The 70,666-nt window shown below is 53.0% G+C and overlaps 5 non-coding genes across 5 annotated transcripts; 1 reads left to right on the forward strand and 4 right to left on the reverse strand.

The window, feature by feature from the left end:
• Positions 1-34,121: 34,121 nt before the first annotated feature.
• Positions 34,122-34,203, reverse strand: TRNAS-GCU. Its single transcript has one exon. It is a non-coding gene; the product is annotated as a tRNA-Ser (tRNA).
• A 4,166-nt stretch (positions 34,204-38,369) lies between these two features.
• On the forward strand, positions 38,370-38,451 carry TRNAS-UGA. Its single transcript has one exon. It is a non-coding gene; the product is annotated as a tRNA-Ser (tRNA).
• An 11,604-nt stretch (positions 38,452-50,055) lies between these two features.
• TRNAR-UCG lies at positions 50,056-50,128 on the reverse strand. Its single transcript has one exon. It is a non-coding gene; the product is annotated as a tRNA-Arg (tRNA).
• Positions 50,129-57,071: 6,943 nt separating this feature from the next.
• TRNAI-AAU lies at positions 57,072-57,145 on the reverse strand. Its single transcript has one exon. It is a non-coding gene; the product is annotated as a tRNA-Ile (tRNA).
• Positions 57,146-69,898: 12,753 nt separating this feature from the next.
• On the reverse strand, positions 69,899-69,970 carry TRNAE-UUC. The gene has a single exon. It is a non-coding gene; the product is annotated as a tRNA-Glu (tRNA).
• Positions 69,971-70,666: the final 696 nt, after the last annotated feature.

The raw sequence follows: 70,666 nt of genomic DNA on the forward strand, positions 1-70,666 counted from the left end.
AACAGACAAACACAGGGGTCTCTGAGGTTTCCCTGGCCCCTCGCCCCTCTCCTGCCTGGCTGATGTCAGCATCTCTCTGTGAGGTCACCACCTCCCCACCACCTTTCACCAATAGTCTGAGGTCCTGCAAAAAGTCTTTGTGATGTCACTGCCACACCCCTCCCTTGCTGTGCTAATGTCCTGCCCCTGCCCAGGCACTTTGGAGGTTTGAGCTACTCCCTGTGGATCACCCCATTCAAGGAGCGTTCGTTCTAGGCAGCAAGCCGACTAGACAGTAAAACATCAGATGCTGCTCCCAATACTGCACTCAGTTTTTCAGAAATTAGTCGACTTTATGGCCAGAGACCATTAGAGCATCTAATCTGACCCCCTGTATATCACAGGCCTCCTATATGACACAATAGCTACTTTTGGAGCAAACACATTCCAGAAAGGCATCTAGTCTCCATTAAATGACATCAGGAGATGGCAAATCCATCACTTTCCTTGGTAGCTTGTTCCTGTGGTGAATCATCTTCGCTTTTGAATATTTGTGCCTTAGTTGTAATATGAATTTGTCTCTTTTCACCATCCAGCCATTGGGGCTTGTTATACCTTTCTCTGCTTTAATACCCAATCTTTTCTCTCCATTAAGGCCCTTCAACACTTCAATGAAGTCACCTTTCAATCTTATTTTGATAAGCTAAACAGGTTGAGCTCTTTCAATAGCTCACTAGAAGGCATTTTTCTCCAGCCCTCATAACATTTGGTGGCTCTTTGCTGACCCAGCTCCAATTTCACAACATCTTTTTCAAATAAGGACACCAAAACTGGAGGCAGTATTCCAGCATCAGTCTCACTGATGCCATGTCACCTCCTGTGATGTTATTGACATAAGCTGTAACTGTATAGATCACCGTTGGGACCACTGTTCTATATTTGCAGCCAATATTATAGAAAGGTTGTCGTGTAAGGGGTCTATGGAGAAGTTCTGATTGGCTGATTATAATTATGCTATCGCTAGATGTGTATCATTCTTGTAGTTGACGTTATGAATATTGGCTCTGTGCTGTCCGTATTTCAAACTTGTGCTCTGCTTCCAGGGAACACCCCAGCCAGACAAGTTGGTGTCAGTTCTGCCTAACCTGCTTGATGGCCCATTAAGGACCATCAGCTTTACAATCGACCCATTGAGAGACGGCAGATATCCCTTGTCACTCAGCAAGGTATGCAGGGACCTGCCTATGCACAGAACTCTAAGGTTTTTCTATGACACATGCTGGATAGACTGTCCTTGGGACAAAGAAAGCAAAGACCACATGGCAAGAGACTATAAAAGGCTGATGCCTCATCTCCATCTTGTCTTCAATCCTGCTTCATACCCCTGGAGGGACTTTGCTACAAACTGAAGCTCTGTACAAAGGACTGAATGGCCTAGCCCAGCTGTGGATGGACTCCAGAAACTTGAATTGAACCTGCAGTTTATTCCATCACTGCTACAAGCCTGAATCAAGAACTTTGCCACTACTGAATGTGAATGGTTAAAATCCATGTGCATTTTATATAACAACCTCGTCTATGGATTGTGCCAGCTCTTTTCCAGATCCAAAGTCCAGAGTATGGTCAAGGGACCAGAGGCCTAGCAAATAGTGATCAGCTAAGAGAAAGCTGGGTAAACAGAAAGCCTTGCTTGCTAAGATAGGCCTGGTCAGAAAATTGCCAGGTGTTGGAGCTAAGAACTAAATAATTGTGTCTTATTCAGAGTTGCAGATTGAACAAAGAATCCCTGTTCCTATTATGTTAGTCTCTTCTGTAGGGAGATGTTCTTCCCACTGATCCAGCCTTAAGTTTAGGAAAAGTTGGCATGTTAGTATAAGATATGGCATCCTTCCACCTCCCTTCCAAGGGACCAATGCCTGCCTTATGACACACAGAAAACAATCTTTATTGCCATATACTTTCACTGTTTCTTTGCTTTAACCCCTAGGAATGTACCTGTTGGACAATCAAAGGAGTTGCTCCATTCCTATGAACCCCAAATCTGTGGAGGTTTGAGCTACTTCCTGTGGATCACCCCACTCAAGGAACATTCGTTCTAGGAAGGAAGCTGGACAGACCAGAAAACATCAGACGCTGCTCCCTATGCTACACTCAGTTATTCAGAAATTAGTCGACTTTATGGCCACAAAAGACCATTAGAGCATCTAATCTGACCCCCTACATAGCACAGGTCTCCTGTATGACACAATAGCTGTGAGGAAGGGGGGGTGGAGGAGGTGAGCGGGTGGGCAGTGGCTGGGGGACAGATGAGCTGGCGGCTGGCCCCAGCTTACCTCCGCTCCGCCTCCCCCCTGAATGCCCCGTCCCACTTTCCCCCCTCCCCCCTGCTTCCCGCAAATCAGCTGTTCGCGCAGGAAGCCTTGGCGGGAAGAGAAGCGGTTTGGCGGCTTCATGCTCAGGTCCAGCAAGGTGGAGACAGAGACAAGGTGAGCTGGGGCAGGCGGGCCACCCGCACCGCAGCAGGTAACCCGGGGGGCGCACAGGGGAACCGCTCCCCACACCAGCTCACCCACCTCCCCTCTGCCTCCCTGGGCCTGAGCCACCATTTGCTTCTCAGCCCTCCCAGGCTTCCCACACGAACAATCAGGGGCAGGGGTTCCAGGGGCAGTCAGGGGATAGGGAGAAGGGGTGGTTGGATGGGGCAAGGGTCCCAGGGGGGCCATCAGGAATGAGAGGAGGGGTTGGATGGGGTGACGGGGGGCAGTCAGGGGACAGGGAAGGGTGGATGGGGTAGGGGTCCTGGGGGGGGTGTCAAGGAACGTGGAGGGTTGGATGGGGCAGAAGTCCCGGGGGGCGGGGGTGGGCCATGACCCCGGTGTGGGGTGAGGAGGGAACCGGTTATTAAGATTTTGGCAGCTCATCACTGCCCGGGGGGGGCGGGGAGGCTGAGGAGGAGAGCGGAAGGGCAGTGGCAGGGGGTGAATATGCGAGCCGGGGATGGGGGAGCTGAGGTGAGTGGGGGAGCAGGTGAGCCGGGGGAGTGGGGGTCTGAGGAGGTGAGCAGGAGGGCATTGGTGGGGGGTCAGGTGAGCTGGCGGTGGGGGAGGAGAGCTGAGGCGGTGGGCGGGCAGGCAGGTGAGCCGTGGGGGGCTGAGGAGGCGAGCAGGCAGGCAGTGGGGGGGGGTCAGGTGAGCTGCGGGGGGTGGGGGGCTGAGGCGGCGGGCGGGCAGGCAGGTGAGCTGTGGGGGGCTGAGGAGGCGAGCAGGAAGGCAGTGGGGGGGGTGAGCTGGCGGCAGTGGAGGGGGGCTGAGGAGGTGAGCGGGGGGTGGGGGGGCTGAGAAGGCGAGTGGTGAGTCAGTGGCTGACCTTCTACACCTTCCTCAGTCCCACCTCATTCATTCAACAGGGCAACTGATTACAACGTGGGGGGAAGATCTTATTCTACTTCTAGCAAAAGGACATTTTTCTTTTACCTTAATTACACTACCTTAGGGGCCTGCTATAACATATTACCAAGGTGCAATACCACTGTTTTGGCAGGGCAGTGCTGGGGAAGGAGGGTTTGTTTCCATGGGGCGGGCGGTGCTGGGGGGGGTTGTTTTGGGAGGGCTGCGTGGCATCTGGGGGGTATTTCAGCGGCATGGGGGGGGTTAGTGGGACCGGGGGGATTTCAACCCTCAGCTGTTTTCTTTGGAGCAATATTGCCCTCGCCGCTTTATGAGTTGTGCAGGCCTGGACTAAACCAGAGACTCTGGACTCAGCATTCAAGTATCCTGCAATCTGAACTTCGAATCTGATACATTCCCTCATTGGCTACCATCGTTTGCCCAGCACGGAAGTGCTTCTTGTCCAACAAGACAGCCAGATTGGGGCCCATAGGCATGGAATGACTCTGAAGGAATCAGCTGTTTCTGTGCTTCATGAAACTTTGGATCCAAATGGTAAAAGACAGTTGTGCCCAATTTAATCATGGCGTCCTTTAGGAGTGTGTCTAATGTCACTTAACTAGGGAGCAGGGTTCTAAAAATAGTTTACCTAGGCCACAGGTCACCATAGCTTCCATCTCCGGGGTGAAAATCAACCACCACTACCTGCAATTTCTACCTGAGTGCTTGTCAAATCTTTGACCTTACTTGGAGTAATTTTACACGTCTCTGGTGTAGAATTCTTCACCAACCACACAACAGATCAGTAGCGATAGTGAGGCACAACTCCCCCAAATATGCCCTTTCATTTCTTTAATCTGGTGGCACAGATTTAAATTAGGGACTAAATTCAGGTGCGGTTTAGAATCCCTGTAAAACACCAAATGTCAGGTATCTATGGAAAATAGGTCTCTTTCTGCAGCTATGTCACATTCAACACAGATTTCATTTTCTACATATTTGCAGCATCTCCCAGGGGTGAGCTGAACAGAAACATCACTTCCATTTTCCCATCTCTACCTAGATAGGAATTGCATTTCCCAAATAATAGGCAACACGCACCTGATTAGGAAGGAGATCTCTTCAGGAGCAACCTCCTGCAGGGCCTGGCCACAACTGCTTTGGAAGCCCAATGCAGGGGTATCGTGCTTAGTTAAAAGTCATTTACTAGGGAATCCTCTTCCCAGACCGCTAGAAAAAATACTGACCTAACGAATTGAACAACAGAGGGATTGGGATGGTGATGGGGAATAACGGAATCCCTCTGACTTACCCTATCTTCTTCTGTTGTGACAGAGGGTGAAATGACATTTTCCCCTATCCCTGCCCTGTTGCTGCTCTTCGTTATAGTTCAATATATTTTAAGTGAGGAAAATGGTAGGAAAAATATCTGCTCCCCAGCACAACCTGAAGCAACATCAGAGCAACTGGGAATGAAACAATTTGTTTCCAAAGGGGGAACTCGATGACTAACAATTGCTGTGAAATGGGGGAATAGTATAACTGTGATGCTCAGGGTTTGTTTAGACTAGGAAAAGTGATGGAGTTTAGGTCAGGTCCAGGGGAAAGCTAATGCCAACCACTGCCCCTGGGCTGCATCTGCTCTACAACTATAACTGTCTTTTTACACCTAGATCACTAACTTGAGCAGCCAACGCCATGTGCAGCCCTAGTGGATGGAAGGCCCAGGTAGCTTTTGCCTCAGTGTAGCTTGTTGGGAATCAACCCTCTCTCCCCCACCTGGAGCTGATGAACATTCCTGGCTGGAGGGGGACACGCTCCTGCGAGTCAAAAGGAAAGGAGTTGATAGAAAAGATCACAGGACTGACCCCAAAGAAGGGTGAGCTGCAAAAGGCAGAAGCAGTTAACTCATCTGGGGGAGCTGAGAGACCACGGTGAAGATGGTGCAAAGATCACTATACTGGAATTAGCAAATGTGATTTTTTTAAAAACAAATCTTTGGCCAGCCCTAATCAAGGCATTTCTTACAGTTCTCTCCCATTTGGATTTTCTGATATCTAATAGGGAATGACCTCTGATTGAAGCTTTTCCCAAATGCAGAGCATGTGTAGGGTCTCTATTCACTGTGGATTCTGCCATGTCTGACAAGGTCTGAGCACTCAAAAGAAGGTTTTCCCGCACTCAGAGCATGTGTAGGGCGTCTCTCCTGTGTGGATTCTCTGATGTCTGCTCAGGCTTGAGCCCCGACTGAAGTGTTTCCCGCACTCAGAGCACGTGTAGGGCGTCTCACCTGTGTGGATTCTACAATGTGTGATAAGCTGTGAGTGCCAATTAAAGCTTTTTCCACACTCAGAGCACGTGCAGGGCGTCTCTCCTGTGTGGATTATCTGATGTGCGATAAGGTGTGAGCTCCGACTGAAGCTTTTCCCACACTCAGAGCACATGTAGGGTCTCTCTCCTGTGTGGATTCCCTGATGTGTGAAAAGGTCTGAACACCCATTGAAGCTTTTCCCACACTCATGGCATGTGTAGCGTGTCTCTTCCAAGTTGACTCTCGCATGTAATAAGGTCTGAGAGCCTACTTAAGTTTTCCTCTGGCCTCTGCTGAGTCTCACAGGCTTTTGCTTTTTCTGGCAGTGCACAACTCCCGGAAACATTTCCTTTGGGTCTTCCTGATAACGTCCCATGTGGTTCTACTTGCTCAGCATCTTCCTGCTGGGGATTCTCCTCCTCGTTCTCACTCACTATCCCAACACCTGATGGGAGACAGAGAGAATCCAGACATAGGTCATTCCCTGTGCCTGAGAAAAAGGAAATGTCAGAGACAGGAATGGAATAAGGCAGAGCCTAGTAGTCTGGCATTAAATGACCAAACTTTTCTGTCTGACCCTTCCCAGTCAGTGAAACCTGCAGTGAAAAACTTTCCCTTGACTTTACTGAATTTGGATTTCCTGTCTTGTTGAATGGGTCCCTGGGAGCTGTCAGGCAAATCTCCATGGAAAAGGGGAGAAGATGTGAGCTTTGTTGGTTGGGAGATTTGACTGTGTTTTGTCTCCTTGTGAGATGGGCAAATTGGAGGAGCTCTTGCAGCATTTCTGATGATTGAGTTAAAAACTGCTACCACCTTTTGTTTTCAAAATAGCTCAGCCCTCAGTGTGTTCAGCCTTTCTGAAAACCTGGCCAACATTTTTGTTGCCCAAATGGCAGCTGAGTTCTTCTGAAAATCTGGCTCTAGGGGTGAGTGTGAGACCTTCTGAAAACTCTGGCCTCTGTGTCTGGAAGCTCTAAGAACCTTCAGAACTTTTATCTTGTGTGAGAGCCTGATGAGAAAACCTTCCTTCTGTAGAACTCAGCAGAGATTTTCTCACTGACTTACAATCACAATGTTTTATCTTGATCTCAGGTTTAGATACCAACAAAATGCATTTATTGTATTTTTACCTGCAATGTGAAACAAACATCCCTAGTTGGGCAGAGGGATAGAAGTAGGTCTGCCACTAAATCACATTTCCTTTCATCAGTAGCTACCTGAGCAAGGTAGTAACCAGTGGGCAACAGGTGAAAGGCCCATTGTCCATGCTTAGAACACTTCAGCAGCTAGACCTCAGGAATGGAAGAGGCTAATGATCAGTTTCTCCAGGATAGTTACTTCCAAAGAGTGGGATGAAAGTTTTTGGCTGAATATTTTATTTGCTGAAATATTTTGGTTAGACCAAAATGATTTTTTGGTTTTGTTTCAGCAAGAAAATTGGAAAAAAAATATTCATCTTGAGTCAACCTGAATGTCTATTATTGTAATTATAATGTTGGTTAGGCTAGCTAGCAAGGGGAAAAAAATAACTTGTACCTCTCTTTGTGTAAAAGGGCATGCAGCCTGGACTTCCAGGTGCACACGGGAAACATGCCCACATTCTGTTACTAGTCAGTGGGAAGCTTTGATTTTTATATGGTCTCCAAAGCCCTTCCCGACATCATGTAGAAGATGGGGGAACCAGGAAAAACAATGGATTTGTTTAAATTGGAAGTGAAAAATAATTGAAGGTTTTCTGACGTGAAGTCATTTCCCTGACTAGGAACTGAATCCAGGCTATGGCAGTGAAAGTGCCAAATCCAAACCACTAGACTGCCAGGGAGGTGATGATGTTGCTTTTCTTCTCACTTATGCTACACTTCATTAGGCTACTTTCTGTCCAATTTCTGAAGCAGCTCCATTGTCCACTCCCTGAGGGGCTAAGAGCAGACAGTGCAAGAACCCCTGTACTCAGGGTCACAACCCTGAGCCCAACCCAAGCCACTGAAACAAACTGAAATGATGCTTCAGCTTCCTCCAGCAGGATCACAGAGCAATACAAAGAAAACCCATGAGGAACAATCCTCCTCTGCTTTCATTTACCCCATCGCAACCCTCTCAGCAGCCGACTCTTGCAGGAAGGACTGAGCTGATAGGAGCTCTGGCATAGAGACCAAGGGAGGGGTGTTGCTCCCTCTCGCTGTGAGCTGATCACAGTCTGACTCCGTGTAACGGGGCTCTGAGCTTTGCCATCTTGTGAGTTCTGAGTGCTGAGCCCCCCGGACCCTTCTGCTGGGAGCATGGGGATTGCACAACAGCTGCAAGCCCTTTTCCCGTCTCCTTGTCCTCCTCGGCTTCCCCAGACCTTCCCCACAAATGGTTCTATCAGGCGCTGGAGGGATCTAAGGACCTGCAGGTTTCCCTCACCCATCTCCTAAAGCAAACAGTGATTCCCTTCTCTGACACTCCTGGGCCTGGGCTTCTTTTGAGTTTTTCCCCAGGGGGCCTGATTCCCTGTGAAAATGTGTGTGTGGCATGCTGGGAACCAGCTTGTCTGCCCCCTCTCTGGGAGCGGAGAAGCTTTTTCAGACTCTCCCCCACTAGATGAGTCCAACAGCACCTCCCCCTGGTAGGAGAATCCTAAATTCCACCCTCCCCGCTGGTTACTCTGACCAGCTGATGGCAACAGCATGTTAAATCAACCCCAGCTCTCTGGGCTAGAAAGCAGCATCTAACCAGCCTTGTAGCAGCTCTGGTTTGCTCACTAGAGACATAACGAACCAGGAAAGAAGGCAAATGTCAGACAGGGAACCTCAGCTCACAAATAAACACCCTCAGGGCTCCTTCTACATGGAGACTGGGCGACTGAAGAGACTCAAACCTGGCTGGCTCAGTTGGTAGCACATAACACTTTAAATCCCTTGGTCGTGCATTAAAGCCCCACATTGGGTGGTAGTGACAACCACTCTTCTGCTTATATTCACAGCCCAAAATGAAATAAACTCTCTGTCCTCTCTACCATCTTAGGCAGGTCATGTGTCTTCCTCCCTGTAAGCGTCAGTAAAACATGAAGAGAGAACAAACTGATGTTTGCATCCTGTGTTGAGACAGGTTTTTCTCCTCTTCCATTCTACCCCAGGCAACAGAGGGGGGATAATAACCATTTAATGGATAATTCCAGAGAGAAAAGTTTGGTCATTATAAATAGGATGATCCATTGAATCATATAGAAAGGTGAGGCAGGGAGGGATCCCGAGAGTCAGGACCAAGTATCCCTAGGCCATCCCTGACAGGTGTTTGTATAACCCCTTCTTAAAATCCTCCAATGACAGAGATTCTGAACATTTCCATTGAGGCCTCTGCCATGCAATCAACAACGCTTGGCTCATGGTTAAAGGCCAGGCTGTGATTCAGAAATTTTGGATTCAGTTCCCAGTTTGGTCCCATTATTTTCTGTGCAAACATGGACAAATTACAGCACATCTTCGGGCCTCAGTTTTCCTATCTGTAAAATGGGAACCGCCCTCCAACACTTTTGTCTATTTCACCTGTGAGCTGTTGGCAGCAAGGACTCTCTCTCACTCTGAGTTGTATAACACCTGGCAGAATCAGGGCCCCCACTCTCGGTCAGGGTCTCTGCAGTGCTTGGCACAACTAGGGCACCCACTCTTGGATGGGGTATCTGCAGTGCCCAACACAATGAGGCCCCAATCTAGGAGCCTAATGAGGACACAAAAATCTCCCCTTTCATTTGTTTATTTTAAAAAGTCCATTTTTAGCCTTCAAGTTCAGCCAGAAAACATGGCCCAAGAATCTCAGAAAAACCAAGAAAGTAATAACATTACCCCCAAAGGGAGCATTTTTAAACATCTCATGATTTTTAAGCTGCCCTCTGGATTTTTGAGTCCAGACTCCTAGTTACTGTTCTCAATCTAACTTTGGCTGAACTCTGGAACTGTAACCAGTGACACTGAACTAGTAAGTGGAGTTGTACAAACAATTTTCCTTGGGCTGTTGGTCATCATAGCTTCCTTTACTGGGGTGGAAACCAAGAACTGAGTGTGTGCTCTTTCCACTCCAGTTCTTTCTGAATCCTTGGCCTTGGTTAGGGTAAATTTACACTTCTCTGAAGTAGAATCCTTTACAAAACCACTCCAAATCTCAACAGTGTTAGTAAGCACTGGCTTCCTGAAACATGCTCAGCTTTTCTTTAATTTGGTGGCACAGTTCCAGGCAACGGACTGGATACAGGGCTGGATCATAATCTTTGTTTGTTATCAGAGCTGGAGATTCTATTCAAAAATAGCTATTTTTCTGCAGCTATTAGATTTCCATCACTGATTTTATACACATTTTCAACACCTACAAAGGATAAATTCAACAAAAAGCCCTCGTCTATTTCCTCAACATCTGCATCAAGAAGGGCAGCATTCCCTGTAACAGAGGATTAGCTAGGAGAGATCTTTTGTTGGGCCTGGGGTACATATCATTTGGAAACCAAATACATGGGCATTTTGCCTAGTTCAAAATCACCTAATGTGGAGTTCCCCAGATCATCTGAGACAATATTGACTTCAACAACTGAACTACAATGTGATCATATGAACTTCCTTCAGTTAGTTGGGGTTCTGCTGTTGGTAACCATTTCTGAGTGGAGAATCACTGCTGTGACCTTGTTAGCATGTCCAGTAAATTGGACAGTTCTCTCCTGTTGACAGAACTGCACTTGAATTGTCTCCCTGTCATCATGGAGGGATGGGGGAAAAGCAAAGCTGAAATCACAAATGAGGACTTTAGAAAATGGTCATTTGTCTTAAATTCTCCAATAAATCTGAGCTACATCCTATCAAACTGAACTAATATCCAACTGGGTGACCAAACAGCCTTCAGGAAAGATAGAAACCCACACCACAGAGAGATAGAATACATGACAGTGGAAGTGTGAAGTGAAATTCCAGAGCAGGTTACATCTGATTATTCAGAATCAGGACAAGAGATCCTCCCATCAGATTCTCCTCTGATCCATTCAAACCTGCTTCACTCAGCACTGTCTCAATAGTCAGTTATGTTATTTACAACATGTTTAATATCCCAGCATCCCCATAATGGGGGACAAAACAGATACCTTGTAAGAAGTGGCTTTACCAATAGATGGAACCTGGGATTTAAACTCCCAATGATCACACTGTGTTTGGGATCCATTTGAATTCCCCTTCCAGGTCTTTGACACTTACATCTGCACTCATAGCAACTCTGATATAGGATTAAAGTCAAACCATCGTCTCCAAGCACAGACAACGGAGAATGCTTCATCACATGACACTTTGAGAAGTGGATGGATAGAATGTGAAGGTAACCTCTGCCTGGCTCAGACAAAAGGTAACAGTTCTGCAGCGATGGGGAAGGAGGGAATCTCTGAGTCGCCCCGTATCCTTCCGGTGTCACAGAGGCTGAAATGACACTTTTTTTCCTGCCCCTGCTCCTCTTCATTTAGATATAATTTGAAAAGTTCCCAATAGATCTGCTCTTCAGCACAATCCAGAGCAACGTGAGAACAACGGGCAATGACACAATCTGAATCATTGGTGACTCTAACAATAACTTTGCAATAGGAGGAATGGTATAAATGTGATGCTCCCTTGTTTCTTATGGGAAGGGCTCACTCAAATTACTCATGAGACAATGGAGTTGATAGAAAGGACAAACTGGTCTACCTCAAAACAGGGCAAACTGTAAAAAGGCAAAAATGGGCCACTCATCTGGTCAAACTGAGAGATAATGGTGCTGCAAACAGTTCAAACAGCTTCAAAAGTTACTGTGTGGGAATCAGGAAAATTATTAAAGAAAAAGAAAGTATTGATAGCCCTAGAGGTTCTTATAGTGTGGATCTCCTTGGCAGCTTCTCTGATGGCTAACATGAGTTGAGAGCCAAGAGACGGTTTTCCCGCACTCACTGCATTGATAGGGCCTCTCCCCTGTGTGGAGTCTCCGATGCCTAATAAGGTGTGAGCTGCGATTGAAGCTTTTCCCACACTCACTGCATTCAAAGGGCCTCTCCCCTGTGTGGATTCTCTGATGTTTAGTAAGGACTGAGCTGCTAGTGACGCTTTTCCCACACTCACTGCATTCATAGGGCCTCTCCCCTGTGTGGATTCTCTGATGTTTAGTAAGGACTGAGCTGCTAGTGACGCTTTTCCCACACTCACTGCATTCATAGGGCCTCTCCCCTGTGTGGATTCTCTGATGTTCAGAAAGGGATGAGCTCTTAGTGAAGCATTTCCCACACTCACGGCATTCAAAGGGCCTTTCTCCTGTGTGGATTCTTTGATGCTTTATAAGGACTGAGAAGTCACATAAATTCTTCCCACCTTCAGTGCATGTATTTTTTCTCTTTCCCATGAGGATTTCCTGCTGTGTTGTGGTTTCCTTGAGGTCCGTCTGAGTTCCCCGACAGGAAATACATTTACCCACTTTCTCCCCTGGATGGTTTCCCTGCTCTCTTTCTGGTCTGTGCTGAATCTCACTGGAGTTTCCCGGCTCATGATTCCAGGACACATTCCTTTTCGATCTCTGCGATAATTCTCTGTGTTTATCCACTTGCTCAACATTTCCCTGCTGAGAATTCTGCTCATCTTTCTCACGTACCATTGCATCACCTGCTGTGATAGAGACAGAAACCTCAGACAGGGATGGAAAGGTGAAGGCCAAACCAAAACAAGTGCTGGAGAGAGGTCAAATAAAAATCAGGAACTGAACTCCCCCAAACTCTTCCCCCAAATGTAGTGGTGGGATTTTATGTTTGTATTTTATATAATTTGGAATGAAGGATAAAGAATAATTATGTAGCATGTGTTAAGTGTATTGGTGTATGATCTGAGCACATCCTGCCAGCCACCTTTTTGAATAACAGAAAGGAATGGCCTAATGGGCCAATGGGTAGAGATACATCAGCCAGAATCTGTGTCTGGACTGATTTCAAGGCAGTAACAGACCTTTGAGGGTCACCAATTTGTTGCAGGTTTAGCATTTTAAAATAAGCAAAAGAATGCCATGATTGTTTTCTTTTGCGTTGCGATTTGATGTTCCTGTTCAAAATGTTCAGTGTAAATTAATTCTGGTTTGTGTGTGAATAAGGAATGTACATGTTAAGAGGTAAGTGCGAAGGTCATCACTGAACCAGATGTACGAGGGAGGAACTGAAGAAAGACACAAGGGCGCCAGGAGGCTGCAACACGCCCCTATTGAAATGTCAGAGGAGGGCAGACTGATGATTCTAAAGATGAGACAGGCAGGGCCACCCAGAGGATTCAGGGGGCCTGGGGCAAAGCAATTTTGGGGGCCCCTTCCATAAAAAAATTGCAATACTATACAACGCTATATTCTCGTTGGGGCCCCTACGGGGGGCAAATTGCCCCACTTGCTCCCCCCCATGGGCGGCCCAGGGAAAAATGAACTTTCCGCATCTCGGCACAAACCCAGTTTTGAGAAAACTTCTTTACAAGGTATCACTGGTTCTCAGCATCAGCTAGTGCTAAAAGGCACTAAAGCTCATTAAAAGGGTTGGACAAATATTTTCCATCAAAACTTTTTCTGGATCGAAAACTAGGGGTTTTTAAAAAGCAGAAAAAAATCATGGACAATGTCTGCTTTCCTTCAAAATTTGTTGTGGTTTTTTTAATTGAAAAGCTGAAATTAGTCTGCCAAAACCTGAACATGGTTTGGGGGTTCAGAAGTGTGTGGCCAAATATTTGCTGCTTGCTGTGTTTGATTGCTGAAAGAAACAATAAAAAAATTCTGCTTAAAAAAAATCCAAAACTTTTGAACCACCTCAGCTTGCGACCAAAATGCCTGAGCCCATCCAGTCAGAGATTTTTCCAGGTTTCTGATACTCTGCTGGCTTCCTTGACTAATATCTGTCTGCATAACTTTGGGTTCATTTACCTTAGAACATAAGAACAGCCAGACTGGGTCAAACCAAAGGTCCATCCAGCCCAGTATCCTGTCTACCGACAATGGCCAATGCCAAGTGCCCCAGAGGGAGTGAACCTAACAGGTAATGATCAAGTGATCTCTCTCCTGCCATCCATCTCCACCCTCTGACAAACAGAGGCTAGGGACACCATTCCTTACCCATCCTGGCTAATAGTCATTAATGGACTTAACCTCCATGCATTTATCTGTTTCCTAGAGACTGGCTCCATGGGGTCCCTCACAAACTGGAGACGGTTACTGTGGGTTTGTCTTTAGTATAGACTATGTACATACTCCACAAACTGAGCATGTGAGCTTGTCCAGAATCTGGGATGAGCCTATGTTGTGAAAACTGAAATGCTCAAAATAGCACATGCATGTGAATGGACACAGGGTGCTCAAATGAAATTAGCCCAGAGCTTCTCAAACTGGGGGTCAGGACCCCTCAGGGGGGTCAGGAGATTATTACTGGGGGTTGTGAGCTGTCAGCCTCCATCTCAAACCCCGCTTTGCCTCCAGCATTTATAATAGTGTTAAATATATAAAAACGTGTTTTTAATTTATAAGGGGGGGGCGCACTCAGAGGTTTGCTATGTGAAAGGGGTCACCAGTAAAAAAGTTTGAGAACCACTGAATTAACCCCTCTGGAGCCTCGGGGAATGCGGAGGGAGGGGTCTCCCTTGGTAGGGTCGGGAAGGAGGTAGGTGGTGTAGGATATTGCTCTTCTCATGTGATCCCTCCCCCAGTGGCTAATTTTAAATGAAGCTCCCCTCCCCTGACATGAATCTCCCTATGGCACTGAAATGAAATACAGACTATAATTTGGCATTTGAGAAGTGAAGGGGATGGGAGCCCTAATGGAAAAGCTCACAGCTTGGCTCTTCTGCAAGCCTCAGACTGCTGAATGAGCTTTAGGGTAGGGAAGGCTGTGCCTCCCAGACAGCCTGGCCCTGCCCCCTATCCGACCCCCACCCACTTCCTGCCCCCCTGACTGCCTGCCCCCTCAGAATCCCCGACCCATCCAGCCTAGTAAAAGGCCATGTGAACCGCCATGGAGTGCTCTCAGCCTGCGAGTCGCTACGGGGACCTCTTCCACCAGGGCTCCTGCTGAGAGAAGCCTCACCAGAAAGCGAGTATATCAGGAAAGGAAAGTACTAGCTCAGCCTGCAATGGTGCTAGGAACCCCCCATCTAGCTAGCAACATCCTGCTCACCACCCCGGGACCCCACCCCTGCTCCCTGTCCCCTGCCTGCCCCGACCCCTAGCCACCCCCCCGCTGGGTCCTGACAGACCCCGGCACGCCCACGACCCAACCCCCCCGTTCCCTGTCCGCCCCCCCCAACCTGTTCCCCCTCCCTGTCCCCTGCCTGCCCCGACCCGTGTCCACCCCCCCGCTGGGTCATGACAGACCCCAGCACGCCCATGACCCAACCCCGCCCCATTCCCTGTCCGCCCCCCCCAAAGTCTTCCCCCTCCCTGTCCCCTGCCTGCCCCGACCCCTAGCCACCCCCCCGCTGGGTCCTGACAGACCCCGGCACACCCACAACCCAACCCCCCCCGGTCCCTGTCCGTCCCCGCCCACCTCTTCCCCCTCCCTGTCCCTTGCCTGCCCTGACCCCTGTCCACCCCCCCGCTGGGTCCTGACAGACCCCGGCACGCCCACGACCCAACCCCCCCCCGTTCCCTGTCCGCCCCCACAACCTCTTCCCCCTCCCTGTCCCCTGCCTGCCCCGACCCCTAGCCATTCCCCCGCTGGGTCCTGACAGACCCCGGCACGCCCACGATCCAACCCCCCCCCCGTTCCCTGTCCGCCCCCACAACCTCTTCCCCCTCCCTGTCCCCTGCCTGCCCTGACCCCTATCCACCCCCCCCCGCTGGGTCCTGACAGACCCCGGCACGCCCACGATCCAACCCCCCCGTTCCCTGTCCGCCCCCCCCCCTCTTCCCCCTCCCTGTCCCCTGCCTGCCCCGACCCCTGTCCCCCCCCCGCTGGGTCCTGACAGACCCCGGCACGCCCACGATCCAACCCCCCCGTTCCCTGTCCGCCCCCCCCACCTCTTCCCCCTCCCTGTCCCCTGCCTGCCCCGACCCCTAGCCATCCCCCCGCTGGGTCCTGACAGACCCCGGCACACCCACGATCCAAGCCCCCCCCGTTCCCTGTCCGCCCCCCCCCAACCTCTTCCGCCTCCCTGTCCCCTGCCTGCCCCGACCCCTGTCCACCCCCCTGCTGGGTCCTGACAGACCCCGGCACGCCCACGATCCAACCCCCCCCGTTCCCTGTCCGTCCCCCCACCTCTTCCCCCTCCCTGTCCCCTGCCTGCCCCGACCCCTATCCACCCCCCGCTGGGTCCTGACAGACCCCGGCACGCCCACGATCCAACCCCCCCCCCGTTCCCTGTCCGCCCCCCCACAACCTCTTCCCCCTCCCTGTCCCCTGCCTGCCCTGACCCCTTGCCACCCCCCCGCTGGGTCCTGACAGACCCCGGCACGCCCACGACCCAACCCCCCCTGTTCCCTGTCCGCCCCCCCAACCTCTTCCCCCTCCCTGTCCCCTGCCTGCCCCGACCCCTGTCCACCCCCCCGCTGGGTCCTGACAGACCCCGGCACACCGACGATCCAACCCCCCCCCCGCCCGTTCCCTGTCCGCCCCCCCAACCTCTTCCCCCTCCCTGTCCCCTCCCTGCCCCGACCCCTAGCCACCCCCCCGCTGGGTCCTGACAGACCCCGGCACACCCACAACCCAACCCCCCCCGGTCCCTGTCCGTCCCCGCCCACCTCTTCCCCCTCCCTGTCCCTTGCCTGCCCCAACCCCTGTCCACCCCCCCGCTGGGTCCTGACAGACCCCGGCACGCCCACGATCCAAGCCCCCCCCGTTCCCTATCCGCCCCCCCACAACCTCTTCCCCCTCCCTGTCCCCTGCCTGCCCCGACCCCTATCCACCCCCCCCGCTGGGTCTTGACAGACCCCGGCACACCCACGATCCAACCCCCCCGTTCCCTGTCCGCCCCCCCCAACCTCTTCCCCCTCCCTGTCCCCTGCCTGCCCCGACCCCTGTCCACCCCCCGCTGGGTCCTGACAGACCCCGGCACGCCCACGACCCAACCCCCCCCGTTCCCTGTCCGCCCCCACAACCTCTTCCCCCTCCCTGTCCCCTGCCTGCCCTGACCCCTATCCACCCCCCCGCTGGGTCCTGACAGACCCCGGTGTACCATCAGAAACATGAACCGATCCCGATTTGCTACTTTGGCTGCACTGAGCATGCGCAGCCGAACTGAGCATGCCCAGTAACCTCCGCTGTCGCCACTGCCCTCTCTCTGCCCTCACTTCTACTCACGATTTGCTGCCTGCTCTTTGGGGGCGTTTAAAATGCTCAAGGGGGCAAATCGCAGCGGGGGGGCTGGCAGGGTCTGAGCGGGGGACACAAATTTACTGGCCGGGGGGGTCAAGCTGCTGTAGGCAGCGGGAGGAGAGAGGCTGAAGGGGAAAAATCGGGGGTGGGGGGTGGGAGCCGCGGTTAAGCCCAGGGGGGGAGACGCTGCCAGACCCTGTGCAGGGACAAAACCCCCGTTTAGGGAGGGGGTGGGGGGGAACAGTGGCCCCTCGGGATGAGCCCCCTGCTGGGCTCGCAGATCTGGGGGTGTCGGGGCTGGGGGGGGGCCACAGGCTGTTTTCAGTTGTGCCCCGTGTCAGCCCTGGAGCAGGGGGCGGGTTCCTGGGGCTGGGGCTTAAAGGCACAGGCAGCCCGATTCCTACACTGTCAAAGCGTAGACAGCGCGGCTCCTCTCTATCTTATATAAGTGCTGCGGGGCTGTTACTGCTCCAGCCAGGAGACTGAATGTGGGGAAATATTGTACAGACGCCCCCTCCCTCCCTCCCTCCCTCCCTCAAACTCTGCCTCTCACATTTTGACTATGTAAAAGTCTCTTCTATCATTTTCTATGTCTATATGAAATCCCTGCAGCTCCTTTCTCTTATACAACGTGCTGATTTGGTAACTCCCTCCCAGAGCCCACATGTCTGTACCCCCTCCTGCACCCCAATCCCCTGCCCCAGGTCAGAGCCTGCACCCGTCACTCAAACTCCCCATAGCCTGCAACCCTCCTGCACCCCCAACTCCATCCCAGAGCCTGCACCCCAAACAGGGCTGGATTAACCTGTTGTGGGCCCGGTGCTAAACATATTTGTGGGTCCCCATGGGGGAAATGGGGACATGAGGCATGGGGGCAGAGTCCTCAGAGCAAGGGGCTGACTTGGGGCAATGGGATATGAGTCATGGTACGGCAGGGACAGCCCCACTCCACCCAGCCCAGTACAAGGGCACTGTTTACAAACCAGGAGCTGCCAGACCCATGCTGTCCAGCCCAGCCCTGCACTGCCATTGTGCTTCTTCCCCTTGGGTGTGGGCCCATGCTGCACCATGCTACCCCCTGCTCAGCACCCCTCTGGCTCCCTACGCGCAGTGCCACACCACCCAGAGACCCCCACAAACCCCCTGCTCAGCACCCCTCCGACTCCCTATGCCCAGTGCCACACCACCCAGAGACCCCCACAAATCCCCTGCCCTGAACCCCTCTGACTCCCTTCACCCAGTGCTGCACCATCTAGAGACCCCCACAAACCCCCCTGCCCAGTGCACTCCCAGATCACTCCCCCACCCACTCAGAACCCCCCCACAGATCCTCTCACTGACCAGTGCCCCCCAGCTGAAGACCCCCCACAGCCCTCCCACAACTGCACAGTGCCCCACACCTTCCCACCCAGAGCCCCCCTACAGATCCCCTCACTGTCCAGTGCCCCCCACCACCACAACTGCAGTGACCCGCACAGACCCCCCACACTTCCCAGCACCCACACACACACAGATCTCCCCCACTGACAGGCCCCCAACACATAGATCTCCCCCCCCCAGTGCCCAGCACCTACCCAGACCCCCTAGAGACCTACTCTCCCAAACCCTAGCCCCCAGCCACAGTAGCCGGCCCTGATGGGAGGTGACTGTGGCTGTGAGACTGAGATGGCAGCGCAGCCAGAACTGGTCCTGGGGCAGGAGAACTCTGGCCTCTTGGGAGTGGTGGAAGCAGCCAGGCTGGAGCAGGAGCAGAGCCTACCCGGGGCAGGCTCTCTCAGGACCCAGCTGAGCCTCCCCCCTCCCCAACTGTTCCCTGTTAGTGGCTGAGACTGGCCCAGCCTCTGCACCAGTCCCAGGTGGCTCTTCCCCCAGGGAGGCAGGTGGGACCCCACAGGTCCCAGGCAGTGGAGACAGCTCATAGCTGGAGCAGTGCTGGGTAGCGGGGCAGATCCCTGAGACGTGACTCCCGCGATCCTACCCAGCCCACCCACATCCATTGGCCCCGTGGCCAGCAGCCTTGCAGAGCACACACCTCTCTCTCTCTCCCTGCTTTCCTATCACCAGTTATGTTACTACAGGAATGAAATTGAGACATCCCATAAAACAGCTAGTTCCACATTGTTCTTCAAACCTCAGATCATTGAAATGTAGCTTTGCATTTGAGATACTATATGACTGTAGTACATTTTGCACCGCCTGCATCTACACTGACATCAGGAGAGGAGAAGAGGACAAGACTGTCCCTAGCATATATGATTTTAAAGAAAAGAGAGACACACACACACACTATCAATACAACAAGAAGGGAGAACAGTAGCTGGTGCCAAGAGAGAAGATGCAATGAAACCCTTCTGTACCCACAACTGATGTCTGAAAAGCATCAGTCACTCTGCAGATCAAAGAAAGAAAGAGCAGCCAGTTTCAGACAGATAGGATCCTTATGACCTATATAGGAGAAGTGTACTTCCCTATAGCAGTTTCCCACCATAATAAATAAATCCATAAGAAAATTAACCAAAAATTAAGATTAGGAGTCTGATTGAAATTATGTACATTTTCAGCATTAGTTTAGTATGAAAATATTGCAGCTACTTTTCTTTTACTCCTGTCTTCATAAAAAGCAACAGAGTTATAACATATAATTACAAAGACTAAAGTGCATGCTTTACTATAATTAGGACCAGACAATCCAAGATGAAAACTACACCGTGGCAGAGTCCTACAACCAGGTCTTTGAGGCCAATCCCTTTATCAATACAATCCTCAACCAAAATATGAGGAAGGAGACGAGTCACCCTCAAACTTTTGACAATAGCTCAAGGTCAGACACCCAGAAGACCAGCGCCATTCGTATTCTGGTTTTGGATAAAATACTTGATCTTGCCTACATCATAGAAACCTTCCTCTCTCCAAGTCTATACCCCACTACACCCTTTAGCGATAAAGTAACCATTAAAGAAGTTCTGAATCAGTCGTCTTTCTTCCCAATTTAGGTTTAACAATAAAGCTGCAACCTAAGTAGCTATGGGAGATGACAGTGCAACTACTAGGTATTGGTGGGGGAAAAGTGTGCTACTAATGTCCTGGATATACTGGCAGGGCCGGCTTTAGGCTAATTCAACTAATTCCCCTGAATCGGGCCCTGTCCCTAAGAGGGTCCCGTGCCCAAGCCCTGGTTCGGTGTATTGGCAAGAGTCAGTGCACTGTACCGGGGTGGCCCGGCTTCTCCAGGGGACAATTTAAAGGGCCTGGGTGCCCTTTAAATTGCCACCACTGCCACACTGCTGGAGCCATGGGGTAGAGCTGTTGGGATCTGTGGGCTACTTAAAAAGTCCATCGCCCCCGTTGCTTCTATTGCCCTAGCCCTTTAAATAGCCACTGGAGCCCCGCCGCTCCCCCAGGGCTCCGGCAGCTGTGTACATGGCCAGGGCTGTGGAAGCAGGGGAGCCCCAGGTGGCTGCTGTTACTCTGGTGTGGGAGGGAGGAGGAGGAGGGAGCACTTACCATACCGGGTGGTCTGTACCCCCTGTACCTGCACCCCCTGCCCTGTCTCCAGCCAACCCCTGCTGCACCCCCCCTGCCTGAAGCCAGCCATTCCTGCACTCCTCTGTCTTCAGCACTGCCAATCTATGCCACACTGCCAATCTATGCCACACCCCCCTATGGCCCTGCTTGAAGCCAGCCAGCCCACCCCACCCCACCCCACACACCCCTGTCTCCAGCCATTGCTGCACCCCTTGCCCTGCCTGCAGCCAGCCCCATGTCCACTGGTGCCCTGCAATTCCCTGGGCAGTAACCCTGCATACCTGCTTCAATGATGGGAGAAGAGAGCAGCTGGTACCCACACACATGTGCACACCCTAGGGTGACCAGACAGCAAGTGTGAAAAATCAGGATGGGGTGGAGGTTAATAGGATCCTATATAAGAAAAAGACCCCAAGATTGGGATTGTCTCTATAAAATCGGGACATCTGGTCACCCTAGCACACTCCCAGGGAGTGGCGGGGACCAGGGGCGGCTCTATACCCCAGCGCGCCAAGCAGGCACGTGGGGCGGCCCTTTCCCGGGGGGGCGGCATTTGGCTCCGGTGGACCTGCCGCAGGCATGCCTGCGGCAGGTCCACCGGAGCCCGGGACGAGCGGACCTGCCGCAGTCATGCCTGCGGCAGGTCCGCTCGTCCCGGGCTCCGGTGGACCTGCTGCAGGCAGGCCTGCGGGAGCTCAACCGGAGCCGCGGGAAGAGGGGACCCGCCGCGGGACCGGGGAAGGGCGGCGCAGTGCACCGCGCTGCTTGGGGCAGCCTGATTTCTAGAGCCACCCCTGGTGGGGACCCACACATGTGAAGCGGAGTTCATTTCTAGTTCAGGCCCATCTTTTTAAAAAAGAACTGTAGGTAGTGTTAACATACAGCCATGGGCGCCGACTTATATGGGCTCCTGGGGCTTTAGCCCCAGGAATATTTACAGTCAGGGGCTCTGCTCCACCAATAGTTGGAGCTAGGTTTCGCCCCTTTTAAATCCCAGCCGCAGCCGGGAGTCAGAGGGCTCTGGGCTGCCTGCAAGAGCGGGGAGCCCAGAGCCTTTTAAATCCCAGCCGCGGCTGGGAATCAGAGTGCTCTGCGCTGCCCGCAGCCGCGGGGAGCCCAAGGCCCTTTAAATCCCAGGCGTGGCCGGGAGTCAGAGGGCTCTGGGCTGCCTGCAGCCGCGGGGAGCCCAGAGCCCTTTAAATCCCAGCCGCGGCCGGGAGTCAGGGGGCTCTGGGCTGCCTGCAAGTGCGGGGAGCCCAGAGCCTTTTAAATCCCAGCCGCGGCCGGGAATCAGAGGGCTCTGGGCTGCCTGCAAAAGCGGGGAGCCCAGAGCCTTTTAAATCCCAGCCGCAGCCGGGAATCAGAGGGCTCCGGGCTGCCTGCAACCGCGGGGAGCCCAGAGCCCTTTAAATCTCAGCCGCGGCTGGGAATCAGAGGGCTCTGGGCTGCCCGCAGGGGCAGAGAGCCCAGAGCCCTTTGAATCCCAGCCGAGGCGGCTGGGATTTAAAGGGCTCAGGGCTCCCCGCGGCTGCCAGCAGCTCAGAGCCCTTTGAATCCCAGCCCCTGGCCGCCTATTGCCCCCTCCCCAGACCCCTGCCCCAACTGCCCCCCAGGACCCCCACCCCCTATCTAAGCACCACTGGTCCTTGTCCGCCGATTACCCACTCCCGAGACAACTGCCCCTAACTGCCCCTTGGGACCCCAGCCCCTATCTAAGCCTCCCTTCTCCTTGTCCCCAACTGCCCCGCTCCTGAGACCCCACCCAACTTCCCCCCAGGACCCCACCCCCTACTTGTCCCCTGATAAACCCCCTGGACTCCCATGCCTATCCAATTGCTGCCTGTCCCCTGACTGCCCCTCCGAACCTCTGCCCCATCCAACCCCCCCGCTCCTTGTCCCTAGATTGACCCCTGGAACCCCCTACCCCTTCTCCAACCTTGTAATCTTGTGGCACTGACGCGTTTTATATCGGCTTACAGGGCGGGAGCGGGGGGGGGGCACCACCATTTTGGGCCCCACCAAAAATTATACAAACCTGCCGCCTATGCATACAGCCATATTTTCCTGGACATGTCAGACTTTTTGGTTTTTAAATTCCTGTTCGGGAGGAATTTTTAAATCTGGAAATATAGTAACCCTATTGGTACCAGAAATACATATTCTGGCACATCCCTTAAATCAGAACTTTTCATAGGGAACCGGTTGCTAAGAAAGGAAAGGCTTTTTTTCCCCACCTTTTTTTCCTTTTTTTTAAAGTCATCCCTGCTGGGGCCCCGCCGAAAATGTTTGAATTGGGTGGGCCCCAAACTTCCTAAAGCCAGCCCTAACTAGTCTGTTCAGTGTTATAGCTTTTAATATGCTACTGCAAATACTGTAATAGAGCATTAATGTCCCAATGTACTGTAGCTTGTTTTAACTTACCGTAATACTAGAAGTGATGCATGTGAACATTGCTGTAACGAGGGCAAGGCGAGTGAGGCATTTGCCTCGGGCATGGAAAGTGAGGGGCTCAGAAAGTCTCTCCTTCAGCGGCAATTCGGCAGCAAGTTCTTCCCTCTGAGAGGGACTGTGGTACTAGTTGCCAAAGTGCCGCTGTTCGTCTTCAATGGAGAGGGGCAGCGCATAGGGCTCTTTTGCAGAAATTCGTTGGTGGATCCTTCCCTCTAATAGGGAAGAGCCGGACATGCTGCCTCTGTTCCTTGCCTTATGTGCCAAAAATCCCTACTGACGGCTCTGCATGTGAAGCTCTCTTAAAAGCTGACACTACAGTAGTGATATTCCCTAGCCAGCATGCATAGGGCTGGGTGTGGGGAAGGGGAGTGAATTTAGGTATAAGTAACATCTCTCACACCAAACAGGAACTTTTACAAAGTTCATTATTATGCCTTGTCTTACAAACACCAAAAACTATTATTACATATGCAGAAAGGTCAATAATCACCTCCTCCCCATATATACAGAGTTGTGCTTCTGCATATAGTATCTATGTCAGATTAATATTGAGTTACCAGCTGTTCAGGAATCAGTAAAGAGTCAGCTGCCAAGCCACATGTTGATTCCTATTGCAAACTGTATGGGTGACCCTTGAGGCATTCTGAAGCAAGAGATTACTGTAAAACTGTAAATAAGACGCAGAAAGAATAAAATTTTCCTAGGTTTTGTTTGTCAGATTTATTGTATTATGTATAGTAGGTGTTTAATATAAAAACCAGGTAGTATGGTTTACAATGTTTTAACAAGAGATTATTCTATTACCATTATCCAGTCAACTTGCACACTATTTTGAATTAGTGATAATTCACAGAGAGAGAAAGAAGAAAGCTGAATTTAGATAATTATTAACCAGATTCCTGGTTATTCACCAGCCACTTTGCTTCAGTCCATGGCATAAAGCATCATAAACCCAGGACAGTATTGACAAGATAATATTCACCTCGAATTTGCATCTGCTACACTCCCTGCCCCCGCCTCATTCCCAGTCACAATATTCAGGATATAGCCTAGTGAGAAAGTGGCCTGGCTGAAGCACGTAGCTGGCAACTGAAAACTAGTACTGAGTACAATAGCCCTGAGAACATTGCTTAATTCTGAGCACTGTGTCTGCAGTGAGATGCAGGGTGGCCCTGGTGCCACGGCACCATTGTAAAGTCAATACTGACTCTAATCCCATAGGCGGCAGGTTTGTATAATTTTTGGTGGTGCCCAAAATAGTGGTCCATCCCCCCGCTCTCGCCCTTTAAGCCGATATAAAATTAAGCTACAACGCATCAGAACCACAAGATTACAAGGGTCATTTAAAAGTGGAAAGTGAGACGCAGCACTTGCCTGCTTCAATATACGGTATTAAATTTTGTTACACCTGTTGTGCCAAATTGGGAATGTTCTTAATGTTTTCTCTGAATACTGTGTGGATGCCTCAGTTTCCCCTGCAAGGTGCCAACTGAAGGTGTTGGGGACAAAGAGATCAGGTGGCCTCCTTGTCCAGAAGAGATACAAAGGCTAGAGGAGGGAGTGTCAGTTTGGAGCTGGCTGGGGAAATGGGGATAGGCCCAGAACTTGGGTCTAGGCTCCCCACCCTCCAAGATGGACCTGACTGAGGGGTCACTTTCTGTACCTACAAGCTCTGTTTAATCTGTGTTCCTGTTGTCTAACAAACCTTCTATTTTACCGGCTGGCTGAGAGTCACGTCTGACTGCAGAGTTGGGGTGCAGGGACCTCTGGTTGCCCCACGACCTGCCTGGGCAGACTCGCTGCAGAAAGTGCACGGTGTGGAAAGGGCTGAATGCTCCGAGGTCAGACCCAGGAAGGTGTAAGCTTCTTGCCCTGCAGACAGTACGCTCAGAGAGAGGAGGCTCCCCCAGAGTCCTGACTGGCTTTGTATGGAGTAGTTCCAAAGCATCCCAGCATGCCCTTCCACCCCATGCGCTTCCCGGAAGTCCGCACAGGCACTGACACTCCCTCCTCTGGCCTCTCTCTCTTTTCCAGGCATTAGGAGGCCACCTGATCTCTTTGTTCTCCAACACCTTCAATTGGCAGCTTGCAGGAGAGTGGCCCAGGCCATCAGGTGCCCGGAGACAGGGTTTCGGCCATTCTCTGTGCAGACAGCATCACACTGGCCCTCTAGGGCTCTACAACAATCACACCCCCTTATCCCACCATCTAGATCCTTGAGAAATGCATAGGGGAAACTGAGGCACCCACACAGTATTCAGAGAAAACATTAAGAACATTCCCACTTTGTAACACCTGTATACAACTAGTTATATACTTTAAAGGGGTGTAAAATAATCAAGTATTGTGCTAAACACAAAGATACTCCAAACTGACCACCACATTTAAGTTGCACATTTTTCCCCTCAGGTGAGGGCTCTGGGGTGGGGCTGGGGATGAGGGGTTCACAGTGCAGGAGGGTGCTCAGGGTTGGGGTGCTGGGGGTGCAGGCTCTGGGGTGGGGCAGGGCTGGGGATAAGTAACTTGGGATGCAGACAGGCTGCCCCAGGGCTAGGACCAGAGAGGACTCCCCCCCACCCCATTATCAGCAGCAGCAAGCTCCAGGGGAGGGATCCCTCCTCTCCCCCCGCAGCACACTCACTCTGCAACACAGTCACTGCACATGCTCCTAGGGACTCTCTCAGGTCCAGAAAGCCCACTCGCCTCCCCTGTGGTGGGTATCGGGTGGCACAGAGTCCCTGGGCGATGCTCTGGAACTGCTCCCAACCAAGCCAGTCAGGACTTTGGAGAGCCTCCTCTCCCTTGGAGAAGATTTTTCAGGGCAAGAAGCTCACACATCTTCATCTCCTGGGTCTCTCCTTAGTGCATTCAGCATCCTCTGCCCCTCCATGTGCTTCCCACAGCGATCCCACCCCAGCGGGGTCCAGGGGAAGCCACAGGGTCCTGCCCCCCCACTTCGCAGTCAGACGTGACTCTCAGCCAGCTGGTAACACAGAGGTTTATTAGATGACAGGAACAGGGTGTAAAACAGAGCTCGTAGGTACAGAGAACAAGACCCCACAGCCGGGTCCATTCTGGAAGCAGTGAGCCAGACCCCCATCTGCACTTCCCTCCTCATCCCCAGCCAGCTCCAGACTCCCAAACCCCCTCCAGCCCCTCCTCTCTGCTCAGTTCTTTTCCTGGGCCAGGAGGTCACCTGACCTCTTTGTCTCCAACACCTTCAGCTGGCACCTTTGCAGAGGAGGGCCCAGGCCATCAGTTGCTAGGAGACAGAGTGCCAGGCATTTAGGTGCACTGGCCCTTTGCTCTGTAGCAATCACATACCCTGATCCACCACCTAGATACTTTAGAACTGCATAGGAGACACTGAGGCACAAACAGAGTATTCAGAGAAAACATTAAGAACATTCCCAGCTCGTCACACCGGGGTGGGGGGCTGAACATAAGAACATAAGAAAGGCCGTACCGGGTCAGACCAAAGGTCCATCTAGCCCAGTATCTGTCTACCGACAGTGGCCAATGGCAGGTGCCCCTGAGGGAGTGAACCTAACAGGCAATGATCAAGTGATCTCTCTCCTGCCATCCATCTCCATCCTCTGACGAACAGAGGCTAGGGACACCATTCTTACCCATCCTGGCTAATAGCCATTTATGGACTTAGCCACCATGAATTTATCCAGTCCCCTTTTAAACATTGTTATAGTCCTAGCCTTCACAACCTCCTCAGGTAAGGAGTTCCACAAGCTGACTGTGCGCTGCGTGAAGAAGAACTTCCTTTTATTTGTTTTAAACCTGCTGCCTATTAATTTCATTTGGTGACCCCTAGTTCTTGTATTATGGGAATAAGTAAATAACTTTTCCTTATCCACTTTCTCAACATCACTCATGATTTTATATACCTCTATCATGTCCCCCCTTAGTCTTCTCTTTTCCAAACTGAAGAGTCCTAGCCTCTTTAATCTTTCCTCATATGGGACCCTCTCTAAACCCCTAATCATTTTAGTTGCTCTTTTCTGAACCTTTTCTAGTGCTGCCATCATGTGTGGCCTCCCCACCCCTGCTATTCCCCCTGCGTGCTCTGTACCCACAAACCTTACCTCCCCTTTTCACGTATTCACACACAAATGAGTGAAAGTGCGCACCTCACTCATCCAATAGGTCAATTTGGCTCATTAGCCAGGAGGAAGCAAATCGTGAGCGTTTTCGACCACAAACCCCATCCCTCCAGATTTGCAACCATCCCTGGACCAGTGACAGGTGCATAGGGAGCCAAGTCAATGGAAATAATCACGGAGGAAGCCAGTGGAAAAAATGAATGGGGCCACTCTGGTTATTACCTTGGGGTCAGGCGAGTGCTCTGTAGCCACAAACCTTACCTCCCTGTTCACGTATTCACACACAAAAAAGTGGAAGAGCGCACCTCAAGCATCCAATAGATCAGGGTTCGGCAACCTTTCAGAAGAGCTGTGCCGAGTCTTCATTTAGTCTCTCTGATTCAAGGTTTCGCATGCCAGTAATACATTTTAATATTTTTAGAAGGTCTCTTTTTATGGCTATAATATATAACTAAACTATTGTTGTATATAAAGTATATAAGTTTTTTAACATGCTTAAAATGCTTCATTTAAAATAAAATTAAAATGCAGAAACCCCCAGAACCCCGCAATAGGTCAATTTGGCACATTAGCCAGGAGGAAGCAGAATGTGAGTGTTTTTGACCACAAACTCTGTCCCTCCTGATTCGCAACCCCATGGATCAGGCGGCAGCAAGTCCTGAGCAGGAACCCAGATGGTTACGTTGTGCGGCAGAAACTGCAACTAGTAGCAAAACGGGAGGGTTTCGAAATGTGATGGTACACCGGCAGCTCCGGCCCCAGAGAGGCAGCAGCACACGCAGATTCCCCCTGTCCCGTCACCCCAGCTCAGTAGAAATCGGGTACCCGGGTCGGGGGGAGGGGGACACCCCGCCACCAATCAGCACCTCCCCCTGCAGAGCAGTCAGGAGGATGCTCCCAGTCGGGGGTGGATGGGGGCGACTCCGGGGGTGAACGGGGGGTGGGGGGCCAGGAACAGCAGCAGCTGCACACGTGGAGCAGGGCGGAGGAGGGGCCCCTCTGCTCCGGAGCAGTCACCTGGCTCTGACGGCTGGTCGTCCAACTGCCCCCTGCAGCTCGGCTCTCTCCCACTCCCCCACGCTGCTGCTTATCTGCTCCCTGTGCCGCTTTCATCAGCCCGGCGAGCCTCTCGGCAGCAGGTCAGGCGGGAATCCAAACCCTGCACCCGGCACCCCCTTGGGTGGGGCACCCGTACGGCCCCCCCTAAAGGCCGGTCCTGGGTGGGGAGCAGAAATGATCCCCTCCACTGCCCTCTATGGGGATGAGTTTGGGGGAATTCAGTCCCCGATTTTTATTTTCTGTGTCCTCAGCACTTACTTGGGTTTGTTCTCTGCCTTTCCATCCCCAATTCTGAGATTTCTCCTCCCTTCTAGCAGGTGATGGGGTGGTGAGGGAGAGCGAGGAGCAGAATCCTCACCAGGAAGATGCTGAGCTCGCCGAAGCGCATGGGGAATTACTGCGAAGAGCCAAAGGGAGCGTGTCCCGCCCCCGTGAGCAGGGAAAAGCTGGTGAAAGTTACCCCAGACCAGAGAAAGAGCAGGGAAACCACTCAGAGGAGAGAGTGGGTGAACTCATTAATTGTCAGGGAACTCACAGGGACCTCACGGAAACTACGTCCCAGGAGAAAATCCTCAGGGAAAAGAGAGAGACGACATGCAGTGAGTGTGGAAAAAACTTCCATTACCGCTCAGCCCTTATTCGACATGAGATAATCCACACTGGAGAGCGACCCTACAAATGCTGCAAGTGCGGGATAAGCTTCACTCAGAGATCAGCCCTTATCTCTCATCAGACAATGCACACGGGAGAGCGACCCTACGAATGTTGTGAGTGTGGGAAAAGCTTCTCTCAGAGCTCAAACCTTACTGTCCATCAGCGGATCCACACAGGAGAGAGACCCTATGAATGCAGTGAGTGCGGGAAACGTTTCACTCACCTCTCCTCCCTTATCTCTCACCAGAGAGTCCACACGGGAGAGAGGCCCTATGAATGCAGTGAGTGCGGGAAAAGCTTCTTTCGGAACTCAACCCTTATTACACAGTACAGAATCCACACAGGGCAGAGACCCTATGAATGCTGCGAGTGTGGGAAAAGCTTCACTCATAGCTCAGGCCTTTCTAAACATCAGAGAATCCGTAAAGGAGATAAACTTCATAAAAACCTTCTCTAGAGCTGTCAGAAGATTTTTTTTCTTTAATTCTTTTGACAGTTTCCAGATAGTGACTATTAAGGTATTTGCATCTTTTGCCCATTGTGGTCCCTCAGCTCCCACACATGAGTTGCCCAGTTTTGAAGCTCGCCCATCTTTGGGGTGGATCCTGTGATCCTTTCTATCAGCTCCATTGTCCTGCGAGTCATGGGAGCGGGTGTCCATTCTACCAGGAATGTCCGTCACCTCAGGTGAGGGAGATAGGGGGTGTCTTCAACCAGTTACATTGAGATAAAATCTACCTGGGCCTCATCACTGTGGTTGCCATGGAGTTAGCTAGCTTGAGTTCACTTTTCTGATAACTATTCTTGCACTAAAGACATGGGCCATGGAAAGCAGGTGGAGTTATCTTGCACATTTCCTCCTGATCTGACCTAACCACCGTCACATTTCCTTGTCTAAACAAACCCGAGATTCACATTTGTACTCTTCCTCCCAGTGCAAAGTTATTGTTCGAGTTGCCACATTCCTCTTTGAGGACAGATTTTCTCATTCCCAGTTGTTGTCACATTACCCTGGATTGTGCAGAACAGCAGTTATTTTGACTTTTTTTCTCATTTAAAATATATTTAAATATGATGAAGAGCTGGAGCAGTGTCAGGGAAATGTGTCATTTTAGGCTCTGTGACACTGGGAGGAGATGGAGAAGGATGGAATCTCTGAGTCACCCCATCACCCCAGAACTGCTACCTTGTGCCTGAGCCATGCAGAGTTCACCCCTTCATATTCCTTCACTTCCCAACGTGTCCGGTGAGGTCATGTTCTTGGCTCTCACTTGGGAATGGTGCTTGTACGTCTTTGATCCTAAATCCGTCAGTCTGGCAGGAGGTGAAAATGTCACAGACTTGGAAGGGGATTTCAAATGGATCCCAACCACTGTTCAAATCCCTTTTTCCCTCTATTGGCAAAGCCACTTCTGGGAAGGTCGGCTGTTTTTTCCACCCGTTATGAAGGTGCTAAAACTTCTGTAAAAAACACTAATGAGACAGCGCTGGGTGAAGCAGGTTTCAGTGGATCATTGGAGAATTTCTCATCCTGATTCTGAAACATCAGATGTAACCTAGTCTGGAATTTCACTTTAAATTAAAATGAAAGTGTCTTCTACCTCTCTGTGATATGGGTTTTCTATCTTTCATGAAGGGTCCTTGGTCATATAACTGCATGTTAGTGTTGTTTGACAGATTGTAGGTCAGATTTATTGGGAAATTTCAGACAAATGACCATCATTCTTTACTTTAGGTTTGTTTTTCCCCTATCCCTGGATGGTGACATGGAGAAAATTCAAATGCAGTTCAGTCAACAGGAGAGAATACTCCAAGCTGCTGGACATATTATCAGAGAAAGAGTCGTGTATTTAAATCTCCACTCTGAAAAGGTGAACAGCAGCAGACCCCAAACCATGTAACCGATGGAAGTAAGTGCACATGGTCACAGGGTGGTTCAGTTGTTTAAGTCAATATTGTCTCAGATGATCCAGGGATAGAATTCCACAGTAAGTGACTTGGAACTAGGCAAAATGCCCAGGTATTTGGTTCCCAAGGTATTTGTGACCCAGTCCCTACAGGAGGTTACTCCTGAAGAGATCTCCTAGCTAATCCCAACATTTGGGAAATGCTGTCTGTGATGAGGTGCATCAACCTTGAACTGGCACTGCTAGGGTTAACTGCGCCATGTGGGCTGAAGAGGCCACGCCCCCTCACCCTCTCTGGGCATGCGCCAACTGGAGACGGAGTATAAAAGGGAGCAGCTCAGCTCAGCCTGGGCGGACTGAGGAGGAGAACAAACCTATGTTGTGGGCTCCTGCCAGGAAGCTGCTGGACCCCCAGGCTGCACCATCCAGCCACGCTGAGGCCCCTGCAGACACCCAGTTGACCGCCAAGGATGCGACGCTGGATGCCGGGACATTACCGACTCCGGACGTAAGGGGGGGAAGTGACTCAGGGAACAGGACTGTTGCAGTGAGAGATCAACCCTGGACACAGGAGTATTGGTTCCTCAAGGCCCTGGGTCAGGACCTGGTGGAGTAGGGTGAACCATTTGCTGTTGAGAGCCCAGACCTGTCCCTGTCCCAGAGGGAGGGGGTTATCTGTGACAGACTGGAACACTGACCTATCAGCTTTTAACTTCCAAACTTTCAGTAACTCTATTATCAGTGCCTGTGAGCGTAATTTAAACCATACTGGCCTGAACTGGACCAAAGGTCCATCTAGCTCTCTGTTTTGTCCTCTGACAGTAGCCAATACCAGGTGCTCCAAGAGGTACTCAACAAGGCACCACTGGGAGTTGAATCCAGGATCTCCTGTTTAAAAGCAGGTGCTTTAGCCAGCTAAGCCATAGTGCCTGCCTGTGGCTAAAATACAGTGTCTGCCCACACATGACTCCCTGCCATCCCCACCGGGACCTGACAAGCTTTCCATGTGTTTGGATTCTGCAAAGCAGAGAAGCAGGTGAGGTTTTCCTTGCAAACTGTGTCTCTGTGTGTGAATCTTTGGTCAGGTCTGCACTACAAAGTTATTTCAGCATCATTATATTGCTCAGTTGTGTGAAAAACACACAACGCTCCCTCAGTCGGCACTCTTCTTCTCTGTCCCAACCCACAGCCCCTCCTATTCCCAGTGCCCCTCAATCCCAACCTCGACGAGAGGCCTAGAGCTTTTTGCAGCAAACTTAAAGTGACAAATTGTCAGTGTAAATGCTGCTGTTCATTATATCACCATAAGTGGCCGCCTCCAGTATCCTACAATGCCTGCGGTGAACTTGCCTGCCCTGCATTCCTGCTGCAGAGGCTGGGCCCCTCCCCTTTCATAGCTCCAGAAAGTTCTGACAGCTGAGCCGCTATCTACACCGGGATTAGGTTGATATAACTGCATTGCTTGGGGGGGAGGGGTTACATTTTTTACACCTCTAAGTAATGTAGTTACACCGACCTAATTTTGTAGCGTAGACCTGTGCAAATAATTGCTCACACACCTTGGGAGTAAACCATCACCTGCTCCTCTGCTTTACAGAATCCAAACATGAGCAAAGCTTGTCAGGGCCCAGTGGGGATTGGCAGAGAGTCAGGTGTGGGCAGCACGATGCTTCAAGTAACAGCAGGTACCATGGCTTATCTGATTAAACCCCCTGTTTTGTAAACAGGAGATCCTGGGTTCAACTCCCACTGGTACCTTCGGGAGTGGCTTTTGGGGCACCTGGTATTGGCTACTGTCAGAAGACAAGATTCAGAGCTAGATGGACCTTTGCTCTAGCCCAGTGTGGCTTTTCTTATGGTTTGAATTACATTCACAGGCACTGACAATAGAGTTACTGAAAGTTTGGGTGTTAAGAGCTGATAGGTCAGTGGTCCAGTCCCCTAAATACGGTTTCACCATTTCCACTCGCTAAACTCCCTCCCACCCTTCTGGGCTCCTGGAGCAGGGGACTGATCCTGAGCCCAGACACGGACACTACATCTTTACTCCAGACCAAGCCACGTGATCCTGATTAATCCGACACAGGCCAGCCGAGAGTGTTTCATTGCACTGGAGATGTAGCCTAATGTTACGTCTACACTGTGATTAACACACCCAGGGCACCTGTCCCAAAGCCCGGGTCAGCTGACTCAGGGTTATGGAGCTGGGGCTGCAAGACTATAAAATTACAGTGCAGACAAATGGGCTTGAGCCCAACCTCTGAGGCCCCATGAGGGGCGAGGGTTTCTGAACCCAGGCTTCAGTGTGAACACAAATATCTGCACCACAGTTTTTAGCCCCTCAGCTTTACGTCCAGGAGCCCAAGTCAGATGACCCAGGCCAGCCCTGCTGCCATCTTTATCCCAGGAGAGATGGACTCTAAGAGTACGTCTCCACTGCAATGTAAGCCCAGGTGTGGCACGCTGTGCTCAAAGCAGCACCTGGAAGCCCCATATTCACCACTCTCATATAATGATGCCATGGTTTGTACAAAGTCTGCCTGGTGAAGTATCATTTCAAAAGTCTTGATCTGTTGAACATTAATATCGTGTTGGCTTGTGTGTGCTCGCATTGGTTGGGAAGTTATGAAGTTTTGCTCTGTGTGCGTTACTGATATATGTTATGAGGTTGGGAAATGCCCCCCACCAGCCTTTCAGGTGCGACAAGGGAGGCGCCAGACTCGCTGCTGGCCCATTGAAGGGATCCACACTCCAAAGGACTATCCCAGGAACCGTGTACAATGCAGGCTTCTCCGAGATAGCACAGAGACAATGGACACTGCTTGACTCACATCATAGCAAAGGAGCTTCCTAGCAAGTTGGAAGAAACTATGAAAGAGAGGAAGAGACATCATGACTTGGCCTCTCTCCCCCACAACTCAGCAGCTGGAAACACACCTGGAGAACAAGGACTGAACTGAACTGATTCAGAAATCAGAAGAGAATAATAACAATAATACTTGCAAACCAAAGTCCCCAAACAGACTAGTATTGGTTTTTCAGCAGAAAATTTCCAGTTTGGGGAATTTTGTTTTCTCAGTCAGACCTTGCCAAGGGAAGCAGGGAGAAAATGTTTGAGTTGCCTCCTTCAGAACAGCTTGGCCTAGACACTAGCTCTGGTTCACTGCTCTGGCCTTGCTCTGGTTGAGGGTATTTTAATAATTTGGGCAGGTCCCAGGGTGTTTGGGGGAGATGATGAGGATGTTCCCTTTTGAGATAAAAACTAAGAAATACAGCACTAGAGAATTTTTTTTAAAGAAATCTGGGATTTAGACATTTTATTTTAAGCAAGGGAGTTTGGGTTTCTGTTTGCAAGAAGGAACATTGTTTGATCTGTCATTGTACCAAAGGGGGACATGGTTGTCTACAAAGGAGGGGATGATGACTAAACGCATCCGATGAGGATGGGATTCAAACCCATGCGTGCAGAGCACAATGGATTAGCAGTCCATCACCTTAACCACTCGGCCACCTCATCTGAGCTGTCAAGCAAAAGACAGGAATAGAAATCTAAGGCCAGCAGAGCTAGGGACAATAAGGAGTTTTTAAATACTAAGCAGAAGCAGAGGCTGAATGAGCTCCCCCCTCACACCTAGTGAGGAGCTGGGGGAAAGACTTCAGGAACAGACCGTGTATGCACAGACACACCTACTCTGCCTAGGTATGCAGCATGATGGGGCCACTTTCCCAAAATGACCAGTTTTTTTGGTGTTGGGTTACAAATCACTTTAGGATTGAGTGGAATGAAATGTTATTATCCTTCCTGCATGAGTGAGGGGCAGCAGAACATACCTAGTTGGTCCTGATGGAGGGGTAGGTGGGTGAGGAATAGCTTTTATTGGACTTTGTAGAAGTGATTGAGAACATCACCCTAAACCAGTGGTCCCCAAACATTTCACACTGTGCCCTCTTAGCCATGGCTGTGGCCCCGCGGAAGCCGCAGTCAAGAACCGAGGCTGGGAGTGGGGCCGTTGCTTGCTGGGGAGAGGGGTGCAGACGGGTTAGGGAGTTGAGGCCGAGCAGGGAGTCAGACCCCCAGGCTGAGGGTGGGGTTGGGGAAGAGCTGGGACAGAGTGGAGCTGAGTGCTGCTCCCTCCATGGGGGCTGGCTCGGACCCTGAGGTGCCCCCATGAATGTTCCTCTGTGTCCCCCTAGGAGTCATGCCCCACATTTTGGGGACCACTGAACCCTACTCGCTAATCAGGGACTAGTGATGCCAAAGCCCAGGGAAAGGGAGAACAAGTGCGGGGGCTCCAGCACTGGAACCATGTGAATGGGCTGCCTGAGAGGGGCAATGGCTGGTGGCCCAGGGAGTTAAGGGCAAAGGGGGCACAGGAGGGGGCAGGAGTTAGGGGTGAAGGAGGTGCAAGGGCTGTGAGTGCAGGAGCTAGCGGTAAAGGGGGAGTGGGGATCGTCCAGGGGCAATGGGGAAGTGCCAAAGTACAAGCTTTGCCCAGGGCACCATTTCCCCTAATGCTGGTCTGAGCAAACAACTGGAAATGACCCTTCTGTGAGACCAGAACCATCGTGTAGAAAAGCCCCTTTGTTAAGTGGTGGTGGCTGAGGGCTTAGGGAGATGGGTTAGAAAACAACAGGCGTCTTTCTGTGGAGATTTGATTCTTGCCTGCTAGGCAAGGCTGGTGTGTGGTGTCTCCATGGCTGCACTTTCAGTGTCTGATCTGCCACAGGGAGCCAAGTCTAGACATATTCAGAGGCTCTATGCCAGGGTTTCGCAAACTTCCTTTCACTGCAACCCCTTTCTGCCAAAAAAAACCCACCTTACTACATGGCCCTGGAAAGAGGGCCCAAGCCCCTCCACACTGAGCAGAGGCAGGGGAGACAAAGCCTGAGCCCTGCCCCAGTTAGGGGAGGGCAAAACCAGAGCTTGAGGGATTCAGCCCTGGGTAGTGGGGCTCAGACATTTGGCTTCAGCCCCGGGCACCTACAAGTCTAATGCCAGCCCTGGCGACCCCATTAAAACAGGGTCACGACCCACTCTAGGGTCCTGACTCACAGTTTGAGAACCACTGCTCTATGCTGAGGGGAGAGAGTTTTCCTGTGGGTGCAGTTAATCCACTTCTCAAGAGGTGGCAGCTATGTCAGTGGGAAAAGCTATATCGGTGCGTGCGCAAGCTGTGGTGTTTGCCACATTTAAGAAGTTTAATCAAACCCCATTTTTAAAACAACCCGTGGTCTGGGAATGGCAAAGGACCTCGATGAATCAGGGTTTGTCCTTCAAAGTCCTGGACATCACGATTCCATACGCCTGTTGTCATGGGGGTCTAGCTCAGTGGTAGAGTGCTTAACTGCAGTTCAAACCCCATTGTTCTCTTATAACCTTCTTCCTTTTGTTAAAAAAAAAAAGGAAAACATTTTCATTTCCATTCTCCATTATGTTCAGGAGCTCCTCTGTACGGGAGTGCTTGATATGAATGTAAACACTCAACATTTTGCTGTCCAAATGCATTAAAAACCTAGCAAAGCTGTCCATCAGCTGAAATCAGTTCCAATCCTCTAAGTGTCTAGTTTATGTTTTCATCAATTAAACAAAGGTATCATACGAATGTACATTTACAGATCCCTCTTCTCCAGGAGCTGTGCTGTGCAGAAGAACAAAGAACCACATCCAGTTGAAGTTCAGGAGTATGATGATAAATATTCTGAAGGCTGGAAAAAATGCCTTCTAGTGAGCTATTGAACAACCTTAGCTTATCAAAAGAAGATTGAGAGGTGACTTCATTGAAGTGTTGAAGGGCCTTAATGGAGAGAAAAGGTTGTGTATTAAAGGGCTCTTTAATCTAGCAGCGAAAGGCATAAGAAGACCCAGTGGCTGGAAGGTGAAAAGAGACAAATTCATATTACAAATAAGACACAAATATTCAACAGCGAAGATGATTCACCACAGGAACAAGCTACCAAGGAAAGTGGTGGATTCGCCATGTCCTGATGTCATTCAGTGAAGATTAGATGCCTTTCTGGAATGTGTTTGCCCCAAAAGTAGCTCTTGTGTCATACAGGAGGCCTGTGATATGCAGGGGGTCAGATTAGATGCTCTAATGGTCTCTTCTGGCCATAAAGTCGACTAATTTCTGAAAAACTGAGTGTAGCATTGGGAGCAGCGTCTGATGTTCTCCTGTCTAGCCGGCTTGCTTCCTAGAACGAACGCTCCTTGAGTGGGGTGATCCACAGGGAGCAGCTCAAACCTCCAAAGTGCCTGGGCAGGGGCAGGACATTAGCACAGCAAGGGAGGTGTGTGGCAGTGACATCACAAAGGCTTTTTGCAGGACCTCAGACTATTGGTCAAAGATGGTGGGGAGGTGGTGACCTCACAGAGAGATGCTGACATCAGCCAGGCAGGACAGGCGTGAGGGGCCAGGGAAACCTCAGAGACCCCTGTGGCTTTGCTTCAGCAAGTCTCCTTCTCCAGGTCTCTCTTTGAGGACTGAGAGAGTATTCGGGTTCACGTACGTGAGCACCAGGAGGAACCTCTTTTGAGTTTTCTCCTCCCGTTTTAGTGATTTTACTAGAAAACAGCCGTCCCTGTTTAGAAGGTAAGAGCCTCCTTGAGATTTGAAACCTGTTCAGTCTGATCCATCTGGTGACAGTTGAATTCTAGGCATGGAAAACACGAACTTAAGGAGGCAGAATTTTATTCCGCACCTGGGATTTTGTCCCTTAAAATCACTGGGGTCATTAGGGTTTGTCCTTTTTGTTTCGCCTTTTCCTCCATCCATCCCATCCTCCTTTCTCTTTGTCTCTTGCTTCTTTTGTCCTTTCACTTGTTCCCCTCCCAACACCAGGAGTGGTGTGTGTGTATGTGTGTGTCTGTATGTGTGTGTTGCGGGGGAGTGCTCGGCAGCTCCCACTGTGGAAGGTCCACCCAAAAATGTGGGGCTGAAATAGTGCTCGGGCAGTGATCCCCACCGGTGACCTGGGCCACCCTTTAGCCCAGGTGAGAACCCTCAGCCTCCCGTCCTGTCTCTACCCTGATTGGCTGAGCAGGGGGTTATTGACAGGGAGGAGATTCAGGTCCTTGTTGTTCTCTTTTAAGACCAAGGAAATAAGTCAGAACCTGTTATATGTTGACAAATTTTGCTGCATTAATTGTCCCTGAGCAGTTCATGATTCTCTCTAACGTTGCAGTTCTCCCCAAATACTTGCTGAATAATTACTGTGCACTGTTTTTGGTCTGGAGCTCATCTGAGAGCACTTTATTCAGGTCATTTAGTGTTTGAAATTCACGATCTGATGGTTAGTATGAAAATCAGGGCTCTTGGGTCCTATTCCCAACTCTGCCACTGACTGGCTGTGTGACCTAAGACAAATCAATTCTCCTTTCTCAGCCTTGGCTTCTCCCTCTTTCAAGTAGGGATAATAATGATCCGCTCCTACCTAGCTCAAGGTGGGTGGAGGATGGGGATCCATTGGAGAGTGTCACTAGGAGTATCAGAGGGGTAGCTGTGTTAGTCTGGATCTGTAAAAGCAGCAAAGACTCCTGTGGCACCTGGCTAAGCAAACAGAACAAACCCCCTGTGCTTTGGGAGCCAGGTTTGCGGTGGGAATTCTGTAGTTCAGATGACTTCACGCCTGGGCATTGGGATTATTTACCAGTTTCTCTGGCATTGGGGCAGTTTTGTGCTCACAGCTGTGATGGCCAAGTGGTTAAGGTGTTGGTCTTGAAATCCAATAGGGTTCCCCTGCGCAGGTTCAAATCCTGCTCACAGCGAGGCCTGTGTTTTAGCCAGTCTCTCACCCAGGCAACACCTCTGTACAGCTCCCTGAGACACTCTCAATTCTCTCTCCACCCCAAGTAAATCCTGTTCTGCTCCTTTCATCGAGATCCCTGGGACACCCCCTCACACTGTGTCCCTGAGGGGTCAGGCAAACTCTCAGCACCTGAAGCCTCTGCCACTCACCTGGTGCCCCATAGATCAGCCATAGCCCTGGTTCTGCTCCTCTCTCTAGAGTGCGAAAGGAGCCGAGTCAGCGACTCCATGGGAGCTACGGGGCTGCAGAACCAACAGAAAAAAATGGTGCTCAGCGCCCACTGGCAGCCAGCTCCCCCCTGCCCCACTACAGGCCTTGCTGACAAGCTCCTCCTCTTCCCCTTCAGCACCTCCCACTTGCCAGTGACCAGCTGTTCAGTGGGGTGCAGGTAGGGAGCCAACAGCCACTTCTTACTCCCCACAGCTAAGGGCGCCGGGTTCCTCCGGTGGGGGTGTGGAGCAGCCGTTCGTTTTCCTGTTCGCACTCGTCTGCGGTGTGAAAATCGGGGAGGGGAGGCAGAAGCCCCACTTCCCTCCCGAAATGACACCCAGTGGGGGAAGCCAGGACAACAGGGTGGGGCGGCAGGTGGTGGCCAGACTCTCACCGCCAGGGTCTAGTCTAGCTCAGGGTCCAGCTAAACTTCCTCCCCGCGCCACTGGCCCCCAGTCCCCTTCCGCCACCAGGTCAACCCGGGCACTAGGGCAGGAACGGGGTGAGGCAGCAAGTCAAGCTGAGCAAGGCAGGGAAAAGTGAGTCTTGTCTTCATGGGCCGCTCCCAATGACGTCCTTTTTGTGTGCAACGGCTGCAAAAACCTCCTGGACAGAGAAGCAAGAGGCCAAAATACTAGCACACAACTGCCAAAGTAGCTCAGTTGGGAGAGTGTTAGACTGAAAATCTAAAGGTTCCTGGTTCAATCCCAGTCTTTAGCAGGCCCTTTTATTCCCTCTTTGTACAGTGGTGGCTTTCCCTCTGGGAGCGCAGGGGTGCCTGCACCCAAGGTGAGTTCTTGGGCTCTGCAATAGGGGAAAAAAAGAACTGTGGGCTTCTGCCCCTAGTTGGCTGGCCTGACCCTTAACAATGAGGGATGGGAGCTGTCTCTCCTACGTGAGTTATTGGTGGACCCAATTTGGCAGGAAGAGAGTGAGGCAGGGTGGCCCTCAGGAATGGTGCCAGAGGAGGTGCTGGGCAGTGACAGGCAGGAAAAGGGGATGAAAACTCCTCTGTGCAGCTGAGGGAGGGCAGTACCAGGGAAGGGGCATGTGGGAAGGTGGAAGGGATTTGGGGGCCCAGGAGGAGATGCTTCATGTTCATTGGCTAGGAGCACCTGGGCTTGGCCATGGTGGGTGTTCAGGAAATGCACATTAACAACTCTAGGGTAGCTTGATAGGCAGAGAGTGATTGGTGGAAGGGCCCATCTCTCTGGTCCTCCAGGCAAGTGAAGAACGAGGGGGTTGGAGTCTTGTTCTTCACATTTTGCGGTGCAAGTACAGAAGGGGCTGGAGCTCCCACCAGGGAGGGCATTACTGGTGGGCTTTGTGCTCTGCAGCACTGGTTATGGCTATATTAGTGTGTATGGTCCCCAGTTAAGGTGTAAAAGGAAAGGTCTATGAAGGAACTGGCTCCCTTCCTCTAGACCGCACGGTTTTTGGTGTCGGGTGGGTGGTGGTGGGGGGGGAGATTTCAATTGTCGCACTGGCCTGAGGACTGCTGGTCCTGTTTTCCCAACCGTCAGAGGAAACTCTTCTATGATGAGCACTACCTGGCACAGGTCTGTAGCGAGGTCGGCTTAGAGAACGTGTTTCTCCACAGTGGACCCAGTGGAGGGCGGGCGGTAGCCTCCTATTCCTCTGACCCAAGCTCACACCAGCTGCAGAGGGGATACACCTTTCTGTGAGGAAAGGCCAGGAGTCGCACTGACCGGATTTACATGAAGGAGAGCACGTCGACAGCCCAGTGCAGGGTGGTGCCAATGGACTGTTCGGATCACGCAGCTCTCACCGTGTGCTCAATGTGGGCAATTCCCTGACCCAGGGCAGAGGATATTGGAAGCTGAACATCCAGAGCTTGCAAGATAAAAGAGCAGGGGGGCGAGGCCTGGCGGTGTTGGCAGAACGGGAAAGCATCAGAGGGTCCTATGGCAACCAGGGGGATTGGTGGGAGTCAGTCAGGGAGGAGTTGGCGGCTTTGTTCCGGCAGTCGGGCAAACACCACAACATTAAAGAAACCAACAGTGCCAACTCCTGCAGCGTCGCCTGTGGGATTTCCACAAGACCATCCAGGCAGGGGAGCCAGTCAGCGTGTGACTGTACGACCGGATCAAGCGACAGCTGCCCGAGTTCCAGGCGAGCAGGAGCACCAAGTGAAGGGAGGAGCAGCCTCCCCTGACATTTTTGCAGCCTGCAGGGAATGGAGACAAAGCAGGGGGATGTGGGGACTCAGGGCAGGACCCGCGGATCTGGTAGAGCAGGACCACAGTCGCTGGAGGAGGAGAGAGAGTCCTGCGAGAGGAAGCCACTGGTGGGAAGCAATAAGTGCAGAGGGCAAACAAGCCAAGAGTCACAGGGGTCTATAAAATGAAACAGCAGCAGGTCCCATGGTGTAATGGGCCCCACTCAGGACTTTGAATCCTGGAATCTGAGTTCAAATCTCAGTGGGACCTCGTGGCGATACGTTGCTTTGCTACAAAGCCCTGGAGCTCAATGTGTTTGGCTACCTTCTCTCAGGGTCAACTAGAGTGAGGTTTTTCCCTCCTGCTGGGTGACTGATCCCCACTGGAGATAGGTCTTTGGTCCGGCTGGTTCAATGGGCTGGCGGCTATAGGTTGGGGTCTTAGAACTTAACAGTCTGGCTAGAGATTTCTGTGGATTGATCATATGCTTGTTTCTTGCTGCTTCACCTGATGTCCATAACTTTGGTCCCTGCAGCTGCCACACTCTTCCTCTTGCTCACATGGCACTTGAAGGAAGGAGTTCCAGGGACAGGCTTCATAGTCAGGGCTAGGCAGGAGGGAGGAAGAGTCCCGGGCTGGAGCCCAACACATCTCTCCTCCTCTGGGCACCTGGGGTGTTGTTCCCCCCTGTTCAGGCACCCCTGGGGCCCTGCACTTCACACAGCTCTCCCTGATTTCAGCTGTTAGTGAGGGATCCTCACTGCTAGCGCAGACTGGGCAGTTTCTTGCACGAGAGACCCTGTCCCAAAGCAGGACTAATGCTTAGAGCTGGTTCTCAGTGATTTCAGATCTGTTGGTCTATAGCAAGACTCTCCATTGAGTCTTAACCAGCTCTGTTATTACACAGGGAAGAACAAAAGGGTCAAATGGGGCCTGGAACCCTTAAGAAAAATCCACCCCACCGAGTACAACACTTGTCGCTACCTGCTCTCAGCTCCACTGAGAATGTTTTGGGGTCACTCCTTGCCTGTATCAACCTAGGGGTTTTGGAGAATCACAATTAACATGTGCTTGAGTGGCACAATTGGTTAGTGTACGGTACTTATAGAGCAGTGCTGAAAGGAGCTATGCTGAGGTTGTGAGTTCAAACTTCACCTGGAGCACTGGTTTTCATTAGCCAAGTGCATCACCCCCTCATTTGGCCTGTGGAATGTAGAATTCCAGACCTGGGGACCCTCAGGAGGGGGCTAATAAAAAATGCCCCCTTCACTTATTACCTCCTCTCCAGGTCAGAATCTACAATCCTTTCTCCCCCCCCAGCCCCTGTGCCAGGATCCCTCAAGCAGAGCCTGGAGTCCTGCCCAGGGCGTCTGTAATATTGACAAACACTAAGTGACAGGGACAAAACACTCAAATCCCGCCTGGTTCGGGGAGCCAGGTTTGCTCTTCAAATTCTGTCGTTGGTACATTCCCAGGTCTGGGAATGTCCCACAACAGCATTGAATGGGAAGCTGCCTGCAGAACTGTTACACTGCACAGAGCTCCTGCGGAGGAGGGGTGGGAATTAGTAACATTTTGAGGATCGTTTGGGAAATGAGCCTTTGCTGACAAGGTTTGTCTCTGTTCATATTTCACCTTCAGGTGTTATGTTGAGGGATCTTTAATATATTTTTGTGAGGTTAATAACTATCTCCTCAAATTTATTTACTCAGCTTAAAAATTGGTCATTTGATTTTTGCATCTCCCTGTGAAAATACAACTGACGTGTGGCTTTCTACTGGGGGTCATGATGTTAAAGTTAAGGAATTCAGTCTCTGTACTTCTGGGGGGAGTGTTGCTTTTTTACAGCTGCCTCAGGGCCAGGCACACCGGGCTGTTAGCTGCACCCACTGTCCTTGCCAGGGGCCCCTGCTGAACCCTGGGCGGCTGCACTGCAGTGCTGGGGTGACTCTGCAGGTGGAGAAGCTGCTGTGGAGCAATGTAGAGCAGGTGCAGGAAGGAGACGGGGTCACTATTCTCATTCTGAAGTGCACAGTTTTCCAAATTTGGGACTAGATTCATAGATTCATAGACTTAAGGTCAGAAGGGACCATTATGATCATCTAGTCTGACCTCCTGCACAATGCAGGCCACAGAATCTCACTCACCCACTCCTGTAACAAACCCCTAACCTATGTCTGAGTTATTGAAGTCCTCAAATTGTGGCTTAAAGACCTCAAGGTGCAGGGAATCCTCCAGCAAGTGACCCGTGCCCCACGCTGCAGAGGAAAGCGAATGTCCGAGAACAATTCTAGGGGAAGGTGAACGCAGAACAATGACACTGGAGATGCCCAGACCTCCACTAGGGGCAATGTGGAAATTAATAATGGGAAGATCATTTGTGAAATTAGTCGTCACTGACAAGATTTGTCTCTGTTCCTATTTCACGCTATGGTGTTAGTTAGAGGAATCAGTACAGATTTTTACTATATTAATTAAACACTTAATTTTATTTAATCAAGCCAAAATACTTAGTATCACTTATTTTTTCTCTGTCCTAGCAAGAATGAATTGAATTTTGTGACTTTCTGGAAAGTGCAGCGAGATTAAATGTAGGAAATTCAGTCTCTGTGTTTGTGAGCTGATGTTTTCCTCTCACAGGTCAGTGCCTGCATTGAAATACCCAGAGGGATCTAAGGGCTGGTGTACGCTGGGCACTGAACTGGCAAAGCGATGTCTCCCAGGGTGTGACCCCCCACACAAACTCATAGAGTTAAGGTGACCTAATCCCGGGTTAGTTAGTGCTAAAGAAAAGGAAGAATTGTTCTGTCCATGCAGCTATTAGAGGGATGGGAAAATCCCTCCAGTCACTGTCTACTCCAGGGGTCTCAAACATGCGGCCCGCGGAGCTCTTCCCTGCAGCCCGCGGAGCTCCCCAGGGCCGCCCAGAGGGGGGGGCAAAGGGGGCAATTTGCCCCGGGCCCCGGGCTCCGCAGGGGCCCCCAAAAGAAAAGCGGAGGCTCCCGCCTCCGCCCCTCTCCTGGAGCCTCGGCGCATAGAGCGCCGAGTCTCCGTCCGAGCGCCTGAGCCCCGCCCCGATCCGAGCCGCGTGGGGAGGGGGCGGGGCTGGGAGTTCTGGGCTGAGCGCTGCGCTCGGCGTGGAGCTCCCAGTCCCGCCCCCTCACCACGCGGCTCTGCGCGGGACGAAGCTCAGGCCTCGCCGGAGACGCGCTCGGGTAAGGGGGGCGGGAAGCGGGAGCCGCCGGGACCGGGCCGGGGCCTGGGTCTGGGTGGGAAGCGGGACCCGCCGGGGCCGGGGCCGGGCCGTGGGGGGGGGAAGGGAAGCGAGACCCACCGGGCTGGGCCGGGCCGGGCCGGGCCGGGCCGTGGGGGAGGGAAGCGAGACCCGCCGGGGCCGGGCCGGGCCTGGCCAGGGGGGCGGGAAGGGAAGCGAGACCCGCCGGGCCGGGCCGTGGGGGAGGGAAGCGAGACCCGCCGGGGCCGGGGGGTGTGGGGGAGGGAAGCGGGACTGGCCGGGGCCGGGGTGGGAAGCGGGACCGGCCGGGGTGGGGAAAAGAGGGACCCGCCGCCGAAGTGCAGCCGGGTCTTCGGCGGTGGGGGGCCCCTTCTGTTCCGGGACCCGCCGCCTAAGTGCCCCGCCGCCAAGCCACCAAACAGCTGTTGGTGGCGCTTAGCACTTTCCAGGAGGGAGGGGGGAGGAGCGGGGAGCCGCGCGCTTAGGGGAGGAGGTGGAGAAGAGACAGGGCAGGGGCGGGGCCTCATGGAAGGGGTGGATTGGGGGTGGGGCCAGGGGCAGCAAGGGGGCGTGTCAGTGATGCGGCCCTCAGTCCAATGCACTAGTCCTCATGCGGCCCTCGGGGTCATTTGAGTTTGAGACCCCTGGTCTACTCCAAAGTGCTATAGCAGTGCCACAGCAGCATTTTAAGTGTAGACAGAGTGAAATTAGATTTATCTCCAGTTCGCACTGTGGATGCTCAGGCACTAAGACTGCAATAATAATAACAGCAGCACAGTGCTTGGGTAGTTGGCAGGATTTGAACCTGTGCAGGGAGACCCCAATGGATTTCTAGCCCATCGCCTTAACCACTTGGCCACAACTACTTGATATGCATCCATTTCACTGCATGATGATTTTGTTCTCACTGAATTGTCACTTCAAATTGTTTGCTCAGACCAGCTTCCCCAGCACACTCACGGCTGCGCATCAGTGTAAGTGTCTCCTTGGGTGAACAGCGAGAATTCCTGCCCATTTCCCTTCCGGCTGGAGCAGGATGAGAGTGTGTTTGTGTGAACGACATTGCTGTAGAATGTTGTTCATTCCCCACTCTGACAATTCAGACAGTCCCTTTCCCATTCAAATCTCCAGCACATCGTTCCAATAGCAGGGGGCAGGATTTCTCTGGGGCACTGAGGGCTGGTGCGTGAACTCAGCCTTGCATTCCACCCTTGATGTTTCATGGACTAACAACAGCAGCAGAAAGAAAGAGCTGAGCCAATATCTCCCTGGCAGGGATGCAGGTGCCACGTCCCCTCTGTCTGACCATCGCCATTGCAGGAGAGAAGGGGTCACTGGAATCAAACGCCCTGGCTCAGACCAGAGACACAGGGAGGTTTTGCTGTTCATGGATCTGTGCAAAGGAAATTTTGTCTCTGTGTGAAACTGAGGTCAGAAATGAAACGTCCACATGGTGGCCCAGTGCTCTAGGGAATGTGGGTGAAGGACTCGGGCTGAGAAATGATTTAACAGGGGTTTGTTTCAATTTATTGCCCTGATTAAAATCTATGGCTAAAAGGCAGCCACTGTTGTTGGTACTTGTACCTGTGTAGGGACACCCCAGTGGGTGTCAAGTCCATTGCCTTCACCAGGGGCAGTCGATTATTTTATCAAGGTACAAATTTCTTCTTCAAGGCCTGGACTCCAGAGAAAACAATACACTGCTGATAAGAAGAAGTACATCAAAAGATTTTGCAGCCACCTTGGGCATAACTATGATGTGTCGTGTTTCACTCTTTATACCTGGCGCCACCTCCTTTCCCTTTGGCCTTGTAGTTGACCAAGGGCAAAGCTGAACATCTCCTCAGATACCAGGGAGTGTTTATGTCCATTCCTGCGAGCTACACAGGGGTTTGATGTTGCTGCTTTCAGTCCTCTGGCTCTGCCAGGATAAGGAACAATTCAGGCTGTCACTGAACTGAAGGAGGAAGATCAGTTTTTGACAGGGAGAGGGACGCCTCCTCTTAAAGGTGTTTGTCTGGCTGGCAGTCCTGGTCCCCAGGTCTCGCCCATGGGGATCCAGCAGTTTTGGGACCAGGTCACTCCCTTGGCCCCACCTGCCGCTCCCAGGCGCTCCCCCTCAGGGGCCATATCAGTGCAGCGGAGCTGAGCAGGATCTGCCTGCTCGCTCCAGTGGCTGCCGGCCCCTCTCCATGGCAGGGCAGGGTGGGGCTGTGCCTCCGCGCGCTGCCCCTGCCTGATCACCCCTGTGGCCAATGGGATGCTGTGGGGGTGATGCCTGGGGGCAGCAGCACACGGAGGCCCCCCAGCCTGCCCCACCTTGGAGCCCCAGGTAAGCGCCACACCCCTGACCCCCTTGCTGAGCCTGCACGCCCACCTCCTCCTCATATACTCACTCCCACCCCCAAACTCCCTCCCAGAGCCTGCACCCCTCCTGAACGCCAATCCCCAGCCCCAACCCAGGGCCTGCACCCTAGACCTCCTCCCCCTACCCAAACTCTATTCCCAGAGCCTTAGGCAGGTGGAGGGTGGAGGGTGGAGTTTTGGGGGATGGGTTCTGGGCAGTATGAGTGACATTATTGGCCCACTGGGAGGACTGGAGGACTGGCACCGGCCCTAAGGTAAATTGAGGTTGAGACCCTGCTTTAAGGGATTGGAGCAATGCTGGAGAGACTGACGGGCAGGGAGCTGGGGAGCTGTGTGTGCCCCAAGGAGAGTTGTTGTTGTGCTCTGGTGACACAGAGCGGGGGTGGGGAGTTTGTAAGCTGTGGTGTTTGTACAGAGATAAAGTTTACTAACCCCCAGGTTAAAAACTGTTCCTGCTCTGGGCTATACAGGACAGTCTCTGTTGAGAGTATAGATCAGTGGGTGAATGTTTCCTTGCAGGGTGATGGGTTCCTAATTCCAATCCAAGTGATTCCCTTAAAAAGCTTTTTCAAATGAAAATCGATTTCCATACCCATCTCCAGTATGTTCAGGAGTTCGCTGAATGGGGGCAGGAGGCTTGAAATGAATTTAAACACTCAGCATTTTCCTGTGCAAATCAATAAAGACCTAGCAGAGCTGTCCAGCAGCTGAAATCAGTTCCAGTCCTCAGTGTCTCTGAGAGGGACACTCGGTAGCTGAGGCATGTGGGACACCTCTGTGGTGAGGACAGGTGAAAAAATGCTGGATTCAATGAAAGCTGAGCCCATAGGAGGGGAAGGTGAACGGCAGCACCACACAGGGTCATAACACTCAGACACGGGGCTTCACTGTCACTGCCCCTGTGTTTTCCATCATTTCTATCCTAAGGAACATACCCTCCCCCTCCCCCCCACATTGTCACACACAACCTTCTCCCCTTGAGCCCCATCCCACCCCTCCCCCTCTCCCCCCCACACGCCATGGGACACAGCCTCTCGGTGACTCACCCAGATGGGGTCTTGTCTCTGCATCTCCCCAACAGGGGAGCAGAGAGCCGAAAGGGCCACAGGAAACCAATGGAGCTAGGCAGGGATAGAAAAGACTTCCCCTCCCCTCCCCTCTCAAAAGTCTTGTTAATCTCACCCATGGGACGTTCCAGCACCGGGTGGGTTCAAAGCACCAACCTTCCCCTGAGCAACGGAAGGGGGAACCAGCTCTATCACATGGAAGGAGGCTCCCTGCCTCTGCTGCTGCAATTCATATGGATTTGTTTTAGCTAATGCAACCCCCTCAACCCCTAATCCATCCATGATTCAAAGAGACAAAACTCTCAGGTGGGCACCAGCCATGCAATGGGTTAGTGCACAGAACTTCTAATAGCTGTGCTGAGTAGAGTCATGCTGAGGTTGTGAGTTCAAACCTCACCTGGAACACTAGTTTCCTTTAAGCAAATGGCTTCTGCCAATCATTTTGCCCTGCAGAAAATACAATTGCAGCTCAGAAGACACCGAGGTCCCCTTGCTTTACAGAGAGCAGGGCAGATTCCACAGATCTACCAGGCTCTGCTCTCCACCAGCCGCCTGTGTCAGGAGGGGTCAGGCAGAGCCCAGAGCACTGCCCCCGACTCCCCCTCAGTCTTTGCTCCCCAAACCACCTGTGTGCTCACCCTCTTGGCTGTGAGACTCAAACCCTGCCTGGCTTTCTGTATGTTGGAGGGGGGGGGGTTGTCTGTCGTGTTGATGTGCGTGTGGGTCCTGTGTGATTTTTGTGGATGCCTTGCATAGTTGTGTGTGTGTGTCTGTGTGTGTCTGTGTGTGTGTGACTTTTGCATGCAGATTGGTTTTTGCTAAGTATTCTTTTGCTATGTGGTTTTTGTGCTTTCCTCTTGTGGGCTTTTGCTGTACTTTTTGGTGTGGATTTGTTCTATGTTTTGTGTGGCTTTCCCTTATGTGTCTATGGCGCTGTGTGGGTTTGGTTTTTGTTTATGTCTGTGTGGGCCTGTGCAGTCTGTGATGGTCTCTTTCTCTCTGTTTGTATCTTCATGTGTAAATTCACTGGAACTTTTCAAACTCTCCACAGCTTTGCCAATTTCACCAGGAATTTTACTCATTAAAAAATTCTCACTTGTTCCCTACCAGTTGGTGACCATCGCCCCAGGGGCCAGTCAGTCTCAGGGTCCTGATTTCCCATTGACCCTTCCCCCTTCTATTGGAACTGGGAACTAGCCAACCAAAAAAACCCCACTCAGTTTTAGTAAAGGGCCAACAGTCCCTTACACAAGCTGGGCCTGTGAGGGAGGGAGAGCTCAGTGGTTTGAGTATTGGCCGGCTAAACCCAGGTGTGTGAGCTCAGTCCTTGAGAGGGCCATTTAGGGATCTGGGATAAAAATCTGTCTGTGGATTGGCCCTGCTTTGAGCAGGGGGCTGGACTAGATGATCTCCTGAGGTCCCTTCCAACCCTGGTATTCTATGAGAGGGTCACCAATGTTCAGAGAAACTAGCACAGGCTGGGCCCATGGTGTAATGGTTGGCGGGCTGGAATCTGAGTTCAAATCTCAGTGGGACCTTGTGGTAAATCCCTGGAGATCCAAGTGCTTTCCTATCTCCAGCTGTATGAGAATGAGTTGTTTACCTTGTGCTGAGTGACTCATACCCACTGGAGCCAGGTCTTTGGTTGGAATGGGGTCTAGAAGTGGCTGTGGTTTGACTGGGTGTTTGGGATTTCTGATGCCCACAAGTTTGGCCCTTGTGCTTTCTACCACACTTTTCCTCTTGCCCACATGGCGCTTGAAGAAAGGAGTGTCAGGGTCAGGTTTCATAGTCAGGAAAAGGCAGGAGGGAGGCAGAGTCCCAGGCTGGAGCCCAGCACCTCTCCTCCTCTGGGCACCTAGAGCAGAGGTGGCTGGTGGTGACGGCTCCAAGGGAAGGCTTAAAAGCCACAGAGCAACCGAGGGCAGGGCAAGAAGAGGGGAGAACCATGCCTATGCGTGGCCAGCAGACAGCCACAGAGACACCCAGTCAAGCTGCTCCCTGGCATGCCGAACACCCACTGAAAACCACCCACAGCCAGCTGCTGCTGCTTTGTGGCCAACATCAGAAGCTGGTAGGAAAGCAGGGCCAGCCCCCCTGGTGGGGCCTCTTACCATTCCCACTCCAGGTGCTCACTTTGGCAGTGGGACAGGAGATTTTACCCCAAAAGGCTTTTCCCCAGCTGGCGAGAAGCAGAGAAACACCCAGGCTCCCAAGGTGCTATGTAGCAAGTACCCTCCAGCACAGGGACAGGTGCACACTTGGAAGAGGGAAACTGCTCCACACGCTAGCCCGGGCAGCCGCCCATTGTCTTTGGCAAGTCAGGAATGGCAAAGGTGAGACTGGAAGCACCTGGGGCTCATGCACCAGCCTTTGTGACACCCAACCCCCAACTCCTTCCCGGGGCTCTAGCTGAAGCCAGAGCATTGGCCTGAGCAGCCAAGAAGAGGTTCCAACCCTGAAGGGAGCAGGACGTTCAGCACAAAGGTAAAACTGCACAAGCACAACCACAAAGGGACTCGAACCCTCAATCACCTGATCCGAAGTCAGACGCCTTATCCGTTAGGCCATGTGGTCACAGGAACAAAACCTCTCGAAGCCCTTCTTTGGAAAAGGCAGACACTGTGTTTCTCTGGTCCTCTACTGAGTGGGGCCGAGACTCTCTGGGCACAAGAAGTCGAGTTCCCAGCGAGATGTGAGACAATTCTCTGGAGCCAGGTACAGGACTTTGGCAGGGAGGCTCAGGCATGAGGGATTGGGGTGCAGCGGACAGACCAGCTGTCTAGGTGCTTAGATTTGGTCTCACTGAGGAGAAGGAGGAATCCTGCTGACAGGCAGTGGCTGTGGAGAAAAAGTGGGATGTCCAGGCTGCTCCAGTCTCCTTCTTCCAGCTCCTCATCTGGCTGAACTGCTCCACCGGCCTGGACAAGTCCTCTGCATGCTCAGCAAATAGCCCGAGAGCCATTTCTGCCCAAACCTGTGCTGGGGGGTGAGCGTCTGTCTTCCCTGTCCCATCCGCGCTAGAGCAGACCACTAGATTGAGAGAGACAGTCAACAACTATTAAGGCTAAGATTATATAAAGGGGGGTCACAGAATTTGTGACTGTCAGAGATCTCAGTGACATTTTCCACCTCAGCCCTGGGGCAGCAAGACTGGAGCTGTCGGCCGTTGGGGGCCTCACAGCTATCAGCCACCAGTGGCGGAAGGGGCTCCCACAGACCCATGCCACCACGGATGGATCCCACAGCTCCCAGCTGCTGTGAGTGGATCCCAGAGCTCCCAGCCACCACATGGGACAGGGGGACCCTGGAGCTCCCAGTGGGGTGACCAGGTTATAAAGTCAGGTCAGTGGTGCTGCGGGGCTCAGGCAGGCTGGTCCCTACGTGTCCTAGGGCACCGCACTGTGCCCTGGAAGTGGCCGGTAGGTCCCCCCTGCTGCACCACTGACCAGGAGCTGCCCGAGGTAAGTCTGCACCCCAACCCCCTGCCCGAGCCCTGAACCCCCCCTAACCCAGAGCCCCCTCTTGCACCCCAGAGCCCTCACCCCTCTGCACTTCAACCTCCTGCCCCAGCCCAGAGCTTCCTCCCACACCTGGAACCCCTCATCCCTGTCCTCACCCCAGAGCCATCACCACATCCTGGACCCCAACCCCCTGTCTCAACTCACAGCCCCCTCCTGCACTCTGAATCCCTCGGCCCCACCCTGCAGCCTGGAGCCCCCTCCTCCACCCCAAACCCCTCATCTCCCCACAGCTCCCACAGGCAGACCCTGGAGCTCCCAGCAGCCATGGGTGGCCGGGGAGCCCCCACAGCCCCACCCCACTGCCTATGGACCCTGCAGCTCCTACGAGTGGACCCCAGAGCTCCCAGCCGCTGCGGATGGACCCAGGATTTCCCAACAGGCCTTGATGGCGGGAGGACCCTGCAGCCCCACGTCATTGTTCATAGACCCCACAGCGCCGAAGCCCCGGGAGCTCCCGGCCGCCCCAGGCAGGAGAGGAGCCCCCAGCGCTCAGACACCGCAGGCAGAGCCCGGAGCTCCCAGTCACCGGGGGGGGGGGGTGAGGAGAAGCCGCAGCCCCCGGCCATTGCAGGTGGCCCTGCAGCTCCCAGCCGCCGCGGGCGGGCGGACGCCAGAGCCCCCCGCTGCCATCGGGACCCCGCGGCCCCCGGCCGCCACGGGCAGGACCCGTCACCCCGCGACTGGCAGGAAACAGCCGCGCGCGGAAGCCCCTCGCGCCCTGTGACCCCCCCCCCGGTGCTGCGGCTTCTCGCCAGGCGGGAGGCGGCGCCGCTGCTGCGGTCTCGGTTCCTCCGCCCGGCAGCGGGACCCGGCCCTGCGAGGCCTCGCGCCGCTTCCCGCGGGCGGCGCTGAGCTCTGAGCGCACAAGGCCCTGGCGGCTCCGCCCCGCATCGCTGTCAGACAACGTCACCAATGGGAGATGAGCCTGTCAGAAACGTCAGTTGGGGAGGGCCCAATGGGAGACCAGCTTTCAGAGACCGCCCCGCACGAGGGCCAATGGGAGACCAGCTTTCAGAGACCCGCCCCACACAAGGGCCAATGGGAGATCAGCTGTCAGAAAACACTAGGCAGGCCAGCACCAGCCAACCAGGAACCGCCCCTCATCTCAAGCACCCAGACAGCCCCCCCACCCCCACCCGTCCTATGCCCCACAGCAGCAGCCAGCACCGGGTGGCTCCTGTCGTGCCCCACTCCCAGCAACCTCCAAAGCAGAGTCTCAATTCCCCTCCCCCACTGCTGCTCTTCCTTAGGTAACGAGAACCCCACCGAGACACCCAAAAAGGGGGACACACTTTCTGCTTTCCACAACCACCAACCCCCCCACGCTCCCTGACGCGCAGCCCCTTCCCCATGTCTGGCCACACGCTCCCAGCTCAGGGTGACCACACACTCCCCGTCGGGGCAGGCTCTGCTCAGCCCGGCTCCCCACAGCCTGCACTAAACATGTGGGGCCCAACCCCAAAACTTACTCGTATTTTACCCCAATGGCCCCAAACTGCCGCTTTTAATATATGCAAATAAGGTGCTGCCACGCTCAGGCCACGCCACAGCTCTCCAGTGGAGCCACACAGCAGAGAACCAGGTGATATTTAAATTAGCCAGGACGTCGCTCAGTCATTGCCCTCTGCTCCCAGCAGGTGGCGCCGGAGAGCTCCGAGCTCGCTCCCTTCCCTTTCTCGCGTCACGCACCAACCGGGGAGCAGGAGTGCGGGGCTGCTCCAGGGTGACCAGATGTCCCATGTTTAAAGGGACAGGCCGGTCTGGGAGGACTTTTTCTTATATAGGAGCCTATTACCCCCCACCCCTGTCCCGTTTTCCAGTTTCTTCAATGTCACCCTATGGGGCAGCTCTGCGGGGACGGACTTGCACACTTGGGAGCCATCAGCCGGATCCGCGTGCCTGGGAAGCTGCGTCCCGCCAGAGGCGCTTGAGAAGCCAAAGGGGCCGTGGGTGAGTTTGTGATGAGGTGAGTGTGAAGTGTGGAAGGGGGAGGGTGGCAAGAGGAGGTTTTGAGAGGAAGAAAGGTGCTGCTGAGCTGGTAGGGGAGGGCAAGGTCCCAGGCGGGTGTTGTGTGAGGAGCTGTGTAGGCCCAAAAAGGCGTCCTGCTGGGCAAGGGCAGGTGAGGAGGGCCAGGGCTTTTCCCAGGGCTGTTGCTGCGGCCAAAGCCTTTGGGAAGCAGAAGAGGGCCAGGGGTGTTGATGCCTTCTGGGGCCCATGCGACGGTGTAGGTGTATGCTGACCATAGCTGGTCTGTGGGAGCTGGGGTCACTCCCTGTGCCCCTTTCCTTGTTAGTATAGTGGTGAGTATCCCCACCTGTCACGTGGGAGACTGGGGTTCGATTCCCCAACGGGGAGGCTGACCCCTTTTGAAAGGGGGACAAAGAAATCCCTGGCCTGCCCACCACATGCCTTGCGTTCTCCTTCGACGGCCACTTCCCTTTGCACCCCGCACTGATGACTTTCACCTCCAGAGAGACAATTACCTCGCAAGGACACACTGGCCCTAGCCAAAGCCTCTCCCTGGCCTTCCGCCCCCGGGCCCAGCTTCGGAGCCTGCACGTGGGGGCACGTTTCAGAGCGGCAAAGGGAAATAGGCTGGCCAGGGGCATGAGGACAATGGCCCAGACAAACGGGGAGGGACTTGGTCCAGGGGTGGAGGAAGACAGAAAAAGGGACAGGCATGGGATTGGCTTCCTGCCTTTTTTCCTTTGCTCAGCATTTGACCTGTGACTGTAATGGGGAGACTTGAGAAATACCTGTGGCCGCCGGCGAGGTAGGTGGCCGCCCCGAGAGCGCAGAGCTGAGCCTTTTGCACTGGGCTGCTGCCTGCACCCCCAGCGCCTGGCCGTGATCGTATAGTGGTTAGTACTCTGCGCCGTGGCCGCAGCAACCTTGCTTCAAATCCGGGTCACGGCATTGATTTTTGGTGGGGAGGGGCTATCCTGCAGCACGCCTCGTGGATCAGTCTGATGGCGTCCGTTTGCAAAGAGAGCCATCAGCTGGTCCTTAGTTTCTGCTTGGTAAAGGCAAGTCAGCAGGGTCCATCGGTCACAAAAAGAGTCCCAGGACTTCTTGCTGGGCGCCAGGGTCCAAAAGCAGCGCATTCCCTCCTGGAAAGGGCTGTGTTTCGAATGTCCATCCAGTGCACGTTGAAGGGAAGGATCCGCGTGCCTGGGAAGCTGCGTCCCTCCAGAGGCGCTTGAGAAGCCAAAGGGGCCGTGGGTGAGTTTGTGATGAGGTGAGTGTGAAGTGTGGAAGGGGGAGGGTGGCAAGAGGAGGTTTTGAGAGGAAAAAAGGTGCTGCTGAGCTGGTAGGGGAGGGCAAGGTCCCAGGCGGGTGTTGTGTGAGGAGCTGTGTAGGCCCGGAAAGGCGTCCTGCTGGGCAAGGGCAGGTGAGGAGGGCCAGGGCTGTTGCTGCGGCCAAAGCCTTTGGGAAGCAGAAGAGGGCCAGGGGTGTTGTTGCCTGCTGGGGCCCATGCGACGGTGTAGGTGTACGCTGACCATAGCTGATCTGTGGGAGCTGGGGCTTCTCCCTGTGCCCCTTTCCTCGTTAGTATAGTGGTGAGTATCCCTGCCTGTTACGTGGGAGACTGGGGTTTGATTCCCTGATGGGGAGGGTGACCCCTTTTGAAGGGGGGACAAAGAAATCCCTGGCCTACCCACCACATGCCTTACATTCTCCGTCAACGGCCACTTCCCTTCACACCCCGCACTGATGACTTTCACCTCCAGAGAGACAATTACCTCGCAAAGACACGCTCGCCCTAGCCAAAGCCTCCCCCGGGCCCAGCTTTGGGGCCTGCACGTGTGGCACGTTTCAGAGCGGCAAAGGGAAATAGGCGGGCCATGAGGACAATGGCCCAGACAAACGGGGAGGGACTTGGTCCAGGGGTGGAGGAAGACAGAAAAAGGGACAGGCATGGGATTGGCTTCCTGTCTTTTTTCCTTTGCTCAGCATTTGACCTGTGACTGTAATGGGGAGACTTGAGAAAGACCTGTGGCCGCCGGCGAGGTAGGTGGCCGCCCCGAGAGCACAGAGCTGAGCATTTTCCAGTGTGCTGCTTCCGGTATCCCCAGCGCCTGGCCGTGATCGTATAGTGGTTAGTACTCTGCGCCGTGGCCGTAGCAACCTCGGTTTGAATCCGGGTCACGGCATTGCTTTTTGGTGGGGAGGGGCTATCCTGCAGCACGCCTCGTGGTTTTTCCATCCTGGTGTTACAGAGATAGTGTACTTACTTTCTTTCTTTTAATAAAATCCTTTTCTTTTTAGAACCTGATTGATTTCTTCCCTTGTTTGGATTTTCAGGGGAAGTGGAGGGGGAAAAGTGAATCCCTCTTTGTTTGATTCAAGGAGTTTGAATCAAGGTATCTTTCCCAACAACTAGGAGAGGGGGAAGAAGGTGGGGGAATGGTTTATTTCCCTTAGGGTTAAGAGTCAAGGAGTTTGGATCTGTGTTCCCCAGGGAAGGTTTGGGGGAACAGGGCGTGTGCTAGACACTGGAACTTCTAGAGGGTGGCAGCTTTACCAGATCTAAACTAGGATTTAAGTTGAGAGGGGCCCATGCAGGTCCCCATCTTGTGGATGCTAAAGTTCGAAGTGGGGAATAAACATATGACGGGGCGATGCCCGCATTCTCCGAGCCTGTCGACTAAGGGCGTGGTGGACGGGAGAGTCGGCCATCTGACTTTTGGCCTTGCTGCCCGTAGCGGTCAAGGCCGAAAAATCAAAAGCCATCCTCCCCAGGCCCACAGCCACCCAGGGGCTCCTCTGCACCATCTTGCCTCCACGAGTGCCGCACTCTGACCAGCTGAACCAGGCAAGCCACGGGAAACTTCTCAAGGTCTTCCCCTGGTGTGGGCTTGGATGCGAAAAGCACCTGGCCGTTCATCAGCTGTTGCAAGAAGTGTGCAGAGTAGGAGTAGCGATGGGGCTGTAGCTTTCCACAGCATCTCAATTTGGGCAGCTTTCCATTCCCCTTTTCTGTGTAATATCCCTCCCATGGGTTTCACTTGCGGAGCTGTACGACTCTGGCAGGGTGGCCATTTAGAAATCTTTTCCTTGCTTTTCTTTTTCGCCTGGCCCCAGCGTTAGGACCGTTTGGGTGTTTCAGTGTGTGTGTTTTCCCATTTGGAGGCATTTGGAAGTTTGGAAGGGGAGCCGAAAGAGGAGTCTTTTTCACAAGCAAGTTGGCTTTCTGCACAGGTAGGGCCCTTGGCCGTAAAGCTTAGCTCCGTCAGTGCGTCTGCATGGGGTTCCTCCAGTGCCTCAAGAGCCCGTGCTAAACTCTCGGTGTGGGCGTTTGGCTTGCGCCAGTCAGAGTGCCGTGCCTGCGTCTTCCCAGGGCCGGCTCCCGTGAGGCGCGCATAACTTGGGAGGAAAGGGGTAGAAGAGGAAGCAAGTGAAGCTGACTTCGAGTGGTGGTGCCCCTGGGCGGAGTGGTCCTCCTGCTCCTTCCTGTCGGAGGGGTGGGCTTGGGGGGTCTGGCTGTGGGCGGTGGGAGGATGGTGTCCAGGGAAGTCCCAAAGGTCACCCTGCGCCGGCAGAGTGTGAAGCCTCTCCCCTAGGTTGGGGTGCCGAGGATTAAGCCTTCCTCTGCGGCTTGGGCTGGGGAGCGTGATCCGGCGTCGGGTCCATTTGGGTGGAGCTGGCGGCCGGCAAGAATTCGGGCCATCAGGTCAACCCTCTGTGGACAATGGGGGCGAGCCGGCAGGCCTGCGATTTTGGCTTTGCGGGCGGGCAGCTCAAGCCTGGCCTCCTATGAGCCTGGAAGGCAGCCGGCCGGGCTCACCCGTCTCCTCCCCGGGCCCAAGTTCCTTTCAGGCAGCAGGTGGAGCGAGGAGCCCAGGGAGGGGAGCCCAAGGAGGTGTCAGGAGCTTGGTCCTACCCAGCGCCTGCGCCCAGCAGGGCTCTTGCCCGCTCCCAGCCCACCTGGTTTTGGCCTCTGCCACCCCTAGCAGTCAGCCAAAAGAGCAGAAGCCACCCTCTCCCTCCCGGAGTGGCCAACATGGGGCTTGAACCCATGACGCTGGCGTTATTAGCACCACCCTCTAACCAACTGAGCTAGCCGGCCAACAGCAAAGTCTTCCTTGCCTGACCCTTTTGGAAGGAGTCACTGGCTGGCGCGGGGAACGATGTGGCCTCCGTTATCGAATGGATGGATCGAGACGCCACCTGTCAAGGTAGGGGAATTAGCTCAAGTGGTAGAGCGCTCGATTTGCATGCGAGAGGCAGCGGGATCAATGCCCGCATTCTCCAGCGGCAAGGCAGCCGCGGGACCTTCTCTTGCCCTTCTTTTAGAAGCCATGGACAGTCAGCCGGCTCAGCTCCTCCAGTGGCCTCCATCCCTCTTCCCGCTTGGCCTCCCAAAAAGCTAGCCCTTGCGGAGCACAAAGCTCTTCCTCCCCGGCCCTTCTCCCCCTTGCGCTGACTGGGAGGCTGGACACAGCTGGGGGAAGTTAGCTCAAATGGAAGAGCATGGGAGAAGTAGTCAGACCCATACACACATTCTCCAGCCTGCTTTGCTCTGCTGGGCTGGGCTCTAGTGGGGGACCTGCACCTTTCTTTCTGAGCTCTCACTGGAGCACAATCCCTTTCCTCCTCCCTCCCTGCTAGTCTACGCCAAGCTCATTGGCCGGGAGGGAGAGCCACTCAAATACAGAATTACTCACATCCCAGGGGTCCATGAAGGGAATGAGGAGATGGGCGGGGTGGCACGCGATACCAGCTCAGCTGAGACCGTGAGACCTCGCAGCCTCCCGATCTCAGGCAGCATGGCAGCCGTGGAGCAGAGCATAGCACGCAGACAGCTTGGAGACAGCCAAAGCGGGGAAGGGCTGCGTTGGTCTGGAAGAGGGAGTCGGTGGCTGTCTATCCTGGCGGAGGCAGGGTCGTTTTGCTGTATGCTGGGCCAGGGGCCAGGGAGTCTCCTAGAGTTGCTGAGCTGGGTCTGCTCCGGGCTTTGCTTGGGTTAGAGGAAAGTGGTGATGATAGGAACAGCCCTCCTGGGTGAGACCGATGGTCCATCTAGGCCACTATCCCGTCTTCTGACAGTCACCGATGCCAGGCGCTTCAGAGGCAATGGCCAGAGCAGGCAATCGTCAAGTGATCTATCCCTGCGTTGTCTTCTGAAGTTTGGTGCTTGTTTCAGGGGCTAACTCTCAGCCCAGACACACTCCAGGGAGGGAGCGTTGGTGTTTGTGCCGAGGAGCGTGGCTGGGACTCGGACCCCCTTCCCCAGCTCTGGGTAGCACGCCCCCCTCCCCCGCATTTCAGGCTGTGTTCTGCTTAAGGCCACAGAGCCCTTGCCTTTTTTTGCCCGGTGCCTGAGAGTCAGGCCAGCTGCAGGGAATTAGCTCAAGCGGCAGAGCGTTCGCTTTGCATGCGAGAGGTAGTGGGGGGTGATGCCCGCATTCTCCGAGCCTGTCGACTAAGGGCTCCTGATGAGCGTGGTGGACGGGAGAGTCGGCCATCTGACTTTTGGCCTTGCTGCCCGTAGCGGTCAGGCCGAAAAATCAAAAGCCATCCTCCCCAGGCCCACAGCCACCCAGGGGCTCCTCTGCACCATCTTGCATGAGCCGGTGGAAGTGGAGCCTGGAACTGAGCTGATGCGCTGAGGGTTATTTGCACTGTGCGCTTCACATGGAGGTGAAAACACGGGGCACAGATCTTTGAGCACAACCCTCATCCTGAGGAATGGTGGCGGGGGGGGGGCTGCATAAAGAGAGACCGTCTCTCCCTGGCGGGGCTGCAGTGGCTCTTCACAGGGACAGTCCCACGGCCAATTGGTACCACAGTTTTGCCGGCCTCCTTTTGTAGGTTGACCTGGCTCCTCTCTCTTTAGGGTGACTGGTGACCCCAAACTTTCCAGAAACCATCATAGCGAGGCCAACCTGAGCACAGACACCTGCTCAGCACCCCGGGGTGCAGCCCTGAACCCTGGCAATCAGCTACGCCCAGCTGCCCACCCAACAAGTGTTACACGCAGGAGCCTTCGTGCCCCGTGTGTTCAGGTCCTTCCCAGCGCCAGCTTTAAACTCCGCTCCTCAGTTCTAAGCTTTGGCCACACGGGGACAGCCTGGAGCTCAGCCAACGCCTCCCGTTGCTGGTTGCATTTCCCACTCCTCGTGGCAGGTTCACACCCCACAGGCAGATCTCTGAATCGGAGCCGAACAGTTCCCCAAATCCAGCGCTTTAGCAGCAGCTTTGCTAGGAAAGCGCTGACGTCCCCAAGTAACGTAAGAGCCAGAGCGCTGTGTCCAGGATCTTCTCTTGGGCCCCTCACCGTGGTGTCTGTCAGGCGCAAGGAGAAACCAGGGAAATGTTTTCATGGCGTTTAAGGGCAGAAGGGGCCATTAGCTCAGGTAGTCTGAGCCCCGAATAACACAGAATTACACCATGACACACACTGATCCCACAGACCTTAGATAGATCAAAGCGTTTCAGCCCTCGGGAAGGAGGCTAAACTGGGTACCAGAGGCAGTGAACCAGGGCCCCCCAAGGCAATGGCAGGGAGCTGACGAGGTGAAATATGCCCAGATGATCCCAGCAGGTGACCCACCCCCATGCTGCAGAGGTGGGAGTCCCTGTTCCTCCTGCCCTTAAGAATCTCTGGTGGTAAGTGGGTCCCCCCAGTTCCCCAGCTAAGAATCCTCCATGTGGTTTCCCTGGCTTCACCTCCAAATAAGAACATTGTGTGGAGGGGGTGGGAGGCAGGTTGTCTGGCAGATCTGTAAAGGGGAACTGTGTCTCCCTGTCTGGCCCAGGCTCCTGGGAGGAAGTGATCTCAGTGTGTCTGGCTGTCTCCATTCCTCCCACCCATAAGAATCCCTGGTGTGTGGGTGCACCCTAGACCATTAAGGATCTCTGGGGGGTGGGTGTCTCTCTCCCCTAGTCAGGATCGCTGGGGTGTGCCTGTATAAAAAGAGACTTTGACTCACCCAGGCTGGGCTGCCATCATGGAACAGACCAGGTCCTTCTGTGGAGGGTTTACGTTCCTTCAAGGCCGTGATCTCAGTGTGTGTGGGTGTCCCTCTCCCTTCAACCCTTAACAATCCCCGGTGCGTGGGTGCGCCGGGCCCCATTACAATCCCCTCTGTCTTACTCCCCATGAGGGATCTGGTGGATGTCGGTGTTCCCCATGTTACTGGGGGTGTCTGGTGCTCCTGTCCCTCCTGGTTAATAGTGGAGTGTGTGGGTGACCCCCCGCCCGTTAAGGATCCGTGTTGTGTGGATGCCCCCATTCTTCTCATTAAGAATGGTGCAACGGAGCATAAGGGTGTGTCCCCCACCCCATGAACTAGCTCCCGTGTGTGGTTCCCCTGCCCCCATCCAGGCTCTGTGGTGTGTGGGTGTCGCTGTTCCTATTTTCAAGATCTGTGTTGCAGGGGGCGTCCCTCCCCCCAAGTCAGAATCCCCATCCTGTGGGTGCTCCCATCCCCCCAGCCAGGCTCTGCGGGGTAGGGGTGTCTATGCATCCGAAGAAGTGAGCTGCAGCTCACGAAAGCTCATGCTAAAATACATTTGTTAGTCTTTAAGGTGCCACAAGTACTCCTGTTCTTTTTGTGGATACAGACTAACACGGCTGCTACTCTGAAACCTGTAAAAAGAGACCGTGTCTCACTGTCTTGCCCAGGCTACCCTGCAGGGGCTATTCACAGGTGCGATCCCACTACTGATCAGCACAGGAGTTTTGACCTGCTCCATTTCCGACCTGGGCCGGTTCACCCCTCTTTAGGCAACCTGGGGACCCCAAGCTTCCCCGGGATCACCATATTGATGCTGAACTTAGTGCGGACACCTGATCAGCACAGCCCCTTACAGCCCAGAACTCCAGCAATCCGCTAGCCTCAGCCTCCCCAGGAGCTGGGATGACAGGCACCAGCCACAGAGCCCGGCTTGTTTTGTGGCCTGGCAGCTGGAGCCTTAAACTCTGCTTGTGAGCTCTGTGCCTTGGCCAGACGGGGACAGCCTGGGACTGGGAAATGCTCCTGCTTCCCCCGCCCCCGTCTCATGTCGAGCTGCAGGTGCCGCTGTCCTGCCAGGTAAGATCCCGGCTGTTTCGGTGCCCCCTTCCCCCACCCAGGTGTCCGGGTACCTCTGCCCCCCATACAGAATCCTGGCTGTGTGGGTGTCCGTCCCTCTGCAGAGGATCCCGGAGTGTGGATGCCCTTGTCCCCCCCCACAACATCCTGGGTGTGTGGGTTCCACTCTCCCCCCCAGTAGATCTCTGGTGGGTGGGTCCCCAGGGTGTGAGTGCTCCCATCCCCCGATACAGGCTGGGGGTGGGGTTATAACTGGCTCTCTCTGTCCTGCCCAGGTGGTGCTACAGCAGCTGTTCACAGGAGCAGCAACCCCACTGTCAACCTGCAGCTTTAACCTGCTCCAGGGGTGACCTGCTTCACCCTCCTGTGGGAGCCCGGGGACCCCGAACTGCCCAGAATCACCTGATTGATGCCGAGCTTAGCACAGACACCGGCTCAGCATGGCAGGGTGCAGTCCTGAGCCCTGACAATCAGCTTCCCTCCGCCTCCTACCGCACAGCGAGGATCCCACGCGAGAGGCTTTGGGCCCAGTTTGTTAGGAGCATCCCAGGCTCCAGCTGTAAACTCTGCTGGTCAGTTCTGAACTTTGGCCACACGGGGGCGGCACTAACGGTCCCATCTAAACGCTGTTTGCGTTCGACCCTTCAGCTCGCAGATTCTAACCCGCGGGCAGATCTCTGAGTGCAGCCAAATCGCTCCCCAAACTGAACATTGAAGCAGCAGCGCCCATTGGAAAGATCAGGATTTTTGCCTTTAAAAACAAGGGAAATGTCTCCAGCGAGAGACTGAAGAAGCTCAACTGATTTCATTGACTCCATAAATGTTCCTCTGTGTCCCCCTAGGAGTCATGCCCCACATTTTGGGAACCACTGAACCCTACTCGCTAATCAGGGGCTAGTGATGCCAAAGCCCAGGGAAAGGGAGAACAAGTGCGGGGCCCCCAGCACCGGAGCCATGTGAAGGGGCTGCAGGAGAGGGGCAATGGCTGATGGCCCAGGGAGTTAAGGGCAAAGGGGGCACAGGAGGGGGCAGGAGTTAGGGGTGAAGGAGGTGCAAGGGTTGGGAGTGCAGGAGCTAGCCGTAAAGGGGGAGTGGGGATCGTCCAGGGGCAATGGGGAAGTGCCAAAGTACAACCTTTGCCCAGGGCACCATTTCCCCTAATGCTGGTCTGAGCGAACAATTGGAAATGACCCTTCAGTGAGACCAGAACCATCGTGTAGAAAAGCCCCTTTGCTAAGTGGTGGTGGCTGAGGGAGATGGGTTAGAAAGCAACAGGCATTTGTCTGTGGAGGTTGGATTCTTGCCTGCTAGGCAAGGCTGGTGTGTGGTGTCTCCATGGCTGTACTTTCAGTGTCTGATCTGCCACAAGGAGCCAAGTCTAGACATATTCAGAGGCTCTATGCCAGGGTTTCTCAAACTTCCTTTCACTATAACCCCTTTTTGCAAAAAAAACTTACTACATGACCCTAGAAAGATGCACCAAGCCCCTCCACACTGAGCAGAGGCAGGGGAGACAAAGCCTGAGCCCTGCCCCAGTTAGGGGAGGGCAAAACCAGAGCTTGAGGGATTCAGCCCTGGGTGGTGGGGCTCAGACTTTTGGTTTCAGCCCCAGGCACCAACAAGTCTAATGGCAGCCCTGGCGACCCCATTAAAACAGGGTCACATCCCACTTTGGGGTCCTGACTCTCAGTTTGAGAACCACTGCTCTATGCTGAGGGGAGAGAGTTTTCCTGTGGGTGCAGTTAATCCACTTCCCAAGAGGTGGCAGCTATGTCACTGGGAGAAGCTATATCGGTGGGTGTGCAAGCTGTGGTGTTTGCCACATTTAAGAAGTTTAATCAAACCCCATTTTTAAAACCACCTGTGGTCTGGGAATGGCAAAGGAGCTCGATGAATCTGGGTTTGTCCTTCAAAGTCCTGGACATCACGATTCCACACTCTTAGTGTCATGGGGATATTGCTCAGTGGTAGAGTGCTTAACTGCAGTTCAAATAGTTCTCAGTTCAAACCCGCGTGTTCTCTTATAACCCTCTTTCTTTTTTTAAAAAAAAGGAAAACATTTTCATTTCCATTGTCCATTATGTTCAGGGGCTCCTCAATACAGGAGTGCTTGATATCAATGCAAACACTCAACATTTCACTGTCCAAATGCATAAAAACCTAGCAAAGCTGTCCATCAGCTAAAATCAGTTCCAATCCTCTAAGTGTCTAGTTTATGTTTTCATCAGTTAAACAAAGGTATCATATGAATGTACATTTGCAGATCCCTCTTCTCCAGGAGCTATGTTGTGCAGAAGAACAAGAGCCACATCCAGCTGCAGTTCAGGAGTCTGATGACCAAAGAGCCACGAAGTGTTCTGAGGGCTGGAGAAAAATGCCTTCTAGTGAGCTATTGAACGAGCTCAACCTGTTTAGCTTATCAAAAGAAGATTGAAAGGTGACTTCATTGAAGTGTTGAAGGGCCTTAATGGAGAGAAAAGATTGGGTATTAAAGGGCTTTTTAATCGAGGAGAGAAAGGCATAACAAGACCCAGTGGCTGGAAGGTGAAAAGAGACAAATTCATATTAGAAATAAGACACAAATATTCAACAGCCAGGATGATTCACCACAGGAACAAGCTACCAAGGAAAGTGGTGGATTTGCCATCTCCTGGTGTCATCTAATGGAGACTAGATGCCTTTCTGGAATGTGTTTGCCCCAAAAGTAGCTCTTGTGTCATACAGGAGGCCTGTGATATGCAGGGGGTCAGATTAGATGCTCTAATGGTCTCTTCTGGCCATAAAGTCGACTAATTTCTGAAAAACTGAGTGTAGCACTGGGAGCAGCGTCTGATGTTTTCCTGTCTAGCCGGCTTGCTGCCTAGAACGAACGCTCCTTGAGTGGGGTGATCCACAGGGAGTAGCTCAAGCCTCCAAAGTGCCTGGCCGGGGCAGGACATTAGCACAGCAAGGGAGGGGTGTGGCAGTGACATCACAAAGGCCTTTTGCAGGACCTCAGACTATTGGTCAAAGGTGGTGGGGAGGTGGTGACCTCACAGAGAGATGCTGACATCAGGCAGGCAGGACAGGGGCGAGGGGTCAGGGAAACCTCAGAGACCCCTGTGGCTTTGCTTCAGCAAGTCTCCTTCTCCAGGTCTCTCTTTGAGGACTGAGAGAGTATTCGGGTTCACGTACGTGGGCGCCAGGAGGAACCTCTTTCGAGTTTTCTCCTTCCCTTTTAGTGAGTTTACTAGAGACCAGCTGTCCCTGTTTAGAAGGTAAGAGCCTCCTCGAGGTTTGAAACCTGTTCAGTCTGATCCATCTGGTGACCGTTGAATTCTAGGCATGGAAAACATGAGCTTAAGGAGGCAGAATTTTATTGCGCACCTGGGATTTTGTCCCTTAGAATCACTGGGGTCATTAGGGTTTGTCCTTTTGGTTTCACCTTTTCCTCCATCCGTCTCTCCCTCCTTTCTCTTTGTCTCTTGCTTCTTTTGTCCTTTCTCCTGTTCCCCTCCCAACACCAGGAGGGGTGTGCGTATGTGTCTCAGGTGAGTGCTCTGCAGCTCCCACTGTGGGAGGTCCACCCAAAAATGTGGGGCTGAAATAGTGCTCGGGCAGTGATCCCCACCAGTGATCTGGGCCATCCTTTCGGCTCCTTGGTGAGAACCCTCAGCCTCCCGTCCTCAGTCTCTACCCTGATTGGCTGAGCAGGGGGTTATTGACAGGGAGGAGACTCAGGTCCTTGTTGTTCTCTTTTAAGCCCAAGGAAATAAGTCATAACCTGTTATATGTTTGATGAATTTTGCTGCTCCTCTGCATTAATTGTCTCTGAGCAGTTCATGATTCTCTCTAACATTGCAGTTCTCCTCAAATACTTGCTGAATATTTATTGTGCACTGTTGTTGGTCTGGAGCTCATCTGAGAGCACTTTATTCAGGTCATTCAGTGTCTGAAATTCAAGATCCGATGGTTAGTTTGAAAATCAGGGCTCTTGGGTCCTATTCCCAACTCTGCCACTGACTGGCTGTGTGACCTAAGACAAGTCAATTCTCCTTTCTCAGCCTTAGCTTCTCCCTCTTTCAAGTAGGGATAATAATGATCCGCTCCTACCTACCTCATGGTGGGTGGGGATCCATTGGCGAGTGTCACTAGGAGTAGTGTGTAATATGCGGTGTCCTATCACATTTACTCAGAGCAGATTATGACATAATAGAATAGCTGAAATAGTCTATTTGATTTGTATTTTTTTATTTTGAAATTGTTAAGAGCAGCAATTACTTAGCTCAGACTGAAGCATCTTATCTAATGTTTGAGATCTAAGTGTCTCCTCTTTGTGTGTGATGAGACAATTTAACACACTGTGACAAACAGGAGATGCTTTTGTTTTGCAACAAAATATTTGTGCAAAGAACTTTCATCCCACTTGTTTTGATTTCGAGAAACAAACTGGTTTAGTCTGAGGGGATTTTCTGACAGAAATGGTTTCAATGAAATTTCCTCACCATCTCGATTCCTGGGCTCTATCCCTTTCTCTGGGTTTTTTTGTCCATTAGAACAGGAGTCAGGACTGTTGGCTTCTCTTTCTAGCTCTGCCACCACCTTGCTGTGTAGGCCCTTGGGTAGGTCACTTCCCTTCTCTGTACTTCAGGCTTCTCCCCATCTGTCCAATGAGAACAGGGACAGTTCTCGAACTCTGGGCAGTCATTTTCAGCCGGGCCCCAGCAGGGATAACTAAAAATGTGTATATATATATATATATATATATATGTATGTATATGTATATGTATATGTATATATAAAAAGACTTTCATTCCTTAGGAACCAGTTCCCTATAAAAAGTTCTGATTTAAGGGATGTGCCACAGTATGTATTTTTTGTACCAATAGCGTTACCATGCGTCCGTATTTTCCCAGGAGGAATTTTTAAATTTTTAAATTTTAAAAATTCCTCCCAGACAGTGATTTAAGAACCAAAAAGCCTGACATGTCCAGGAAAATATGGGTGTATGTTAACCCTACCTAAAGTTCTTTTTTAAAAAGATGGGCCTGAACTAGAAACGAATTCCGTTTTACATGTGTGGGTCCCCGCCACTCCCCGGGGGTGTGCTAGGGTGACCAGATGTCCTGATTTTATAGGGACAGTCCAACTTTTTGGGACTTTTTCTTATATAGGATCCTAATAACCCCCACCCCCTGTCCCAGTTTTTCACACTTGCTGTCTGGTCACCCTATGGTGTGCACATGTGTGGGTTCCAGCTGCTCCCTGCCCCCCTCATTGAAACAGGTGAGCAGGGTTACTGCCCTGGGAACTGCAGGCATCAGTGGACATGGGGCTGGCTGGAGGCAGGGCAAGGGGAGCGGGGCTGGCTGGAGACGGGGTATGTGGGGCTGGCTGGCTTCAGGCAGGGGGGTGCAGCAGGGGTTGGCTGGAGACAGGGCAGGAGGTGCGGGGCTGGCTGCAGGCAGGGCAGGAGGTGCAGGGCCGGTGGTGTAGGGCTGGTGCGGGCAGGGGGGTGTGGGGAGCTGGCTGGCTTCAGGCAGGGCCGCAGGGGGTACGACAGGGGTTGGCTGGAGACAGGGTGCAGGGCTGGCTGCAGGGGGTGCAGGGCTGGCTGCAGGGGGTGTGGGGCTGGTGCAGGCAGGGTGTGCAGCAGGGGCTGGCTGCGGGCAGGGGGTGTGGGGCTGGCTGGAGGCAGGGGCTGGTGCAGGCAGGGCAGGGGGTGCAGGGCTGGCTGGAGGCAGGGGCTGGTGCAGGCAGGGCAGGGGGTGAGGGGCTGGAGGCAGGGCAGGGGGTGTGGGGCTGGCTGGAGATGGGCTGGCTGTGGGCAGGGGGTGTGGGGCTGGCTTGAGGCAGGGGCAGGTGCAGGCAGGGCAGGGGGTGAGGGGCTGCGGGCAGGGCAGGGGGTGAGGAGCTGGCTGCAGGCAGGGGGTGCAGGTACAGGGGGTACAGCCCACCCTGTATGGTAAGTGCCCCCTCCCCCCTCAGCACCGGGGTAGCAGCAGCAGCCCGGGGCTTGGGGGCTATTTAAATGGCCTGGGGCTCCCCTGCTTCCACCGCCCCGGCCCTGTAAATAGCTGAGGGAGCCTTGGGGAAGCGGCGGGGCTCTGGGGGCTATTTAAATGGCCGGGGCGGTAGAAACAATGGGAACCCTGGACTTTTTAAATAGCCCCCAGCCCCCCGCAGCCCTACCCCAGCCCCTGCTGGGAGCCCCAGGCCCTTTAAATTGCCCCCTGAGGAAGCCGGGCCACCCTGGTACAGCGCACCAGCTCTTGCCAGTACGCAGTACCAGGGCTTGGGCACGGGGCCCTCTTAGGGGTGGGGCCTGATTCAGGGGAATCGGGAGAATCGGCCTAAAGCTGGCCCTGTGTGGGGGTGGGACAGGACTTGGTCCCATTCTGGGCACCACCAAAAATTATACAAACCTGCCGCCCCTGTCCAGCCCAACCTTCTGCTGATGCACCTCAGCCCACACCCGTGCAGGGTTTGAAGCTTCCATTGCTTAAATTCCAGGACACTGGGGGATTTCAGCTCCCCTTTGCCCACAGGGAGCTTTCACCCCACTCCCAGCCAGGTTCTTGTCCATGGGATCACTGTAGGGGGGCTGGGTCCCTCGGTGTCTTTTCTCTCTCTGTGACAGGCCAGGGTGCAATAACTGGGGCATCTGAGCACCCAGGACCTTCTGTGGGGCTGCCATTCCCCTTCCCCTTCTGTGGTCTCGTCTGTCATTGACTCCAGCCTTTTTTCTATCCATCGTCAGCACCATCCCAAGCCAGCTGCACTTGCCTCAGAAAGACAGTGGTGGGTGTGAATCACTGACCTCTCTCCTCTCTGAGCACTGACTGCCCCTCTGTTTCTTTGCCTCTCAGTCTGTGCAGATGGGACCTTTCCCTCCAGTGCTGGAGGATTCACCCTTCTCATCTACCCTTGTCCCAAGCAGCACAGTGGGTGGGAATCTTACATGTTCTGAGGTGACTTAGGAGCAGAAACCCCCCCCGACCTTCCATGCAATTGGCAGTTGCCCCTCACTGAGCAGGATTGAAACTCTTGCAGGGAGACTGCTGGGCCACATCCCCTCTGGGGATGAGCAAAGCAGGAGGGTGAAAAAATCAACCTGGAGATTGAACCCAGGACCTCATACATGCAAAGCATGTACTCTACCACTGAGCTACAGCCCCAGATAGTTTTTGCTTGCTATGGGTTACACCAGGGGTAGGCAACCTATGGCACGTGTGCCGAAGGTGGCGCATGAGCTGATTTTCAGTGGCACTCACACTGCCCAGGTCCTGGCCACCAGTCTTGGGGGCTCTGCATTTTAATTTAATTTTAAATTAAGCTTCTTAAACATTTTAAAAAACCTTATTTACTTTACATACAACAATAGTTGGTTATATATTATAGACTTATAGAAAGAGACCTTCTAAAAACATTAAAATGTATCACTGGCATGCGGAACCTTGAATTACAGTGAATAAATGAAGACTCGGCACAGCACTTCTGAAAGGTTGCTGACCCCTGGGTTACACTCAGAGCCCTCTTGTTTCCAGAGCATCCAGTGGCCTAAGAGCAGCATGGGGGACACATTCCCTCCTCTGAGGGCCAAACCTGCTGTCCTGGAGGTTGCTGGTTCTTAGGGGTCACTTTGCAGCAGGGCCAGATTCGATGTGTGGGGCAGAGAGAGTGGGTGCCCTGGACTCAGGGTGCAGAGGTACACTCAGCCCTCTCCCCTGCATTGGGTGGGGGGTGCTGCCACCCCCTGCTGGAAGGTAATGTGTCGGGGGGGGGGCACTGTGAGGCGCTCAACACCTGACCCTGGTGGCAGCAGTGGTGTGGGGAGCTCCAGGTGTTTCTAGGATCTGCTCTTTCCACCTGCCTGTGAAGTCCAGCTTTCCCCAGCACATTCACTGCGGTGCAATTGGGTCACTGGTTCCATGGCTGAACAGCAAAGAATCACTCCCAGTTTCCCTTCTATCGGCAGCAGGGAAACCTAACCTGTGTCAGTGGTTAATGAGGTGGATTTAGTTGTAGATTGTTATTCATTCCCCACCTTGACAATTCACACAGTCCCTTTCCCATGCAGATTCCCAGCACCTCAGTGATCCTGGTAGCAGGGGTTGGGTCCTGAGATTTTCAGGGTCCTTTTTCCCCTCCACCTGGAGTGAACTCAGCTTTTCCCCCATCCCAGACAATCCATGAAATAACAACAGGGGCATAAAGAAAGAGGGGAGGGAACATCTCACGGCCAGGGCTGGATGTGCCCAGGGCCCCCGGCTTGTCCATTGTTTCCATGGAATTTGGCCCCCTGCTTTGCACAAGGGACAGAGAAAGATCTTGCTGTTCCTGTGTCTGTGCAAGGAAAATTGTGCTTCCCTAGGAAAGAGAGGAGGGAAATGGTCCCATGATGGGACAATATCCTCAGGATTAAGACCTAAGGACTCAGGCTGAGAACTGATAGAACTGCACTCATCTGGGATTTAACAAATTGTCTTTCATGGAGCAGGGCCAGTTCCAGTGTTTTTGCCACCCCAAGTGGAAAAAAAAATAAAAAAGCTGCAATCAACAGTAGCTCTACCTCTGCCGCTTTTGGCAGCAAGTCCTTCCCTCCAAGAGGGACTCAGAGGGCCAGACCTGCCTTTGTGCCTCCCGTTTCCACTGATCACCCCAGGAACCTGCTTGCTGCGCTGGTGCCTGGAGCCAGCCCTGCCATGGAGACACTGGGAAGATGGGGGAATCAGGAAAAAAACATGGATTTGTTTACATTGCAAGTGAAGAATAACTGAAGCTTTTTCAGTCTAAAGTCACTTTTCCCTGACTGGGTATTGAACCCAGGCCTTGGCAGTGAAAGTACCAAATCCTAACCACTAGCCCACCAGGGAGATGACAATATGGCTTTTCTTCTCACTTATGTTACACTTTCTTAGGCTACTTTCTAGCCACTTTCTGAAACTGCTCCATTGTCCATTCCCTGAGGGACTGGGAGCAGAGTGCAGGAACCCCTGTGCTCAGGGTCACAACCTGAGACCAACCCAAGTCACTGAAACAAACTCAAATCATGCTTCCTCCAGCAGGATCACAGAGACACACAAAAAAAACCCATCAGGAACAATCCTCCTCTGCCTTCATTTACCCCATCGCAACCCTCTCAGCAGCCGAATCTTGCAGGAAGGACACGGAGCTGATAGGAGCTCTGGCACAGAGACCAAGGCAGGGGTGTTGCTCCCCCTGGGTGTGAGATGATCACATTCTGACTCCGTGTAACCGGGCTCTGAGCTTTGCCATCTTGTGAGTTCTGAGCACTGAGCCCCCCGGACCCTTTTGCTGGGAGCATGGGGATTGCACAACAGCTGCCAGACCTTTTCCCATCTCCTTGTCCTCCTCAGCTTCCCCAGACCTTCCCCACAAATGGTTCTATCAGGCGCTGGAGGGATCTAAGGACCTGCAGGTTTCCCGAACCCACCTCTTAAGGCAAACAGTGATTCCCTTCTCTGACACTCCTGGCCCTGGGCTTCTTTTGAGTTTTTCCCTAGGGGGCCTGACTCCCTGTGAAAATGTGAGTGTGGCATGTGGGGAAC

The sequence above is a fragment of the Mauremys mutica genome, unplaced genomic scaffold, assembly GCF_020497125.1.
Source record: "Mauremys mutica isolate MM-2020 ecotype Southern unplaced genomic scaffold, ASM2049712v1 Super-Scaffold_100267, whole genome shotgun sequence".
In the NCBI taxonomy this organism is placed as follows: Eukaryota; Metazoa; Chordata; order Testudines; family Geoemydidae; genus Mauremys; species Mauremys mutica.